Source organism: Hyalella azteca, unplaced genomic scaffold (genome assembly GCF_000764305.2).
Source record: "Hyalella azteca isolate HAZT.00-mixed unplaced genomic scaffold, Hazt_2.0.2 contig7054, whole genome shotgun sequence".
In the NCBI taxonomy this organism is placed as follows: domain Eukaryota; kingdom Metazoa; phylum Arthropoda; class Malacostraca; order Amphipoda; family Hyalellidae; genus Hyalella; species Hyalella azteca.
This window is the reverse complement of record NW_025937189.1, coordinates 232,898-304,986: the sequence shown is the minus strand read 5'-3', so window position 1 is coordinate 304,986 and position 72,089 is coordinate 232,898. Positions and strand designations below refer to the sequence as shown.

Below are 72,089 nucleotides of genomic sequence, written 5' to 3'. Positions count from 1 at the left end.
CATGGATTCCTTTGGGCACCGAAATTTCGTACGGCCACCAAGTTTCCAGTTCATTTCTTTTTCCACACGAACCTTCTTAGAGCGGCCTGGCAACAATAGCCCATCCATTTGTAATATCAAAATGAAGGACTATTCTTAGTGCGTTCTCGTCCAGATCTTCTTTTTTTTGCAAGCGTCTGAAGTTGTAAGAACTCTTTGTCCACACGAGACAAAACCCGCGCTGCTCACCGCGCTTCTTCATGGCCAGGACGCCGCGATGGACATCGTGTCACTCACCAAGATAACATCAGCGCATTGAGGCCCCTATACAGTGGACGATATTCTCAATTATGAAAGGGAATTTATAAAATCTTGTAGATTCAAGTACTTGGCGCGCTGCCATATTTAGATGTAGCAAGCAGCGGTAAATGGACTGAGCCTAGTAACCAAGTATAATACAGGTAGATGGTACATATAGTTACAGTATTACAGTACTTGTAATTAACGAGGTATGGGCAAATTACAAGGCCTGCTGGTCGCATATGGTCCGTTAGAGTATATTATGCCATCATAGGCAGCTACACGTTGAGATTCGATGGAGTTTTAACTTCCATATTGATATTACTTTTACATCATGTTTCCACTATTGTTTGAAGCATTTTTCAATTATTTAATTTGAAACAAAGGATAACACAATGATTTCATGCCTAGTAGTTAATAAACTTTAAGATTCCAGATCGTATCTTCATTCATATTCGTAGTAAATACACTTTAAGACCCTCGACCGTATCTGTATTCATATTCTTTTACGAAGTATATTTACTTCAGCAAATCATTCCCGGCAAATTGCACCAAATCTTGCTGAAGATTGAACGTAAAGTGATTGACTTGAGCACGCCACACTGAGGGTATCATGGGCACGCCACACTGAGGGTATCATGGGCACGCCACACTGAGGGTATATCATCTGCACGCCACACATCAGGAGGTATCAACGTTTGGATCTTAAGCAATAGCTTTAGTAACTAGCAGCGCGATCACTCTGAAGTAAAAATTACCGTCGACCATTTATTAGAGCTGACGCCCTCACGCTCGACCAAAATACGTACAGGGTAATTTCTAACTCCGACAAATCAGATGATGATTTTTTCGTTCTCTTCGGGACAAAACAGATTTAGGAAACTATGAGTCTATGACATAAGTTGAAATGTTGCTATTTGATGATTGCAAGCTGATAGGTTCATCAAAACTGGTTCCGATATCAGTCACAAGTTTCAGAAATTGTTACCACCCCATGGATGGTGAGCTAAATGAGCTGCGGTTCGTAGGTCTGTCTAACGTAGCAGCAATTTCCCCTCTTGTAGCGATCGCAATCGCGTCGTAGAGCTGTTCCGAGATCAGGCTTGCCGGGCGCGGTATTATGGTAATAGGAAGCTTTTTGCGCCGCGCCTGAAGCCTTTGCCTCGTTGCTAAAGCCGTACGTCATGTAACAGCTGCGCCGCTTCTCCCTCACTTTTCCCTCTCCTAAGATCCTTAAGCGATCGTGCACATAAGATGTATAATAATTTGTCAGAAGTAGTATGTCTCAGCACAAGCAATATTCCAGTGATGAAAAAGCAAAATTATCGATATTGACTGATGACGCCCGAGTCGCCATATCCAGCAGGACGAAAATACCATTTACTAGAAAGAATCTAAAATAAGATGCTAGTTATTTTCAACTTATAAAAAATCATTATACTTCTAGTTTCAGATGAAAAATATTTCAGAATTCAGTATTCATGCGGGTCGGTTTCACAATTTTTCAAATTTCTCTTAACTGTTAAACTCCAAACTATTAAACTATAACTCCACCGCATCTGGTCTCCGCCAGAAAAATGAAAGCGGTCTCTGTCTTGCTTAGAGAAGCGATGATGCCGATGCCACTTTAGCAGGCCACTGTACGGCAGGTGCGTCTAGTCTAATCCAACTGCAACCATCAGGAACATCACTAAACAGAGAAAAGCTCCCCAACTGTAAATGTCTTGATGCCTGTGCAAAGAAATGTTAATCGCACACATTTGAGACATCACATGTAAAGTTTATTAAACAGACAGATAGTTTAAATGTTTAGTTAATTGGATGATTTCACCCCAGTTTAATGCTCCAAAAATGTCTCGTATGTAGAAACGACCTGGATGGTCTCCGAGGATTCTGATGACGTCATAGCCTCCTAGATGTGCATCTATACGGATCGATATAGTTTATATTAGGCCTCGCACATACCCGATTTCAAATTTGACCTCATAATTTGTAGTCTACTGGAACTCAGGCTGGGCAGGTTTAACGGCCGAAGTCAATATTCAAAAAGAGACTCTTTCTTTCTGATCTAGTCGACGGTCTTGTGCACTTGCGTGTTGCAGCCAAGTCATGTTCCAGGAGCACGACTTTAATTTTATAGGTTCGAAAGTGAAGCTTTCAGTTTTAAATTCAAATCACAAGTTAAGGCGAGATCTTTGATTTTTTTATCCTGCATAGGAGTTATTAATTCTGTTGCAATGAAGTGATTCAGTTGCACCGGCGCTTCTCATGATACCGAAAACAAAACTGTGTGTGGGTATCGTACTAAAGATAGTCAAACTAGCCAATGCTTTGCAAAACGTCTTTCACCGTCATTCTGGCAATGAGTGTATTGACGAGTGTATTGCACTATGTTAAACAAGATTCGCAGAGAGCTCAACGTTTTTTATAATCCCGAGTGTATTGATCTTTCCGAACGTGGTCTGAATTTAAAGCTAACCGGAGACTTAAGTAGCAACTATAGATTGATTTGGAGTTGACTTGAATCACTTGACCATTTCGTCAACAAAACAGTGTTTGCCAACTTGAATTTTATTCATTTAATAAACCATGAATTTACTTCATTTAATTCACGATGAATTTATTCATTTAAGTAACCATGCATAATTTGATAAAAAAAATAATGCTCTTGGTGAATGTATTCAGCCTCGCTATGCATGGGCGGTTGAATGCTTTCGGTGAAACTTTGTGAAACTTTGTGAATTAAGGAGTCAATCAGTTTTCCCTTCAGATTAAGAATGTTTGAGAAGAACAATGTTGAAAATTTTGAATACTATCAGGCCTCATTGGAAAATAGAAAGTAAATATTATAGCGTTGACTAGGTTGCCAGCAATCAGAAAAGTCTTGAAAGGCAGAAAGTCGTCAGTGAAGTGGAGACAAAGTCAACACACAGGTTGGAAGAAATCAGGAGTACCTATGTTGAATGATAGAAATTAATTAGAGTCAAGTTGAATCTAGTGTAAGATATCAGGAGTATGTTGAATGGTAGAAAGTAATGAGTGGAATGTTGACTTGTTTGAAAGAAATTATGGGTGGAAAGTAATCAGTGTAATGTTGACATGTTGTGGCGCTGCGCGAGAAGCGACCGACTCGTCCAGCTCTGCCGAACACTCGCTAGTCGCGAGCGCCGAAGACGTGCCCCCAGTTGCCGCCCCCCGTCCATAAATCTCAACGCCGGGGAATTGATTCCCAGCCATGAAAGTTCCCTTCCCTCCCCTGTACCTCATGAATCAGTCGCCCATCTATGCGCGATTATTATGACATCGGCTTCGTCGCGTCAGCTCCTTCGCACGATCGGCAACGCAGCAAAGCTGTGTTCAGGATTTTTAACTTTTATCTTGCAGAACTCATTTAACCTTTACTTCACGCAGCTCAGCTGTGTTCGGGATTTTTAACTTTTATCTTGTAGAACCCATTTAACTGTTACATGTTTCCTTTTTTAAACCACAACACCATTAAAACGAGGATTTATTCCCATTTCTCAATGAATTGGACAACTTCACTACCAATTTTGACTTCATTTTTCTCACAACAAACAAGGAACGCGAGTGCGACGCTTGAGACGCGGCTGATGAGCGTGGCTCAGGCTCGGGATGACGTGTCAGCCTCGGTTGTGTCTCTCGAGTCCCTCCGGACCAGCGGTGTTCCAGAGCTCGTCTTACGGTTTACAGTGAGGAATTTTGCAAAAAGAATAATCCTGCACATTTTTCTCGTTTTTTCTTGAGATCTGTCAACATCAAAAAACAACAGATCAAATTTCATACTGAAGACTGGTTTCGAGGTTTTTCAGTGTACATGCCGGCTGCTCTGGTGCGTATTTCTTGCCGGCTGCTCTAGTGCGTAGGCTGCACCGGCTGCTCTGGTGCGTAGGCCGCAATGGTTGCTATGGTGCGTAGGCTGCACCGGCTGCTCTGGTGCGTAGGTCTCACCGGCTGCTCTGGTGCGTAGGTCATGCCGGCTGCTCTGGTGCGTAGGCCGCACCGGCTGCTCTGGTGCGTAGGTCATGCCGGCTGCTCTGGTGCGTAGGTCATGCCGGCTGCTCTGGTGCGTAGGCCGCACCGGCTGCTCTGGTGCGTAGGTCATGCCGGCTGCTCTGGTGCGTAGGCCGCACCGGCTGCTCTGGTGCGTAGGCCGCACCGGCTGCTCTGGTGCGTAGGCCGTGCCGGCTGCTCTGATGCGTAGGCAACGCCGGCTGCTCTGGTACGCCCTGCGGTGCGCAGGCGGTGCGATGGGATTATAAAGAGAAGAGATTTGCGCCAGGCGCTGGAAACAAAACGGCCCAGCAAGGAGTATTGTTAGAACTTTGCACAGTCAACAGAATTTTACAGAAGTTAGAGGCTTGTTAAATTTGAGTTGCGGCAATTTTGAAGTTCAATATTTACATGCTGCAGCCCATACCTCAGGACACAGCCAATAAACCTCGCAAAACTTGCCCGAGTTTCTTTCAGAAGTTTGAGGCCAAGCCAAATTTTGAGGCGGTCTTTAAAGGCTTATATTAAACAGATAGGCTTTGATGTATGTCCGCCCTGAGCTTATACATTGATGCCACGTCGGGCAATGTGGTGATGTGTCTTAGCATGTCTGGCAGGGCTGATGATGCGCCACGGCATGTCTGGCAGGCCTGATGATGTGCCACGGCATGTCTGGCAGGCCTGATGATGCGCCACGGCATGTCTGGCAGGCCTGATGATGCGTCACAACATGTCCGTCATGCTTGATGATGTTTAATAGCATGTCTCGTATACCGGATTGTGCTGATCATGATTAAAGCGTTTCAGGCACTTGTGCATGCGCAAAGGCAACCCTCGCCAGTCCAATAATGTTCACTTTCATCCTCCACCACCTGATGATATGCACTATCATCCTTCAGTTCCCCGATGATGCGCTAGAAGCTCAGGAAAGTCTACAGGTTCACGTGCGTCCTCGAGTATCATCAGGATGTGTGTGAGCAGGTCTCGCAGGTCTGGCAGGTATGGCAGCTATGGCAGGTCTGGCAGGTCTGGCAGGTCTGGCAGGTATNATCTTCAGACTTGATACTTTTTACAGGTCGTAAGTAGCAAGCAGGACGAGGTGGCTGCGTTCAGGCTAGCAGATGTATTTAATTAATTAATTTCTTGAATACACAGGCTTACGAGATCGCAGAATTATTTTTGCTGATCGCCTTCGAGAAAGAAATAATTATTATAATAATATAATATAATATTATGTATAATATAATATATTATTATATTATATAATATAATAATAATAATATAATATTATTATTATAATAAATAATAATAATAATTTAATTATTGTGTCCCAGAGTTGATCAATTGAAAGATTCCACGCATATCAGAAGTAAAGATGCCCACGTCTTGTCGTTTATTATAACACCTTTTGCTTTTGCATTTTACTTGCCCTGCTCCCAGGTGCAAAAGGAATCATATTTCATTTTCAAAATTAAATTCCCCCCAAAACCACATAATATTAATGTCAATACATGTAAATATTTTTTAAGCTTCATGTTACTGTTTTACTTATTCCTTAAGCGCATTGTGCTCTAGCCCAATTACAAACGTTCACTGATTGTAACACGTGCGAGGTTACTTCTTGACTCAAGCTCTTCAACGACTTCCCGTGCCTTCCTTTTTCATTGTATACAAAATTTACTATTACATTTTTATAATATACATTAAATAAATTAATTTTATTTTCATTATATACATTACATAAATTATTATTAAATCATATTTACATTTTGTAAACGCTATTAGCGTATACAGAATGTGTTACGTCCACATTAAGCATAAAACAATGTGTAGTATAAAGGCGTCCCCCGAAATCGTTCACTGCACATAAATGGCCACATAAAAGCAGCCGGTTTGCAGAAGCGACTTCCATCGTACGCAGAGTTTTGCCTCGTCTCGAGCAAACATCTCGACCGGCCGCGCCGCTGTGCCGGAGCTCCAAGTGTCTGCGTCCCCGCCTCAACTTGCACGCAAGTTTCCGCCTTCGGTGCATGAACGTAACGACCAAATTTGCCTGCCAACTCCACGCTGTGATCGAAGCAATTAAACGGTCTTTTTCATCGGCGCAAGATAGATGTTGAAAAAAGAGCAATAGTTGTGATGGTGGTCGTGATGAGGGGAGGTGGTGAGGGTAATGAGCCTAAACTACCTCACACGCGTTACTCTCAGAGCTATAAGAGCTGTTTTATGTTCCAGAGCTTGTACTCAAGGCTACAGGATTTGCTGGACATGAATCGCTTCTGCTTCAAGAATCAATAAGAAGAAATAATTTCCCTTCCATGTTGGCACAAGCCTTCAGGAGAAAATTACATTATATTGTTTACTTCCATATCATTATATTTTATGTTATTTAAAATTGTAGATATTATTTTCAAGTACGCAATTTGATGGTTTACGTACCAGAATACATCTGCAAGATCAACATTCGTTCGACGCCTAAATTGCTTTTGCAGATTCAGTAATCCATTAGCCTTTTTCTCTTCTTCCACCTCAGGCAGTACGGGCCGTATTGACTACGTTGTTGCCAACACTGGTCATAACTTTCCAAGTTTATAAGTACCAGAGTCAGGTCAAGTTAGCAATAATTCTAAATTTACCGTGTTGAGCAACCGTCCAGCCAGTCACCGTCGTAGAGAATTGAAGGCGAAACTCAAACTCTCAAGGCGAAAGAGACTTGAAGGCGTGTTCAACCGAGCCGCGGTGCCGTGTATAGGCGCTCTAGTTGCTGGTTCAAGTAAAGTATTTTTGCCGAGTCTGCCCTCATTAATTTTCCAGTTATCTTCATGCTGTTCGGTGATTTTCAATGGATGATTCTGTCTATAAGTTCATATGCCTGTGCTATTTTGCTCTTTTTCCTTGCTGTTTAAGCATCATCACCAACTTATTATCTACGTTGAACGATTGGACTCGCCTACTGGACGAAAGGGAGCCAGTGGATGCATTGTACCTCGATTTTGCCAAAGCATTTGACAGTGATTTGAAATGCCTAGCTCCTTATCGAACCCGGTGGAAGTCTAGTAGCTACTTCAAACTATCGTCAGTCATGAAAAGATCCGGTCAAATGGCACGAGTTTAGATCTATGACCAAGGCACGAAAAGGAAAAGAATCGGCGACAGGCCACATCAGGCCTACACTTCAGCGCCGACCTCACTATGTTATGTTATGTTATGTTATAATTGGTGATTTGTAGTCCCGAGATGGCGATCATTGTTTCGTGTAACGACGCTTCTTTCTTCACCTGTTTTCTAATTTCTTTTCCACTTCAGAGAAAAATGCTTAATAACAAGATGTAGCAATAATTTGTAAAGAAAAAACGTCAAATTGCGGTCTAAATCCAAATTGAAAAAAAATGTCTTCATGCTAAATGCGTTCTATAATTCGATTTCTGTTTCAAATACGATAAAACAGATAAGTGGTCATTATAGGCATTCTTTTCCTTGAGCCTCCTCTGCTGGCTGACCTCCAGAGCTAGGCAGCGCAACTTTCAGAAATCTAAATGTAGCGGGCGCTACCGCTACCGCTACATGCTCTAAATGTAGCGGCCGCTACCGCTACCGCTACATGCTATGAATGTAGCGGGCGCTACCGCTACCGCTACATGCTTTAAATGTAGCGGGCACTACCGCTACCGCTACTGAAAATGTAGCGCGCTACTGCCCACCTCAGCTGACTTCCCCGGACCACCGACTTCTGATCTGAGCGCTGCTGTCGAGCCTCTTCCTGTGAGGCCGGTTACGGACCAACCGTCCGTTACATCGTCGCTACGTCCACCGCGAAGAAAAAGTTTGTGGATTCTGGTCCAATATTCACATCCCTAACGATCATTATATATAAATATAATAACTGTCTTCTACACGTTCAAAATTCCATTACTTAAAAGTTGTGACGAAGTTTACAGAACAAAATATAACGTTCTTCAAACAAGAAGTCAGTCATATCAAAATGGCGAAATTGATGACCAGAGATAAGAAAAAATTAAATATCCTCTGCATCAGTTCTCGCGAGGCGTTAAAATGAAGTAATTCGTTAGACAAACTCAATTAAAAGCCTCCATGTTTCATTGTTACCAGACTCGTTTAAAATAAGAATATTTAATGCTTTCGCTATCCACGGTTAATTTTTATTAATTCGATCAAACACCGCGTGCAAACATCCCCGGTTGTTCCTCACTGCACAGAAAATCTGAGGTGGCAGAAATGACGCGTTTTGACGGCAATGAAGAAGTCAATTTCGCAGCGAGATCATAGAGAATAATGGCTTTGCTGGGCCAACAAAGCCGTGCAGGGCGCGTTCGTAGCGAGCAAAACTTACCCTAACTACAGTAAGATTGATAGCGGTCGTGAGCGCGGCTAAGTTGTTTTAATTAGAGAAAGTTTGGCGCTGTGTTGAGATGTGCTCGGGTCAGCTCACCTCAGGTGCGGGTATAGGCGCTAGCATCATATATGGGTGCTCACGAGGGATGTGCGCTTATATATGGGTGCTCACTAGGGATGAGCGCTCATATATGGGTGCTCACGAGGGATGTGCGCTTCTATATGGGTGCTCACGAGGGATGAGCGCTCATATATGGGTGCTCATGAGGGATGAGCGCTCGTATATGGGTGCTCACGAGGGATGAGCGCTCATATATGGGTGCTCACGAGGGATGAGCGCTCATATATGGGTGCTCACGAGGGATGAGTGTTCATATATGTGTGCTCACGAGGGATGAACGCTCATATATGGTGTGCTCATGAGGGATGAGCGCTCGTATATGGGTGCTCACTAGGGATGAGCGCTCATATATGGGTGCTCATGAGGGATGAGCGCTCGTATATGGGTGCTCATGAGGGATGAGCGCTCGTATATGGAGCACTCACGAGGCATGGGCGCTCATATATGGTGTGCTCACGAGGGATGGGCGCTAATATATGGGTGCTCACGAGGGATGAGCGCTCATATATGGGTGCTCACGAGGGATGAGCGCTCATATATGGGTGCTCACAGCGGATGAGCGCTCATATACGGGTGCTCACGAGGGATGAGTGTTCATATAGGGAGCGCTCACGAGGGATGAGCGCTCATATATGGGTGCTCACGAGGGATGAGCGCTCATATATGGGTGCTCACGAGGGATGAGCGCTCATACATGGGTGCTCACGAGGGATGAGCGCTCACATATGGGTGCTCACGAGGGATGAGCGCTCACATATTGAGCGCGAGGGTCGAGCGAGACCCTTTGTTGGCGGTAATGGTTTACACATATTGAATTTTAATACAAAAAAATCTACTTCAATTTCCTTTTATATACACACTCTTAATGGAAATTTAACTCAATTGCAAAAATTAGGCAGCAAATACGACCGAACTTGAATAACCTTAAATTGGACTCTCAGATTTCCTAAGCAAGAGCGACTATAGTTATTTGCATCAACTAAAGTGAATTGAAAAGCCGGATAAAATTTGGATTCATTCATGCACGATGCAATTCCTTCTCCGAATCTGGAAAAACGTGTCATTATTTCTTTAAATTATCTTATTGATTCTCAGTTATGTCTGTTGCCCGAATCCACATACGAGTTGACCATGCAATATTAAATCGTTAGGAAACAAGTCCTTGAGGAGTACAGAGTTAGCTTATTACCCTAAGAAAGAGAATAATATTAGTTCATTTTTTTTCATCATCAGGAGTGATTGGTTATTAATTTCAAACCAATTGTGGCTAAAATTGTACAAGACTTCTAGTGCTCACCACCTTTTTCTCTACGTTATTTGTTATCGCCCAAGTTACTGAATTCTACATAATTTCTTATCAACCATGATGTACCTCTGAAAATCTGCAAGTGTGTGCCGATATTTACGAACCTCGTCACTACAGGTAGAGAACTTGCCAGTTTACTTCGAGCTGCACGCCTACAACACAGGCAGTCTCGTAGTAATCGCCAATGATTGCACACTCAGCTTCCACATATTTTAAGTGTCGAACTGTGAAAGTTATATCGCTATTACACTCAGCAATTTGTTGCACATGTTTAATACGTTTAGAATTTAGATAATACCTTACCTTAATACCTTTATCTGTATCTCAAGCATGTCTGTATATATTTACCCTTTTTAGAGTTTAAATACTTAAAAGGGATCGAAATTTGCCCTGCGTTTACTTCCTTGGACCAAGTGAAACAAGGAAATTTCATTAAAGACTGATGAATAGCACGGATTTCAGCCATCATACAAAGCTGAAGCCAATATCAGTATACTCAATGGTACTTCCCCCCTAACAGTTTATATGCCCGGACGCTGACACTGATTAATAATTACCAATACAATAAGTGAACACCCGAAGGAAGTCGCCACTCACAGCCTCACTGAACAATAATATTGAACGCCCAGGCTGCATAGGGGGCCGAGGCGCTGCCGAGACGGGCGTAAATTATCCCTAGACTTAAATGAACGCATAACTCTCGTGGCCGGGAGTGTTATAGGCGATGTCGAGCACATTTTACCAGGCATTAGTACCCAGCTATTGTACTTCTCACGCTACAAGTGTAGCACCCTGCGCATTACCGCATTACATTCCTCACGCTCCGAATGCCCAAATGTCCGAGATTTATCGAAGGACAACTTTGAGAATTAGTACTTATACTAGGTCGGCTTGTGGCTCACACTTGGTCGGCTTGTGGCTCATACTAGGTCGGCTTGTGGCTCATACTAGGTCGGCTTGTGGCTCACACTCGGTCGGCTTGTGGCTCACACTCGGTCGGCTTGTGGCTCATACTAGGTCGGCTAGTGGCTCACACTCGGTCGGCTTGTGGCTCATACTAGGTCGGCTAGTGGCTCACACTCGGTCGGCTTGTGGCATATCCTCTGTTGGCTCACATCTCATACTCGTTGAATCACATCTCATATTCACTGGATCACATCTCACTACTCACTAAATCACAGTTCATTCTCACTTGGCTTGCTGCTCAAACTTGGTCAGCGCACAGGAGTTTGTGGCTATTTAGCCTAATATTCACTTCTACGTCAAATTTCTCTTAGTACAGTGATTTCTTCGATACAATTTAAATTTTAATATATTATAAATTATCTCCTGCAAATCTTGAGTCATTACCTCTTATAAATATTTTGAGACCTTTAATACCTTGGTACAGCGATTATAATAATAGGATTATTGACTCGAATTAATCTCTAACTTTTTTATCTCGGTGACCCTCCTGCTTCTGTTCCCTAGTGAAGTGCCATCACAACGCTGAGAGTAACCCCCTAGCTGCTTCAGTCAAACTCCTACAAATATCACTTCAGCAAGGTTTCCTTCTTCATATCATACGTGACCTCCAGAAGCACTGGTGACCGACCTTACTATTTTCGTAGAAGCATCGCGAGCAGAAGAGCACACAACAAATCTCAGCAGCTCCGGCCTGGTCGGCATCAGTGCGGTCATCCAGCGCAGCGAGCGCCGGTCACGCATCCAATCACGCGGTCGTGTAGCCTCACTCTGAGCTGCCTCATCCCGCCCGCGACGATCACCGCAGCACCGATGGCCATCTTTCTTCCATTTAGTAAATCATAAAGTAAACATGAAAAATATAACTCAGTGAGCATTGCAGTGAGTGACAGAGAGCGCATTTTCTCGTCCACGAAAACGTGAAGTCACGGATGGACAGACGGACAGACGGACGGACGGACATGACAAGCACAATTGCGCCTTTTTTCCATAAATGAGAAAATGCGTTAAAATTCGACCGGCTTTTTAACTATCAAGCTTCACTGAAATAACGGTAATAATATCAACATTTCCATATTAGTAATGATAAACCGATAACTATAATATTAACATTTCCAATTGAAATGTTAATATTCTAAACACATTATTTCTCAGAGCGTATTTTCGTGTCTTTTGTATAGCCTGCAGCATAATGACCACCGTGAGGTTTGAAGAGAAATTCTGTGTAACATTTTGGAATTTACTTCAAAGTTTTGACGGGTGTCAAAACGTTAGCAGACGGAATAAGTTCGGGGACAGTTCCTGTCAACTGTCAACGAAGGCCATCATGCAAGGTTTCCTACAAATGTTTTCAGGTTTAAGGGAATGACGTGGGCTAAACAGTTTGGTAAACATTTAAAAATTCGATTTCGTATCCCACAGATATTTTCGAATTAACTTCAATTTATTAAGGCTGAAACTTTCAATTCATGACCTAATCGTTTCTATGAAGTTTATTCTCCAGTCGCTCCTCAGGCGCATTTGTGAACTATCCACTGGAGCGCTGAGGCACATTACATCTTTCAGACAAGCCTCTCTCCTGCCTCCACTCTGTATCTGTTTTTTTACGAACCTCCTTTCCTCTCCGTGCATCCTGTCTTCCCTTTCCTGTATACCTTCATCCCTGTCCCATCCCCTCCACTCCCCGGCTGCGGGGATGCCTTGTGTGTGCTCACCCCCACGCTGCAGAGCAGTCGTTGCCGCTAATATGAGGGCCTCACGAAATTTATGCCGAGAGTTGCCATAGATTCCGACGCCGGTTATCCTGAACGTTTTCCTCAGACCAGCGATCGCCGCTTGTGATTTGCCGGCATCTTTGTCGCGACTTTGTTGTGTCCTTGCACGATTTCTAGTTGCCTTGACTGCTGGCCTTGTTGCATTGGCTGCTGGCCTTGTTGCCTTGGCTGCTGGCCTTGTTGCCTTGACTGCTGGCTTTGTTGTCTTGGCTGCTAGCCTTGTTGCCTTGCTTGCTGGCCTTGTTGCCTTGGCTGCTGGCCGTGTTTCCTTGGCTGTTGGCCGTGTTTCCTTGGCTGCTGGACTTGTACTCTTGGCTGGCGGCCTTGTGGCCTTGATTGGTGGACTTATGGCCTTGATTGTAGGCTTTGTTGCCTTGGCCACTGGTATATAATTGCCTTTATTCATGGTTTTGTGATTGTAGCACTACTCTCGATAATTTCCCGTTTAATCTGATATAAAGTTCTCAAAAGCACTGTTCGATGCTCACAACAGAAGTGTTACGCAAAACTTGGTTTGATGTCAGAAGTTTTTTGCGTAGAATGGACATTACCAAAACCGATAGCTCCCGTATTATTAATGAACTGCATACCTAATGAATATTTAGCTCTCCGGAATTTGCAGTATTCCATACAAGACGTTTAAAGAAATCTAACACAACTATCACTGATCGATTAAAATAGGCACATTTGGACCTCAGTCCTCCGAGTCAATTTATTCCTATTTGTCTGGAATAAAAGACAGTATTTGAAGCAGCCACAGCCAGTGTCACGAACACCGCCAATGCTGCAGCGAGAGTGATGCTACAGAAGCTGGATAAAAAATTACATTTCTGATCAAATGATTTATATTGAAAATTTTTATAAATAAATATTTACCAACTCAGTGTGTATTTTCGTCTAAAAGCAATCAGAAAATAACTGTTTATTTCCTAAATTGCTCTCGTCATTACTTCAAGAAATTGAATTCATTTCAGCATGAGTCTAGAACAACGTTTTATCATAATAAATATATTGTCAAGGCACACGATAAATTAGCGCAGTACAGGGAACGCAAGTGTCGAGCGAGGTAAGACGTGCAAGCCACGTCTGATGTAATGGTGTTATGTTGTGAACCCACATAATCATTCAGGAATCTTATTTATAAAAATGTTTAATTTATTGCTTGTAGTATTTTTTCATTTATTTATTTGCTGCAACGTATACTACTCATTATTAATAATTTTTTTTTGCGGAATACTGATTAAAATTCTATGGAGGTCTGCACCTATAATGCGGAAAGGTTTGTGGAATTTATACGATAAAAGAGGAAACAAACGAGCGAGAGAAGATAGACAATGGAGATATCAGACATGAGAGGTTGGGTGGAAAGTTATGCCGACGTTTCGCCATCTTGTAATGTGAGGTCACTTCATTTTTTTTTTATCCTACCCGATTGACGTACTGCATATTTAACATACCTATTAATAGTCAACATCCACCTCATGCCAACTCGTCTGTGCAGTAGCAATTTTGCCGTGCGCATATCATTGTCTAATTGTCTTCGAATTCTTTGTCCGGAACCATACCATGCAGTCAGCCCACATCAGCCGCTGTCGCTGATTAACTATCCTTCTTCCTTATCTACAACTGTTTGCATTGGGTTGCCTCATGTGATAAATATTATTAATTGTATCAGAATTGAAAGTGCGATGGTTGCCAATATTGCCACGAACAACTTCCAAGGAGGCAAGCTTGGAAAGTAATCCCTGACAGTCCCAGGAACTTCAACCAGTGACGTCATAGAAACTTAACATATGAGTCAATAGGGGCGGGTATTCGACGATAGTATTCTCTGCCGGTGTTATGACGATCTGGTGTTAGGTTTCCAAAGTGTGATTTAGATTAGCTGATTCGACGATCTTCACCGAAATTACGAATAACTTGTGTTTGCCAATGTTTTTTAATTAAAATATTTAATTCGTATCCTTTCATTGATAACATTATATTAGTAACCAACTAACAGCTCAATTTACAATAGAGTTACGTTCATGACCAGTACATGGAGTTGATTCCCCTCTACACTGCACTGTGGGATCTCTCTGTACTGGAGATCCTACAGTACAGAGAGATCATGATTCAGCTTTGTTCTGCATGGGTGCTTCAGCACGATACAGGATGTTGCAGCACGACGCAGGAAGCTTCAGAAGGACGAAGCACATTTCGTCACGGTGCAGGATGCTTCGTTACGGCGCAGAATGCTTTCTCCGTCACTGTGCAGGATGCGTATATGCGATGGTGCGCTTAGCTCGGGGGTGGCGGTGTCGTCTCATTTACCGATGGACTAACCGTGTCCCGGCGGCGGCTGGCGCTCAGCAAGATCTGCCAGCGGCCTCAGTGGCCCTTAAATTGCGTGATTATTTCCCCGCTGCTGGCGACTGCAAAGCTCTGCTTTTGTGGTATGTTGGGGCGAAGTGTGAGCTCCTACACTTAACTACATTGCGCAGGAAATTGTAAGCAATGCCTTCAAGTCGCATGCAGATCAGAAAAGTAAATAATAATGTTGCCCTACTAATGAAGCGCGTTTCAACCGACAGCACTAGCAGAGATGATTATATAATAGTGAAGCACTTTTCACCCACAGCATGAGCAGAGAACGGCCTTAATTAGTACTAAACCCCTCTTTTGCCGGGCCAAATTGGGTCAATTTGACCCACACAAGGATAAAGATATAACTCAGTACTCACTGCAGTGAGTGACAGAGAGCGCATTTCCTCGTCGACGAAAACGTGATGTCACGGACGGACGGACAGACAGACAGACAGACGGACGGACCGACGGACATGGCGAGCACAATAGCGCACTTTTTTCCATAAATGAGAAAATGCGCTAAAAAGTGCATCACTGTTTGGACGAATTCTCACTCATTCCTCTGAGTGCTTGCAGACCAGAAATCGAGTTTATATTACTCGATTGGGAACGTGCTTTTTTTAAATAATATTTTGTTTTTTTCAAGTACGCATTATTAGTTTCGTAAATCTGGAGTTAATTCGAGGCTTGGTTCATTTTTTCACAGGCCTAATAAAATAAATACTGTAAGTAACTAATGAATCGAAGCGATGACATCTCGCAACTGATCCATGACCTGTTGCACTAGCGAGACTACATGCCTTTAGCTAAAGAACCCCAAGAAATTTACAAAAAGTTGGACTGGCAGCTTCAAGCAGAAGTTAACTACTGCGAAAGATTTAGCCTTCCATGCCTAAACAATGCTGGATTATTTCCCCCCTGCTAGACACTGTAATGGCTGAAGCTCAGCGACGTAAGTCACGTAACTTAGAGTGTCACAAATAAGCAAGGTTCACACCGCACATGTCAGAGTCACCACACGCGCAGGATTGTTTTCACCGTATGAGCCGCGCAGCTAGCTAGGAAATATGAGGCACATTCAAATTACTCTTATGAAATTTTTCACTTGCAGCGTTCGGCTTGTAGCTTGCGTTCTGCATTCCTGACTCGGCCAAGCGTGTGGAGTTATGTGAGCCGCACAGGAGAAATTTTTCCTATGAAAAAGCAGGGTTTGCTTAAATCACGAATTATGAAATTTTTCGGTCACGAAAAAATTACTCGATAATTTTTCGACAATTCTGACTACGGTGCGCGGTAGCTCTGTTCTTTGCCCAGGATCGTGTCAGAAAAAAGGTTTTGCATGTGGATGCAATACTAGCTTTGCATTGTACATGTTCAATGAGATAAAATCACCGTCCTCGATTCCCACAACATTTAGGTATGACAAATTAGCAATAATTATAATTGTTCGGAATGTGAATTCATCACAGTTATCGCAATCTGGTTGCTGTATCATCCCTAATGTACGTTTTTTTCTAGGTATTATGGCTTATTCGTAATCACAAAAACTTTTTGGAACGATAGTCCAACAAACGTTCATAAATTTATCGAGTTGGTCCGTGAACCTCCACCAGCTCTGAATGCCCGACGCCAGCGAGGTACGTTACGCGTGTTAATTGGTCAAGACAGCTTGTTTTTCTTCGCAGCTGAGACTTCAAGAGTATATTCACTGTATGTCGAGATAATAACAGTCAAAACAGTAGATTTGTTGCACGAATCTTTAACTATGCAGCTTATATGAAAGTTCTTATTGGAAAGATTTCTTTCCAACGGCATGTTGTCTCTCATTTTTTTGGTGAATGCCGCAGGTATCCTTCCTTTCAACGTCTCACAGCCACCGTCAATCATTAACTTGTCGTAAATAATATTGATTATATATATTATGAAATAAATAATCTTTTTCAAGTGAGAATTACCTATTCAGTGGCTCATACTCATGCATGAGCCACTCTTGTAAAACTCTTCAGGGGGTTGTCTGGGTTTAATAAAATTCTGTATTTAGTGATCCATCGATCTTTCTGAAGATTCACACTTGTATATAAAACACGAATACAAGAACTTTTTGTTCGCATAAATTTTTGGAGAAAATTATGGAAAACGTGAAATGCATAGAAAACGGGAAAGGGTGACATTGAAAACCCATCTTTTCATTCCATTTGCGTGCTACAACATCGAGAGACAAATCATTCGATTTGTAATGCAAATATCGAGCGACACTAGGAGCCCTTTTTACCATTTTTTCTCTTCTCTACTGGACTTTTTACATTTCCCTCTCCCCTCTTCATTTTTTATTTATAATTTAAACAATAACATTGATAAATCAGGAAATAGGGCTTCTAGAGCCGCTAGGTATTCTCTTTACGAATCGAATAATGATTTTAAATGAGGCGATTACAATTTTTCAGGAGATCCAAATTAGTTAAATGTATAAAAATAAAGGCTAAAAATTTGCTTAATAATTGTGCCGGTATTCTTAAACCTGATACCCGGAGATTAAGAACTTAGCTAGTAATTGTAATTCGTTTATCATACCTCACACTTACAGTCCCAATAACCGCCTCTGTCTTTGTGCACTCGCCCACGTAAGTTCCAAATTTCAATGAATACAAAATTCAAGTGCATTTTTTAAATTTGTTGATACGTTCGTATTGCACCCTGTTTTGTTTGATTGTCCACGTCGAAAATCCTTCGTAATGTTATTGCATTTTTTTTTTCACACCACAACAAAGAAGCTAGAATCCGCTGCGAGTTTCTTTCATGGACCGAATGTCCGAGACAATAATGTATCCACTGCATGACTTATTCTTATCCAGTTTGGCGCAAATAATAACATATAAATAACATTTAACTTGAAAAAAAAATAAAAATTTTCATTTTATTTAAATTTGCAGCTGTCACTTAAACACTGATGCACGCGCATATATGCGGGTTGTTGAGTTCGAAGCGCCTGTTCCACAGATATAAAATAAGCCAAAAAACTGGGAAGTCGTTTTTTTATAGACCTTAATCTCATTTTGTTTCATTTCCGTCAGCTGGAGTATAACGATTGTTTATCAAACTGTTTGCCTCTTTCCTTGTGTCAAGTTAGAGGCATTTCTTCAAAATTAGCTCCCAATCAGCATTGACGAACTTCCAAACGACAATTATTTTCCATATTCAGTTTTTGGTTAACATTTAAATAAAAAATTCACGGCAGAAAAGCGTGTTTGACATAAAAGAATTTATACCAATGCCTTGCCAAAATTAGGATTCAATTATTTTAAAATTTCAATTGTCTGTACGGGCACCAAAATAATGTCGTCGAACTCGTGATTGTTGCGTGCAGCTGGAAAGCTGTTATCTGTCTTGATCGGTTCAAACTTGTTGCCCTACTATGTTATTGAATTTTGAAAAGAGTATTATGATGAACTTCGGCTTCTTCGTCTTTATTAAAACTCGAGCAAACAAATTCATCATTTTGCAGCATGAAATTTATTTAGTTTGAACTATTTATTGCGTTCTATTTTGGGTGTAGGTATAAACTTGAACAAATTCAAGCAAGCGAGTAAATTGTAGCGGAGAAGTCTAATTTCTAATAAATTTGTTTAATTTGCAAAGCTACACGAGTAATTTTTAGCGTTTTGTTTCTCATGAACATTCCAAATTTTTTCAACTTTTTCGTTACTTCCATAAAGAAATAATTACAAATAAATCACACCAACTTGGTGTGCCTTGCCGTCACAATGCAAATGACACGTCCATCAAAATTTGTTCCCTCTAAACGATGTTCGCATTTCTACCGTCGCCAGTGATGCAGCATCAGCTTTGCAGCGTCCCTTGTCCGGCAATCTACCGAAGTTGGATCAGTCGGAGCCGCGCACCAAATTATTATTCGTCCCATTTCATCCCCATTAAGCTCACGTAAATTTTGTTGCCACAAGTTTGGGCGCCTGAAACAAGTTGGAATAAACGAATCTGACCCTGGCGACCGCAAGTGTTTTCTTTTATATTTTTCTGCGGTCTATAAGGGGAGACCCAACTTTTGACGCCCACCCTGACGCTCGTGTGCTAAAAGATCGATGACGAGGAAAAGGATGTGGCAAAACGTCTAGCATCCGTACTGTACTGTCTAGTTTACTGTCTGTACTGTACTATACTGTACTGTACTGTATTGTCAACACGTCTAGCATCCGTACTGTACTGCTTGCGATTCGCTGTTGCTCGAATAGATCAAACAACGTTGATGACACTCAATGGATATTAAGTCGATATTTGTCGCATTTTGAAGCATTTTGAATCGACTAACCGTCTGAGTTTTAGTTCAAACTTAACTGCCCCGGGTTAGGATGTGCAGCTTGTTCGGGTTCGAATATTTTGGTCTTTTCACTTAAGGTTTTGTAGCAGGTGCTTTCATTTTATTGTGTTTCAAATTATGGAACTTCGCTAAGAAAAATTCCGCGATATTAAGTGGAAATTGAGTTCACTTTAGATTGAATTCTTTTTTATATCATGAATTTCGTAATGTTTTGGTCGGAACATGCGCATGGAGAAATGGAACTACATCATTACCAGAAATTCAAGAACTTACAGAAAAGTGAGAGTTCGACATTGATGACAAGTCGACAAACGTCCAATCTTTCATCGTTACTTGCCATTTCAAGGCATAATCAGGCAAGATTTCCGCTTGCTGTTGACTGAGAAACTATCTATTTTAAGGATTTCGCGTGCCTCGAAATCATAACCAGTTTAACCAACCATTTACTGGTCCTCATCAGTCATCACAATAATTGTTTGTTCTTACATTGTAATTTTGGAGCAGGTCCAGTTTCTTTAGCAATCTCGAATGACATTCTTATATAGAATTAATCCTGTTGAAATTTCTGCTCTGAAAAGAGTAGAGTTTTGATTGATTATGTTTGTATAGAACGTCATACAATATTCGAATGATTGATAATGTATATTGAAAGCTATTGGAACCTGCAGGAAATGGGATACAGATGATAATATGAATATAGTCACAACACTCGGGAGCTTAACGGACGAAGTTGGTAAGAATGTTGGGAAGATGCAGCAGGTCGTAGAGACCGAGTCGCATTTTATTCATTGCTCCAAAAAATTAATTATAGAATAAAATGTCACTCGGCCTCTTTGCAAAAAAGTAATAGAAATAGGAAATTCAATCATGAAAATAATTCCCTCTGTGAAGATTAGTTGTATATGAAGTATTAGTAAATACTTTTCTATGAAATCAGAATACTTTTCTATGAAATCAAGTAAGTTTAAAATTATCTGAAGGATACTTTTCTTCGAAAGATTACTTTTATTTCGAGGGCGCTCGAGCACAGAAGTATGCCTAGGAGATACTACTCAGCTTTCAAAAGAAATATATTTATTTTGCCTCACGGGCAGCCATTTGTCTCGAGTTTGTTGGAAATTTGCTTCTTCGAAAACACGTTTTCCTTTCCTATGATACTCATTTAATTAAAATAATAATAATATTAATAATTATAATAATAATAATAATAGCGGTTTCAGCGTTTATAAGGCCATAGGCCTGTCGCCGATTCTTAACATCGCAGAACATTCACAGCTTGTTGCGGTCTCGAACTCGCAACTCACTGCTACAATTCTCTTTTGCTAACCGCCCGGCCTCCTCGCCGATTCTGACCAGAAACTGGCGCACAGAGCTGGGATCGAACCCGCGCCTCTCTGCGCCAATCTTGGCACTCTGAACTGTATGACTTTAAATTTAATTTAAATGCCTTCTGAGGCATTTTAAGTGTGAATAAGGAGCAATATATGAATAATATAATATATAATAATATGTATATTGACAATTATTCTGATAATAATAATAATAATAATGAATAAGATATGAATAAGAATATGAATGAATGAATAAGATAATAATAATAAGAAATGTAATATTTTGAAACAGTAACAAATCACGATGTGCGACTTGCCTTTAGGTCGGCTACCCAAAAAATTCGCATGAAAGGACTTATAAACATATTCATGGATCATAATCTTATGTAATGCTATAAGCATCAGAGATAACAATACAAGTGTTTTTCCTGCACATTCGTAATTCCCTCCTACACGACCATGGTTGAATTAATATATTAGTTCAACCATGGACACGACAGTCGAGAATTCATCCAGACAGGACCCACACCCACCCCACCCGCCGTCCACCCTCATCATGATTGCTCCTGTCACTAGCACGTCGCTTTTTAAATGTGCAGATTAATGGCCCTTCTAACGAGACTAAAATCGATTCTTCAAAGCCATACATCTTTTTCTCAAGACAAGCTCTCGTAGGAGCTCCGATATGAGTACAACGTCGTCGCTGCGCCTGTTCTTCACATGGCTGCATTCCAAGCCTGAATTTAATGCATATGAATTATCACGTGAAAAATATCAATAGGAATTCAATATTCATCTCTGTTATGAATTTTCAACCTTGAGAAACTGAGGCCTAAAGTCTATTTGAACGCGTTGCGCTGCTTCCAAGTATTCAAGCTTGCGGAGACTACGAAATTTGTGTAGAAGCAGAAATTACCACAGTACAGTAACTAAGCTTTTTTTTTAAGAAAGAGGTGCTAATGCACGATCTGGATTCCCATATCACAATACGTTTTTGCTTGTATTCAACATATTTTTGTGGTTATTCCCAACTTTGTACACCCCGCATAGTGAGTACAAGTTATTTGACCCAGCTGAAAAATAGCATTAAACAATTAGCTTTTCTATCCTCATAAACAAGTGTTTGAACTTCAAACACAAATATTTCATAAAAAAAAATAATTTTAAATTTTGCTCATAACTAGAAATTAATTCATTGTGACTATTAGAAGTTTTTTTCATCTGAAAAGTTAATAAGTTTTTTAAAATCATGACCACAAAATGTCAATCGAATATATATTGGAGTTCTACATCCAAGAGTTGAAATATAGTGTAAACTCATGCAATATAGGTAAATATCGATCAAAACAAATGCTTTGCAATTGAACCCTTTCCTGGTGGAAATCTTGAATTGTTCTAGATAATTCCCGCTTGTTTGCACGCAGTCGCACTGCCTGCTGCAAATCCAGTTGTGGCGAATTATAAGTGAATATGGATATAAAAACAGTCGTGATTCACAAAAAATCATGAAATATAACAATTATTAAAAGAGTACTGTAAAAACTCATTGCGACATGTGTGCATACATAAATTAGATGTTCAAAAATGCAAGCTGTGAAGGAACCTGAGAGTAAGAAGATTAGGACTTGAATTAAATAATCATCACAAATTCCAGGTGTTACAAGCGGTTTGTGCGTGATTTCTTCGCTTTCAACCCATCGTCATCATCATCATATTCAAAAATTTATCAGAAAACACACATTCCGGGAAAAATTGGCATCTAGGGAGGGAGCGCAGCCGATCCATATTTTAGGAAGCGGTAGTTTGTCTCACGACGACACGACGGAACATCGGATATAGTCCAGCGTTGCCAGATGGTATATTTCTATACCAGATTTCACAAATCTGGTATTTTCAGAAGGTGTCTGGTATGAACATTTTAGATCTGGTATATATGCCTAAATCTGGTATTTTTCTGGTATTTTCTGACTTACCGCAAATTTACTGCATTAAGTTCCACCTCTGAAGTTTGAATTTCCTCCAAGTTCCAACGTAGGCGTGGATTATATAGATTACCATCAGAGTGGCGCGACTAGAGGTTTCCCGCCATTTTTGGAACCGCAGGTTTACCGCTTGATAAAATAACCCCAATTTAATTGTTATCATTTAACAAAAGTGCTTAGTGCAATACGAGCATGAGAGTGATGATCCTCGATTGATTACTGATCAGTTATGAACTGATGATATGGCCTTGGACGAGTGAGGCTGTCGAACCGATCTCTGCGACGCAAGCTCCACCATTTTTGTTTGGTGGTTTTGAATTCTAGAGTGCCACTTATTGGAGTGCCACTTGAATTCTGGGGTGCCATTCAATATTTCACTGATCTTGACAATTATCATCCATTCAAGGAACTGGTTGCCTACTGCATCACTTGTCTACTTTGACCTGTCTCCAAAGCATTCGTGGTGCAAGTGTTTTTACAAGTCACCTATGTGAAAAACAAGCAACGAAATAAAATTTCAACTACGGTACTGGAATCCTTTATTCGGACCAAAAGCTATCTGCTCAACCGCAACAAGTGATCACACCCGAAATGTTAGATTAATGCAATATGCAAGCATATACGAAAATAAGCAAAATGAAGATGACCTGTTTCCGTGGCTTGCTCATGTTGAGCGAAGAGGAAAAAGTGCCACAATGACACCGATAAAAAAGGAAAAGGCGTCAATCTAATCAAACACAGGAAAAGAAAAGTGTCAAAATGTTCCAAACAGAGGGGAAAAATATAACGTGTTCAATTTGGCTAATTAACGTCAAGCCAGATAACTGCATAGTACATAGGATAATATTTTTTCTAACCAACGTTTCTGACGAATAGTTTTATTAAATTTGAAGGTATTAGTCTGTTTTTGAACGATAGAATTTCTGGTATATTTCTGGTATTTTGAGCCAGGCAATCTGGTATTCTCGCCAAGAAAAAACCTGGCAACACTGATATAGTCACTCGATGTGCTGCAGAGTGCAGACTGCATACTGCTGTGCGTGTAGTACTAGTACCTACAATTAGCGTTCACGCGTTTTTTCCTACTTCGTGTAGCAGTGTAGCTGATCTGATAGAATTCCTGAATAATGGCTCCTAATTTTCCCCCATGGAGAAGGCGTGCACCTAAACCGAAGTTAGGTGTTGAAGTCGTGACAGCAAACATCTCACAGAATCCTATGTGTTTACATGGTAAGAAACTGAGGAGTTACCGTATTTTCGTATTATTAATGTGATATTACTGTATCCATGGACATGCTATGGAGCATTGACAACAACCTTGTCTTGTCCACTGCAAGCTTCATATCAGCAGCCATGTAGCATTTCTTCTGTATCTGTTTTTTTTTTTCTGTAAGCTTACAAGATGGCTTGTAATTTTTCACAATTTTGATTTTTAATCAAGTCAAGTGATTTTACTATAACATGAAAGATTGTAAGAAACATACCTGGAACAGGAAGAAATATTTTTAGACTAGATTTTTAGTGACGTCCATTATATTTTTGGGGGAAATAAATCATAGTTTAGCCTTTAGGTTGATTACTTTTCATTCATTGTTGCCCACGCACGGCCCAGTGCTCAATTCTATACTATATATGATATTCTATGCAGTATGCACAATTTTGTGATGACTGATGCAGTAATTTTTTGTTAAGTGAAATTTTTTCACTGAGTGAGGTAAATGTAATGATTTGTACAGCAATCCCTTGATTAACGCCCAGGTTTCATACAGTGGCAATAGTCGTTGGAATTTCAGCGACTTTTGCTAAAGTTATCGACCAATTTTTTTTACTTTACAACGACTTTCGAGCTAAAATAATAGGTCATTTATCTTTTTCAACGACTGCCAACTAATGGGACTCTTCCACAATAAACTTATGTAACTACTGAAGAAACCTATCGACTATCGACTGCATAAATCCTATCGACTATCGACTGGCATGCGGTTGTTCAACGACCAGATGACATTGAGATAAATTTTACAACGACTCTCGTGCCACACTATGAAACCTGGATTAACGCTGTTAATAAATCCCTGAGTTTTACCGTGTTAAGCAAAACCGCGCTAATCAAACTTAAGAATATATGGTAATAATTATAATGAATCCTCAAAAATAGCAAAGATACATAATAATTTTTTTTTCACTAAAATTCATCATATTTTTTCATCATCATCATATGTGTATCAAATAAATAAAAAAATGTGAATGAATTAACGTATTGTTTCCCGTGCATATTGTTGACTCGGGAAACCCTAGGTCTTCACCAATCTTCGTTTTCGTTTCACCATTATCAAAATGCTTAATTATTTCAAGCTTAGTCTCCAAAGAGATATTTTTATGTTTAAGCATTCCCTTTTTTGTCCATAATTATGATGGTAATTTATCAAGGAAAATTATGTAGTTTGATAAAAATGAGCAGTAAATATGGCAGCGATCTTGACCAGTTGAAGGCTAACAAGTAAGTTAGAGCATCGGCATGACGCACTTACCGGCGAACGTTGCCGAACTCGACCATTTGAGTTATGAACGAGAATGAACGAGACAAAGCACGGTTAAACCGACTCTGTAGTCAGCACGAGTGCCTACGGAACGGGACCTTATTTAAAGAATTATTGGCTGAAATTCATAAAGTAACAACATTTGGCGAATTTTTCCAAAAGTCGTAACAAAAGTAACAACATAAGATCTTATATGCAAAAAGTAACACTTTTGTTACGAACGTAACACCTCTGGCTAGAGGCGGGAAAATGATGCGTTGTGAAAAAAAAAGTTGCGCTAATCAAAACTGGCACCGCATAGATTAAGAGTAGGTTGCAAATTTTTTTTCTGCGGTACTAATCAAAACCGCGGTATTCAAAACCGTGCTAATCAAGGGATTGCTGTAATCAAAATTCTTTTTTGTTAATAGATTTTTTTTCATCCTAACTGTAGGCTTTGCTAACCAAAGTTCTACTATACATGCAATTTTAGGGGTGTCCCTTATTACCCCAGGGGCAGGGGGTTTCCCTTATTACCCTGTTTTGTGGAAATGGCTGCCATTTTTTCTTGGAATGAGATATACAAATTCTGTCAATCACGTTTTTAAGCCAACACCAGTGTGCAACAATAACTGCAACTTTCATATAAGTAAAATTTTTCTGTATGACAAATATTTTTTCTGCTACAGACCTTAGCAGAGGTAGTAAGTACTTCTCCAAAATCTCACTTTTTTTCAGAGATTTTTTAGAGGTACTGGTAATAAATGTATGACTTCTCAACTTGCTTTATGCTGCATAGATAGTGAAAATGCTGAACTTTATGCCACTATTTTTGTGAAAACGCTGAACTTTATGCCACTATTTTTAGTTTTGCAATATTTTGATTAGTTTAGCTGCTACAATATTTCTATAAAATGTTGGAAGACTGTCCCTTATTACCATGGTCAGGAAGATATGCCAGGTGCGCGGGAATTTATTTTGTCATTTAACGACCTGCGCGGTGCGCCGTACTACGTTGGTAAAAAAATGTGCCGTGCGCTGTACTTTAGAAAGCTAAAATAGTTCTACTATTTTAGTCGACAATATACGCAAGTATATTGACTACGCGAGTCGAACTGACAATAATAAAATGTAAGACATGTCCGGGTTACTTCTTGGGTTACTTCTGACTCTTCCGGTTGTCCGCCTTGTCGGATACGGAACGTACGGTAATCGTAAACTGCGGCTGTTATACATACGAAATGTAAACAGACGGTGTTCAGTGTTGCCATATGACTTAGGAGAAAATTTCTTCTAAAATAAAGATGGCCGGGATTGCACGAACACGTGCGCGAAGATAATCAATTTTCATTACATTGCGCCAACTGTGCACAGCAATAGCTTAAAAAAAGTGAAAATGCGCAGGAAAATTCACCGAAAACATACATCATCCTGAGTGTGGCCTTATTACCCCGTTTGACGGTAGGTCTTGTAAAGCAAGATACTCTCCTATAGGTGATACTATGCACAAACAGATTTGGGCTGACTGTTTTTTAGTAACTAGCTTTGAACTTTGGTAAATTTGACCATTTGTGCTGACCTTGACAAATTTGAAGAGATCCTGCAGGACAGCTATAGGGTCTGGGAAGCTGAAAATCCGGCTATATTATGTTCAGCAGCTTGTTCAAAAGTTCAAGTCCATATCTTGATCTGCAAGGAAATTTTTGCAGTCTAAATATTGGTCACAGTTTTTTGCGTCGAGTTAAAACAAATTTTGAGGTACATTTTGAGTCAACTTGTTTGGCTGAATTTTGCATCAGTAATGGTAAAAGTAATTTCATCAGAATCAGCAAACAAAACTGTACAGGATCTCATTGTACTACTAGCCATTTTTATAAATTAGTTTTAATTTTATTGGACCCCAAAAATGGCATTTTGTCCAATGTTGTGCTCACACAGACTGACTACTACCCTTCAGACAAGGGGGGTCACAAGATCAGAAACTATTGCAGTTAGAGGCCTAATATTTTGGAAAACTTAGTTTAGCACTTCACTAGTGCTACAGTTAAAATTTGAAGAAAATTGGAGACATTGTTGCCGGGTCTAAAATGTCTCATACCGCAGGTGAGATAAACCTGTTATCTGCTTATTTACTAACTGGCAACAACCCTACTCTGAATGAAGGAAAATGAATGACTGGTTCTAATGCAAAATGAATTAAAATATGGAACAGCAAATACACACAACTTAATAAAATTGCAAACGAAATGGTTGTTTTAATTTGAAATGTGTAATGAAAATGAGCTAGTTAATTGGATGAAAGGAGCATGGACAGGTGGAGATGAGCAGATGTAACTGCAAACAGAAAGAACAGAATAAAAATGCAAATCACGAATGACTGATAACCTGATGGGATGTAGAATGTAAACAAAGCAAGAACCATTAAACTCCATAAAACTAGTAGCAGCTCATCTCCATATTGTGAATTTATCTTTAAAACTAATGAGTACTCGCACAAGGATTGAATTGAAAGGAATCACAAGTGGACAGATAAATAAAGGAACACTGCAAGAGGAATTGAGAACATAAGCTTACTGGAATTAATTGTAACCATAATCCAATATAATAAATTAACTTCTTCAAACTGAACCATATCAGTCAGAGATGAATACAACCAAAGTGAAATGCAAGGACAAAACTTAACCAAAATTATCAATGAACAAATTATATAAATTTCTATGCCACTCACCAGTGCAACTGAGTGCCCAGGCTAAGATACTGAGTGGGAATCCAAATACTTAAGAGTGATAATTCAAGTTTGCAAATTATACTTTGGTCATCTACACTGAAAAAGATAAAAATATTGAATTTAATTTAAATTGAGTTGGATTGAGAACTAAAGAAATATGATTACAGATAAAAAAGACCTGAAGGTTGGGCTACACAGTAGCCTAATCTAACCTCCGGTAACAACATGATGGTGGGAACTGAGAAGGGTTAGACCACTTGGCATGGAATGACCCATATATAAGGACTCCAAAATATGCAGATTGGATGCACCAGAAAACCGGGCAGAAATAGAAGCTAAAACCTTAAAGTCAGTGTCAGACAATGAAACGTCACACTTGTTGGCATGAGTGCGCACAGCCAAATGAGGAGGGCGCATTACAGTAACTGCCCAGTCCTATAACTCCATCTTTTATGCTCAGCGACCCTAGTGTAAAGGTTGCGTGCCGTCATTCCAATGTAAACAGATGCACAACTTTATAAACTAGGGATGACTGCATGTAAGAAGGGAGGATATCTTTGTACCTAAAAAGTAACCTTTTTTAAAATTATTCACCAGTAAGATACATGATTAATGTCCATAAAGTATTTCATAAACAAATATATTAATTTTCTAAAAAAAATCTTCTGTTTATTTGGATTTAAAAAAACAAAAGCTAAAAAAGCTGGTGCTTAGGCTGGTGAAAGTTGATTTTCTGAAAACAGATGTTTGAAAATGGCCATTAGATTTAGTAATATTGCAGTTGAGAAAGGACAAACTATTTTTGATTCAAGTTCCATGGTAAATTTAATACAATAAGGTTGCAAGTTTAAGTAATCAAAGAAAAGTTTTACATGAGAGGGATGCTTGAAAATGAGAAAGGTATCATCAATAACCGGTATAACAGATATGTCAATGGCATCTTCTAGCCCCTGACCCTAAAAGAGGGTCAGGCTTAGTTTCTAGCAGTGCTGAAAACTGATTCTGATTGTTTTTACAGGCCCAACAATATGTTTTGAGCGGTTCTTCATAGAGAAGAAGTCACGGAAATTCTATGCATGCTCGGCATGCAGAGACAGGAAAGACTGCCCATTCTTCATGTGGGCTGATCAGACGCAATCTAAGGCTTATAGAAACACGTGGTTGAGGAAAATTAAAGAAAACAGGCCTAAACGTTCTCATCTAGAGGAATACAAAAGGTAAGTCATGCAATTAGATTGATCCTTGATTTTAATTCTTGGACCCTAATATGTAGGATTGCTAATCATAGTCAGATCCACTTGAATTGTTCATTGATTAGCATTCTATAAACTAGGTTTTAATACAAATCCATGGCACCATAAAATGATCTATAATGTAATATTTAAAATTTCATGAACTTATTATTAACTTGAAACTTTTTTTTCCAAGATTTAAGAAGAATATCTTGAAAGTTTGATATGTATGGTATATATAAATTATATAGGTACCTTCTATTCATAAATGCATACTCCTCTCGTCTTGGCAACTATTTAAACAAAACTTATATCATTTCAAATAATTATCTTTATGTCATTGTTAAATCTGCATGCTGCTGATTTGATAATTATTCTCTGGGCTTTTTGATGACTAAATTCAACTATGGTCAATCAGTTTATTTTTAATTCAATTGTTTTATCTTTCCTCATATATGATGGATTGAAACTTTTAGTTGATCAATGGTATTGTAATTTATAAAAGCTCCTTATTTCCACAAGTGTGTTATTTTTATACAAGCAATTCATGTATTGAAGCATTGTTGGAAACTAATGCACATTATTAATTTTCAGGTTATCAAGCATATGTGAAGTGAGCCCTGAGGAACGAGGCTACTGCACCATATGCAATATGCTGTGTCTGCTGCCCTGTGATAGCGACCACATCCCCACACCTCTCTGCTCGGCCGCTACTGTTATAACTCCCATACCTGACCACCTTCTCACTCATCCTTCTCAAGTAATTTCCTTTTGTTTAGATCGTGATAGAAAAAATTTAATGCAAAAAAGTTTCTTGGAGTTTGTTATGGAATTGCAGTAATACAATAATACTGTGTCTGTTATGTATGAGTTTTACATTTATTCAATTGATAGTTACCGTACTTGCATTGACCTAAGCAAATGCATAAAAAACTAGTTTCTACATTTATAGATGTGATATTATCTGCTACGGTACTCATGCTGTTGCTCTTTTTTGCTTTATTTGCAAGGCAAAATAATTGCCAAAAGACTGCGCACTAGGAAAATTAACTGCTTGTATGCTCCTTTGTTCTGTATTAGGTTGGTGTCCTAATTTCATTCCCCTGAATTTCAACATTATTTCTTTTAAACAGGATGATGATAATATTGTTGCGCTTACAATGCTCAGTGTTGCAGTTGGTGCCATTGAAAGAGAACTCGAAGTGTGAAGCACAGTACCTGTTCAGCAGCCGGTCCCTGAAGGCGGTGGTGGACATGGTGGCAGCTACAGGCGCCACTAAAGTGCTGTGTGTGGGAGTGCCCAGCCTGCATGAAGCAATTGCCAACAACGAGACCAGCCTCAGTGCCACCTCGATGCTGCTCGACATTGATACCAGATATGTGCGTGGCTGCTTGGCTTGCTGGTATTTCCATCTTTTAACTTATTGCTCTTCAGTGGCAAGTAAGCGTTTGATTCATCTGACTGTACACAAGGCTACAGAATAGTTTATAAACAAATATTTTATTTATTCTCTTATGCATTTTAATATAAGCAGTGTAAACATTTGGAACATATGGAGACCAGTGTATATTATAGAAGATTACCAGTACAATTTTTTATATCCGTTAATGGCCTCTTAAATGAAAACAAGGGCTCATACCTTACCTTTATATGATAGTTTATATGTACGTACGGTATTGTTTGCAAGGGGAACTTCTTACCGCTTACCAGCATCGATCACTTCAACATGTTCAACCAACACTTCTTTACTTTGTTCACAGAGGAACTTCTTCCCACTCACCAGCTTCGTTCACTTCAACATGTTCAACCAACACTTCTTCGACGGAGCGCGCGCGAGGCAGCGCGTCATCACCTTCCTCACGGGAGCCAAGAGTGAGTGCCACTCACACGGACGCCGTCTAAGATTTTTTTTCCTTTTACTCTGGTCAATGTGGACAACATGACTGATGTAGCTTGTGCAAACGGTTCCAAAAGTTATAATGTCTTTTCCCTTCAAAAGTGTTTTCCCTTTTTCCCCTGACAAGTTTTCCATTTTCCAAAGCTAAGTTTACCTTTTTCCCCCCTGATAAGTTTTCCCTTTTTGCCCCCTGACTAACTAACAATATAGAGGAATAAATGATGAATTTTCAAGCTGTAATTTTCCGCAGACGTGTGCGTGGCGTGCGACCCGCCCTTCGGAGCTCGCGTAGAACTGCTCAATGTGTGCTTCTCGTACCTGGCTGACCTGTGGCGCGATGCCAACGGCCTGCCTCCTCACGCACAGATGTCGGGTGAGCGCAATGCTTCAGCAGGACTTTGCAGTGCTGTATTGCGCAGGGGTTGAAAATGATGGTGTCAAATCCATGCCACGCGCATATTGGCCTGACATTCTAATCTGATTGACTTATTTAGCGTGCATGGTAACAATGTAGGAAAGTTATCCGCGTAAAAGTCTTGAACAGAAACGGCTCAAGTTTTTGGTTACAACTTTTGGATTTTTACAACTTGGATTTTCAGAGCAATTTCGTTCAGCGTGTTTACGACCAGCAGACTCTCGAAACTTTGAGTCGTCGAGGTGGCAATTATTGTGGCTCGTTAAGCAGACACTGGGGAAAAAAATATTCAGCTTTGCAAATTCTGACAGCTACATTTGCGAATTGGTACTTGGAGTTTGAGTAAAATCAGTAAAATATAGTTAAAATATGTTAATAGAAATGGTAGAAATAATATTTGCTAGAGATACCGTACTGTTTATTAGGTTTTATGTTAAGCTGGCGACGCATGGAAGAAGTCTCTCTGCAGTCACAAATCACGGGCTAGGGCATTCAGGTCCCTGACAATTTCTTCACTAGTTTTTCTTGCAGTAAATAGCTCGATAATTGCTATTCCTGTATTTACAACTTTCTTCATAGTTAGTTGGATAGATATTTTTTAAATTACTGAAAATTATATTCAATTTAGAGTGAAATGTTACATTGGAGACGTCAACAAAATATTCATTTTGAACCGAATCGTAACGATGAGTTACGTCGTCCGCCGTGCCTGATGTCTGCTTTTGAATCACGGACAATTCCTTAATTTGGTTTGATTACTAAGAATTCATGAAAGAACAAGGACTTTAGTAGTAAAAATAGAGGACTTCAACAATGTTTACTGTATCCTATTATTGCCGTAAAATATTGTGTATTTTACGGTTAGCTTTGAAAATGGTTTTTATCGTATTTCGTTGCCCCACTGGCGCGTTTTGGTTTAGGCCACTAGGTATAGCGCAGTAATGGCGGCTCTGAAATGAAAGGAGCTAGCCGTGAGTTCGAGCCTCGGGAAGCTCAGGGCCTATACTTTCAAAAAAAAAAAAAAACAGTTAAGAGATCGTAAATCCATCAGCCAATCATTGACGGCCTTTCAAGCAAAATCCACCAATCATAGACAAGAAAATAGAGCGTAAGTACTCACGTTCACTTAGCGCGTTTTGAAAGCATAGCCCCAGTTCATACACTATTGATGTTGCTGGTTGGCGGCGCTTGGTCGCCATTTACGGTCGTACTTCCAACCTGGCCTTTGTTTAGTGTCCCAGAATTAACTCGGTACGTGCTACCTGGTGGGATCTTAAGGTCTTCAAGTTGGGAATGGCGACTGATCGCTAAAATTTATTTGCTGGGTCCTATATTCGTTATCTTCTGTTACTCATATTTCTCATTGTAAATTAAATCAGACTTATTTTTTAATTAAAGACTGTAAAATTATGACGATCACAACTCATCTAGTGGTTTGTGCTGTTCTTTACGTATACAGATTTAAGTCCATCAATTGCTGTAAAAAATCCGAAAAGTTCGTGTTTTTGTCAGTGCCTTGCCGAACATATTGGGCAAATGCCGTTTCATTTGGAGCGATGAAATGCCTTCGGAGTGACGTATTGTAAACTTGTGCGCCTGCAACCGTACGCGGGGTACTGGCCAGCTGCATCACTTGTCGAATCTCGCGGAAGAGAAACTACTGTGATCAGATATAATTTAGTAACTATATGTATACAAGTTGGTAGATTATGAGCAGTAGAATTTATATTGGCGGGCCTGCCGTGCGATGGTACTTACTACTATCACTTCTATGCAGTCAGATACTGTGTGAAAAGCAATTAATGGGATTTAAAAAAATTAATAGCCTATGCAAACACGGCGTGCACTGCGTTCTTCTATCCTGATATCAAAGTGAGGAGTCAATGTAAGCTTTTGTTTTTATTTCAGTGTTGCTGATGTTCCCGTACTTCCTGGAGTACCAAATCACCGAGAACCTACCAACTTTCACTATGTTGGACTACCAGCTCGACTATATCAACCACGACCACTACACATCAGGTCAGATCTTCCGTCGTTTTGTAGCCTGCTAGTCACTGGCAATTTTTCGTTTATTAAGAGCCTGTAGTTCTGAACCATTTATTCATGCATGTTGTTACGATTTCTCTCATTCAGGCATTTATTTTGATCGCAATATTGATCATGGTTGTACTGTTTATTTTTTCAAGAAGTAACTCTGCCACCGTGCCGCTTGCGTGAGCCACTAACTGTTCTGGTCTAGAGCTCCGGACGTTACCAGAAAGAACGGATACGTTATTACTGTTCTGGCCTTGAACACATCGTAGGTTATCTAGAGGAATGAATGCTATACTGTTTTTTCTGTCTCTCTTTTAAATATTCTCATGTCCTCATGTGTCGTCAATCTTAAGCGATTCAAGCAGGAATATTTTAATCTCAACTGTTCAGATATTGGAAACATCTCGACCCGTTTTTTGCATACTTTGTTGCTTCATTCAGGCTCTTACAGTCGATCTTCGTCCATGCCACTTGGTATCTAATGAGCAGCTACCGTAGCGGCGCTCACAGTCTTTCGCGCTATGTACATTGTTTCTATTTTAGTTCGTTCATATCATCTTTTCTTGCTTGCAATAAATATTGTACGATTCAACATTATTGAAGGCCGTTCACATAGTTTTTACGAAATTACTTGTCTTTCGGCGCAAGAATTGTCAGGCTTGTCTTCAGTAGCATTACCAGCGTCACCATCCGTGAAGTCTTTGTAGTAAGTCTTACCTATATAAGCTCCTCAAGCAGCCCATTAGTCAGTCGCAGCCCAGCTTCTATCCCCTTACGCCTCGCTTGCCAACTCGAGATAGTGTCGATATAGATACCTGATCTATATTTTTAATAATACTTCACCGCGCTTTATCTTAAATATGTAATTACTAGTTGGAGTAGTATTGTCTTTCATTCCTCCTTATTATATCTTTGGATAATAATTCGAACCGAAAGTATTGAAACATTTTGCTTAATTAAAACTGGTCGCTAGTGTCACTGAAAAGACATCCGGACAGAATGCACCTGTGATTTTTTTGGATTTTGCTATAGTAAATGTACAAATATTGTTCCTCACTGTGTCGATAGTTGACTGTTTGATGCTATGGTCGCTGATATCCCCACAGCGGTTTGCGGTAATTTTGTAATGGTTTCGAGCGCGAGGAGGTTTGCGATGTCGACTGCAGTGTAGTCAACCTTGTAGTATACTACACCCAGAATATCTAAGATAGAGAGTGTGACGTGTACGATGTTAACAGGCAGCAAGAAGGCCATGAAGCGGGGGTCGGCTGTGCGTGTGTTCACTAACCGTCCAGCCAGCGTCTTCCCTCTACCGGAGAGTGAAGGCTACCGGCGCTGCGAGCCTTGCGACCGCTGGGTCTACGCCAGCAACGTGCACTGCGACCTGTGCCGGGGCTGCATGGGCAAGGTCGCTACATGCATTAAACTGTTGAAAATAACAATTATAACCTTATTATATCACGTAAATCAATTTTCTGGTCAGAGACAGGTTTACTTGCCTATTATAACTATAACTATTTATATATAATAACTATAAGTAACTTTATCTGGATTTGGCTCCACTATCGCTTCTTAGGCCACCAAACGTGTCATTAAACATCAAATGGCTGCGTGCATCGCATTTTACGATCCTTGTTTGAGTTACTTCAGTTGTCCACGGTTCAGGAACTTGACAATTTCTGTATTATATTAAAGAATTTTAGTATATTATTAAATAATTTTAGTATATTATTGAATAATTTTTAGTATATTATTATTGTATCCATAAATGTGGTGCTTCGGCGTTAATGATAAAAATGCCTCGGCCACAGGACGGGAGCGCGTACAAGCACTGCGATGAGTGCGGGCGGTGCGTGAAGCCGTCGTGGCAGCACTGCGCCGCATGCAGCAAGTGCCAGAGCCGTGACCACCGCTGCACTGGGCAGCCCTCCGTCAGCTTCAAGCTGCACCAGCTCAGGGAGCTCTCCAGCAAGTGCATAGTCTGTGGCGACCCTGGCCACAAGAGGAAACATTGTCCCACTCGAGAGGTCGGTCAGTCGGCTTAATTTGCAGACTTCAGCTTAACATATTATGACTGACATTTCCACAAGTAATAATTGTCTCCGTTTAAATTATATTACAATTAAGTATGAATATATTTTCTTTCCAGGAACGAAATAAAGCGGAGTTGGAGCGACCGCCCAAAAAGAAAAGGAAGAAGGCCGCTCATGCTTACCCTATCTCGTCTCACGAAGAAAATTCTCAATATTTACAAGTAATAAAAGGAATTTTATCCGAGTAAACAATGCACAAGACTCATTTCTCTGTAACCTGACGTATATCTTTCTAGTGTGCCCCTATTTGGCCTAAACCTCATTTCCGTCAAGCGCAAAAAAATGAGGCTAACGGTACTGTTGAATTTCATTGCTCGTCTCTGATTCATTGCGATCAAGATAAATTTATTTTCCATATTTGATGGCGTGTAAATAACTTCAGATTACCTGCATTGCATTGCTACGACAATGGGAAACTGTCGCACAACTGCTGCCTCTTTTGTTGTCCATTTTATTATATTCTTTATTTGCTTGAAATGCACTTTCTTCAGAAAGCAGCATCCAGTAGGAGAATCTAAATCTGCGTCAAAACTGCGACTAAAGTGGTCGGTTTGATGAGTCATTAACCCATGTTAATCGCTATGAATAAAGCTTATTGCTGCCTCAGTTCAAGCAATAAACATTCATACCGGATGAAAAAGATACCATCGTACCGGATTAAAAGTGTTTGCTCGAAGCGCACGATGGCGGATTTGATCATTTCGAAGCCGTTCGGCAAGTCCGACCTCAAATGACGACTTGTGAATCTGTGGATTAAGCACGTACGTACTCGTGTGCCGGCAATAAGCTATGCGTCGGACAATTTTACGGCCGGTCTCGGGGAGTGTTATACGGCCGGTCTTGCGAAGTGTTTGACGGCCGGTCTCGCGAAGTGTTTGACCCGTCGGTCTCGCGAAATGTGTTACACAGCCGGTCTCTGAATTTGGCGACCAATGAATATCTCCCAAACCAATGAACGCAGCTCGATGAAACTTGGCACTCTTATGTATTCATTTAAACCTAACGGTGATGTTTAGCTCGTGAAAATTTTTTCCATTTCATCTCTAGTTGGACGGTAAACGGGCCAAAATTTGCAGTGACCAAGAAATTTCTCTTAAACTACTGAACAGATTTGAAGGAAAGTTTGCATGCACATTCCTCTTCAGCCAACGGTGATGTTTAGCTCATGACAATTTTTTCGATTTTTCCTTCGTTTGCGATATATACGGCTATACGGAGAAACTACAGGCATTTATTAGGCAGATTTTGTGGCCGGGTTTCAAATTTGCTGTGACCAAGAAATATTTCCCAAAGTAAAGAACGGGGCTAAATTTAACTTAGAAGACATATTTATTAGGACTTGATGGTGATGTTTAGCTCGTGAAGATTTTTTAGATTTATTTTTCGTTCTCGATTTGTACAACAAAACGTTATATCAACTGTTGAACTTCTGAATAAACATGTTTACGAAGAATTCGAACTTTATTGCAGATAATTCAAGTGCAAATCGCCGTGTTCCATTTTGGTTTCACGAGCTAAACATCACCGTTGGGTGGTAAAGAATGCATATTCAAAGTTTCGTTCAAATCTGTTCAGCAGTTTAGAAGAAATTTCGTGATCACTGCGAATTTTGGTTCGTATTGCTGTAGAGCTCAAATGGACGTGATATCGAAAAAACTCGCGAACAAAAGCAAAATCTATGAAATTTTGAAAATCTAAGCAAAATGGAAGCATCAACAAAGTTTTGTTCAAATATGTTCAGTAGTTTAGAATAAATCTCTTGGTCGCTGCAAATTTTGTCCCGTTTTGCCGTTTAAATGACGAATGAAGGTGAAATGGAAAAACCCGAGCGAAACACCGTTAGGTTCTAATGAATAAGTGTACCAATTTTCAAAAAGCCGTCTTCATTAGTTTGGGATATATTCCTTGGTTACTAAATTTTGAGACCGGCCGTGAAACCTGTCGCGAGTGAGGCCGTAAATTTACGCACAATTGTCCACGTGCTTATCACTGGGTTAATGGTGCTAACCAAAACTAGTAATTTTTCCCAATGTTTTATTCGCCTTATTGTGTTATGTGTTCCCGGTTTCCAACAGTACTTATTATTACTGCTTGCTTTGTTACAGTTGCTCTGAAGGTGCGTACCAGTATCTATGACAGATTTTACTGAAGTTAGATACATGGTCTGATGGTCATTGGGGGCGCCAATACTCAAGAAGGTGACGCGCCTCATCTTAACCAAGTAGTAACATAGTCACTGACAAATGACTCCCTATCCAAAGCAACATAACATGATATACATCATTTCGCATCGGTACTCGTCTATTATTGTATTATTATCAATCCATCTTTTAAACAAAGAAAAGCTTACTGAGGATTTCACAATGTTTTTCAAAACAATTAAATTTTTTGTTCAATTCATATTAATTTGACATTATTGAAAATCAACAACCCATTTTGAACAAAACATTTTCTAACAATTTTTTCCGTAAATCCTAAGTGGGCATCCTAAATAGTTATTACTATAGATAAATCAGAAGGATATGCGGTTTTACCGATGATTGCCGACAGCAGCAACACAGAGTGATTATTATAAATTTGAATATCGTCTATGTCTTATTAAGGTATTCAACAGATTAGTTGTGCCTTTTTGACTCATTTTAATTTGAGTGACCAATTGATGATCACTCGAGCGTGATCACAATCTAATGGTAGCGATCATAGCGTTAGTTAGAGGACAGTTGAAATCTATCGTTGGACGTTCATGATGATAAGAGATGCTGTACCGGCCGCCTTGCCGAAGTATTGAAAAGTTCCAAAAACCGGAAGAGTAGAGTGCATAAAATCATTATCAAGAAGGAGACATCGTCATCAATTCAAATCGCTTTTGAATTTAAAGAATCCGGTGACAAAATGAGGAAATCATAGCAGTCATCATTTGGAAGACCAGACGAAATATTCAGTAAAACTATTACTGACTTGACTGAATTTTGATCATTTGATGGCTTCCGCTTCCCTTCAGATTCGCCACTTGCCAGTGATCAATCGAACGGCAAAAATAAAAAAGCCAAGACTTCTAGTCAAACCTAGGTACCTACCCATTACCCAACAATCCAACATAGACTGGGCTTAGTGGCATTGTGGCAAGGCCGAGAGTTTTTAGACTTTCCCTCAAGTTCATTTTTGAGTCCTATAACTTATAAGGAGACAAGCAAAGTAGGCTACCTACCCATCATGGATACCACTCATATACCGTACTATGGATTATGGAAACGATGGAAAGATAAACTGGACAGTGGACAAGCAGGAAAGCTGTATGTAAACTGGAACAGTAACATAGAAAGATGCAGTAATAGCTCTGACAATAAATTATTGTCAAAGCTGGATTTCTAAGAATGGAAGTTCACTTATAATTTGACAGTTGACACTTGTGCAACATGAGAATATTTCACTATGATTTTTTAGTGTTATTGACTGCAACTGACAATAAAATGAGAAATATTTACATGCAGCATGTTTTATAACTACAGCATAGGTATCATCTGTATCTGTAAGCTTACAGTTACAGGAACTCAGGAAGCATAGCCTAGTGGCAAAGCAGAGAGTTTTTTAAACTCTCCCTCAAGTTCATTTTTGAGTCCTATAAGACCAGTAAAGTATCCTGGATACCAGCACAATCATACATAAGAAATTGGTTTAAATCTTGAGTAAATGAGGAAATTAAAAGTGAACTGATTGAAAAAAATCTGTGGTTTGTCACTATAAACAGGAAGGCTTGTAATTTCACACCATTTTAACCCATTAAAGCCGAGAATTATTTGGGCAAAAATTACATGTTTTTTCCAGTTTGAATACTTCATTTGGTAATTTTTAATCTATTAAAACATTCATTTTACAAAAATTGCAGACAAATGCTAAAATAGCTATGGGGTAAACGCGGTATATTCCGACACTTTAAGGACGCATCGAAAAATGAAAAACTATAAAAAAAACCGTATGCGTTACGTAAGTTCTGTTGCCTTCACATGACTCTCAAAACCATAAGAGTTTGCTCTAAATTAGGAATTGAATTGAAAACAAAATCCAGAGTAGAGCGGATGCGGATTAGAAAGGAATGAACGTCTTCGGCTCTCCGCTATGACAAACTAGAGCATCTTTTTCGAAAGCATTGAACGAACTCAACTTCTAAATCTGATCATTGAACGTGAAGTTTTGAACGAGTGTTGTTATTGCCAGATGTATGTGAACTGGCGCCACGTGTGGTTGTTGATGCCTGCGCTGCCAGTACCAAACTTGCATTGTCATCTCAGCAGAGCAGAACCTACTAACATTGGAGACAGAGATATGTAAAAACTAATTTTTTAAAATGTAAATTTATTTGTAAACTGAGTTATATTTTGACTGTTTACCATCGGCGTTCATAAAATTGTGATGCAATGCATATGCTTAATTTGAGTTCAGAAATTGTATGTTTACCCTAGAAAAAAAATATGTTCTCAATTGCCACTATGCTTGGAATAAAACTTAATTTTAAAACATTTGAAGCATGCAGATTGCAGAGTGTACTCATTCATTACTAACAGTACTCTGAAGTCCTCCTCTTTCATTTTAGATAATGTAGAGGTAAAATAAATGACATTTTCTGTGATTTTTACTTGTTTTTCCTTTATTGATATGATATTACCATATACATTAATTACCGTATTATTGATGCGATATTACTGTATCCATGAACTGGGCATTGAGCATTTCAACTACCTTGTCCACTCTCCACTGCAAGCTTCATATCAGCAGCCTTATAGCATTTTTTCTGTATCTGTAAGCTTACAGGATGGCTTGTAATTTCACACCATTTTAATTGGATTAAGTGAATATACTATAAGAAAGATTGTGAAAAACATACCTGAAACAGAAAGGAATGTTTTAGTGACAACCATCATATGTTTTGGAGAAATAAATCATAGTTTAGGACTTTAGGTCAATTACTTTTCATTCTATGATGCCTGGTGCACAAATCTATATATGACATTCTATGCAAACTCTGCAGTTGGATCTATAAAACTTACCCGGATTGTTGGGAGCTACTCTCCAGGCTACCTCTATGGTAACGTCAAAACTCACAAGGAAGACAACCCACTAAGGCCTATAATTTCGCAAGTAACTTCTCCCGTATACAAGACCTCTAAAGAACTCGACGCTATAATTAAACCATATATCCCTAAGAAATACTCTTTATCTATTAAAATGTCATTCGGAAACCTGCTTTTCGATCTCCCGGCTCCAGCTAGAAATTTGGTTCGACTCATTGAAAAGACAAACAAGAAGATTGTAAATAAAAAGCATGCTCTGGTCTTCAATCAAACTTGCATAAAAGAGAAGCTTTTGCCGAACTACACCAATATGACATTCTATGCACAATTTTGTGATGACCAATGATGCACCAATTTTTTGACAAGTGAAATTTTTTTTTTGCTGAGCAAGGTAAATGTAATCAATATTCTTTGTTTTTAATCAAATAAATAAAAACAAATCAATTTTTTTCTTAGCTCGAGCCTTTCCTAACTGAGGTTCTACTGTAAATGCGTTTTTTTGGAGGTGTCCCTATTAGCCCCGGGGGGGTGTCCCAAGTAGCCCCGCCATGCGGAAATGGCCGCCATTTTTTGGGATTGAGGTATGTAAATTCCGCAAATGAAGTTTTCTTGCTGACACTTGTCTGCCACTTTTTTCTAAGCAAAAATTTTTAATATGGCAAATATTGTTTTTACTACAGACCTTAGCAGAAGTAACTTTTCAAAATTTAGTTTTTTACCATTTTTTCAGGAATTTTCCAAAGCTAGTAAATGTAGTATTTTTGAACTTCCTTTATGATACATAGATAGGAAACATGTTGACATTTATGCCACTATATTTAGTTTTGCAATATTCCAATTAGTTTTGCTACTAAAACAGTTATACGCTGCGTCGGAGGACTGTCCCGAGTTACCTTGCCCGTCCCGAGTAGCCCCGGTTGACGGTAGCAAAACTAATTGCAATATTGCAAAACTAAATATAGTGACGTAAACGTCAACATTTTTCCTATCTATGTAGTATATAGGAAGTTCAAAAATACTACATTTACTAGCTTTGGAAAATTCCTGAAAAAAATGGTAAAAAACAATATTTTGAAAAGTTACTTCTGCTAAGGTCTGTAGTAAAGAAAATATTTGCCGCATTAAAAAATTTTGCTTAGAAAAAAGTGGCAGACAAGTGTCAGCATGAAAACTTTATTTGCAGAATTTACATAGTACCTCACTCCAAAAAAAAATGGTGGCCATTTCCGCATGGCAGGGCTACTCGGGACACCCCCAAAAACGCATTTACAGTAGAACCTCAGTTAGCAAAAGCCCCAGTTAAGAAAAAAATTGATTGAAAACAAAAAATATTGATTACATTTACCTTGCTCAGCAAAAAAATTCAGCTTATTGAAAAATTAGTGCATCGTCGGTCATTACAAAATTGTGCATGAAATGTCATATATAGAATTGTGCACCAGGCATCATAGAATGAAAAGTAATTGACCTAAACTGTGATTTATTTCTCCAAAACATATGATGGTAGTCACTAAAACATTCCTTTCTGTTTCAGGTATGTTTTTCACGATCTTTTTTTTATAGTAAATTCACTTAACCCAATTAAAATGGTGTGAAATTATAAGCCATCCTGGATACAGAAAAAATGCTATAAGGCTTCTGATATGAAGCTTGTTGTGGACAAGGTTGTTGTAAATGCTCAATGGCATGTTCATCGATACAGTAATATTGCATCAACAATACAGTAATATCACATCAATAATATGGTAATTTATGTTATGGTAAAACAGAAAATGTCATTTATCCTATCTCTACATCATCTACAATGAAAGAGGAGGACTGCAGAGTACCTACTATTAGTAATGGATGAGTACGCTCTGCATGCTTCAAATGTTTTGAAATGAAGTTTTATTCCAAGTGTCCCGAGTAGCCCCGTTCAAGGGGGCTACTTGGGACACTTTTTTTTTGCTTCTGGCACCTTACCAATAGCATATGGAATTTTTTTGGAGAAGCTATGTGATAGCCCTTGCAAAGAGCTTTGAAATGAGCCTAAACTTGTTTATGAAATGTTTCATGGTAAGAAGTTGTGAATGAAAAACGTTCAAAATTGTCCCGAGTAGCCCCGGTTGATGGTATATATAATGTGCAATACATAATGCATACCTACGTTACATTTGCATAGTCATGATAGTGTGCTCTAAAAAACCAACAAGAACCCTCAATGACACTAAGTTGCCAATCAGATTTTCAAGAGAGCTTCCTACAACAGTATCACTAGAGATGGGAAGGAGAATTATTATTAGGTATACAGTATTTTGATTCATCTCTTTAAGAACAATTTGGAGTTTAATTGGTTTTTAACAGCTTACTAAGATGCTCATCCAGCTTTTTTAACAAATTTTTCTCCATCTCAGGAGTGAGGTTCTCATTGTAATTTGTGTAACTATCCACTACAGAATATTTGTTGTTTTCAGCCATAAGTCTTCTTGATGGTCAATTAATATTTTTGAATATTTAACATTATCTTCAAAATATTGAAGCAATTTGTTGAGTCTTAGGTGCCTATCAAAAGATTTGTAGGTATCACTAAATATAACACATCATTATGAGTGACAGAAGAGAAAGCTCAGGTGATGAGGCTGGAGAGGAGCAGCAGCAAGAGACGCAAGGATCACAAGATGGCATGGCTGGCGTCAAAGTTTACGTAATGGAGCACAAAGTGGACACAGCCCTATGGGTTACCAGAGCCCTTACTTTACTATTTTGTTTATCTTATTTCCTGCCTTTTTTCTGGTAAGTTTGCTGCTTTACATAAAAAAAATTCTGCAAATATATGAACTGATGTGTGCTGATAATAAGTTAGTAACGATTTTTAAAGTGTTTACTAAGACATGATAAGATTGAACTTGTGGCTGCCTGTTATTTTAAATAATATTTTCAGTAATTCTAGTAACATCTTATCAATAAAACCATTTTTAAATTAAGCCCTTATGCTTCAAACTTTTATGCTCATTATTTAGCCACTTTTTGATCTATTGGGATTGTGTTTAAATAAATTATTTATGGTATAACAGCTCACCTGAGAGCAGCTACCAGAAAGTCCTCATGAGTAATGCAGCCACGTCAGCCCTGCGGCTGCACCAGCGTGTTGACAGGGTGGCTCTTGATCGGGCTTTTTTCATGCAGGTAATCTACAGTTCCTCTCCTTAGCTTCTTGACCTATCTCTTGTTTATTCTACTATTGATGTATCTTCGTGATCATTTCAGGTAACATCCTAAGGATTATATGGATTTTTATAGCCTGAAGCATGGCAAAACTGGACTTGAGTACCTATACTAAGTATGTTGAGAGCAGGGTTGGCAATGATTAAATCATGTGATTAAATCACTTGATTTTTTTATAAAAAAATCATGATTTTTTTTTATTTTTTCGATTTATTTGATTTTTTTAATATACGTATTTAAATATATTGAGTGGCAGTCTTTAATTTATATTGAGGTATTGTTATTCATGGTTTAGTATAAATGTACTATAAATGACAAATTGGTATATAAACTTGTTGCCTTTAGTGTGTATTAGGTTCCAATAAATTGAATGTTTTTGGTACAGAGGCATCAAGTGTGCAATGCATTGTACATAGCTAGCAGCTTAGCTAATTCTTATAAGGCTGTAAGTAGTCTTTAACTATTTGACTATTTGTTATATATTGATTACAATATACAATTTAAAAGTGTTAGCTAGCTTATACAGGGTGGGGCAGAACTGATTGAATAGTTTTGAAGCAAAGTTAAAGAGTAATGGAGGTACATAAAGAAGAAAGTTTATTTTCCCAAGATTAGCATAACATGCCATTTAAAATACTTAGGTTTTGAAAACAATATCAGGAATATGGTGTCCGTTAGCTGCATCATACTGTTGCAGTCGTTTTCGGAAATTTTCTACAGCACGTTCACACATATGGGGAGGTATGGCCATAACCTCAGCTGCAATAATCTCCCCTTAGCTGTGGTAGTGTGTGAGGGCGACTTCTGGACACCTTTCTTTTAGATGTCCCCAAGGAAAAAAATCACAAATGCTCAAATCAAGTGACCTAGCAGGCCACTGTAAATCACCCCTCAGAGACACCAGACGTCCGGGAAACATGCATTTCAAAACATTGAGTGACATTTGGGCTGTGTGACCTGTAGCCCTATCCTGCTGGAACCACACGTCTCCCAATGCTTCATTCTCAACAATGTTTTCCATCCTGGGCTGCAAGAAATTTTGCAACATTGCAGCATAGCGATCGGAAATCACTGTTATGGTTACTCCCTCCTCTGAGAACGACTCCAACAGTGTGTTGCAGCAAATGGCCCCCATCTTCCAGATATCATTTTCGAAACATAAGTATTCTAAATGGTATGTTATGCTAACCTCTAGGAAAATAAACTTTCTTCTCTATGTACCTCCATTACTCTTTTATTTTACCTCAAAACTGCTCAATCAGTTCTGCCGCACACTGTATATTGAGAGGTTGAGATTGTATTGACCTTTTAGGCAATTAGAAAGATTTTCCACCCTAATATGAGTATTCTAATTCAAATACCATATTTAATTTCAATCTTTAAATATGTGAATTTAAAACTAGAAATAAAAAACAATTATAATTATAAGACTATATATAAAATAATTAAATGCAGTGAATGGATATAAAATATTTGAAATGTGCACATGTTTATTTCAAACAGTGTTAGCTTTTCTCATAACATTAGTCTCGTTTCAAGTCATATGAGGATTGTTTGGTTATCGTTCAGTTTATGTTTAGTATTGGTTTATTGGTCTGAATTAAATGGGAAAATTGCAGTCAGTCACTCAGTCACTACTAGTCGGTGTGTATAGAGGGTTGAGTCTGGTAGATTTATAGGACATGAAACTAGTAGATTAGATCTACTGACAGTGCTGTGCACTGTGCTATCAGCTACCTATCTGTTATGTGACTCTTCAATGTTTAGAAGATCTGCATTCCTGAAGTGTTTTTGTATATTGAAGCCAGTTAAATGGTCAATATTTAGCTCATTACCTTGCTCCATACAAAATGTTGCAAAGCTAATGAATAGACTTATCAATAATTGTTTACCCAAAAATCCCTAAGTGGTAGGTAAACACCACCTTGGCCTGTTGGCCATTATTGAAGGCAATAAGTGCCCTTTTTAGCCATCAATTATGATCCATATACTGTTATTGCTAGTAGGCTAATTGCAACATAAAAAATAACACTTCAAAAAGACAAAAAAGTTGAAAAAGTCAAATAAATCAAAAAATCATGAAAAAATGAAGAAAAAATCGTTGATTTTTGATTTAAAAAAAAATTTAAAAAAATCACAAACCCTGGTTGAGAGGTGTACAATAATAGATTGAATAGTACTTATAGATGCTGAAGTTGGAGTATGGAGCCCCAGGCAAGTTTCTCTTAGTGAGAATGACAGGCAATCCCCTAGCTTACTGTGCTGAGCAGAAGAAATATCCTAATATGAATAGCTATCAAGAAGTCCCATGCCAATTATCCAATTTAATTCAGGAAGGGAACAATGTCAACTATAATGCTTGGGCTTTGAAACTTGCTAATATGACTTGACATAATATCACATGCAAAATCTTTTTCAGGTGAAGATAAACTCGAGAAAATCCAGAACCTCTCAAATTACTATGCATTCTCTAATGTAAATGTTTGAAAAATGCAATGACTGCTTCCCATAGCTTGTTCAAACCAAGCAATCATAGCTCACTCAATGCATTTCACAACAACCAATTTTAATAGCTATCGCTTATGGTTTTCTTTCTATTTTTCCCTAATTTGTGGATGCATTCTAATGATTTACTGACAGAAATAATTAGGTTAATTAAATAATATACCTATGCATTGATCCAGGACTTGGAGAGTGCAATTCCCATTCATAAAAATTTTTTAGAAAAATACTATTGTAAGAAGTTGCACTTTAATTTTTGATTAAATATAGCTTCAGCTGCAACAGGATAATTTCGTCCAAAAATTCTTTCACTCCAATCACAACTAAGCAACAATATATGTAGGTACTTCATTAGCAATTCCAGAATGACTCACTCACTCACAGCTAATGTTCATGAGTTAAAAGGAAAATTATTCTCTCTTACCCAGACTTAGATAGTCCACTTAAAGACCTTATATATGCATGTAAGCACTGAATAACTCAATGCATTACCAACAGCTGCTGGCGGAGGACTCGGCGCACTACTTGCTGTACTCGCTGAACTTCCTCCCCCACCCCCCCGTCACGCTCGTGCTCATGCCCATCGTGCTCTTCGCGCTGCTGCACTTTGCCTCCTACACCCTCGTACTTTTTGATGTATGGCTCTATTTTATATCATTGATTTATTTTTACTAGTACCGTAATAGGTATTAATTTCAAATTCAAGCTCTCATACTCTTTGTTGTATGGCTCTGCTGTATAACATTGATATACTATTAGTTCCACAATAATAGTCTGAAGTGGACGCTCTCATATTCTTAAGTGTGTGGCTCTCTGCCAGAGAGTCGTCTTAATAATATTTGTCTCAAATCTGTCTTGCTCTATGTAATGTAGTAAGAATATTTGATTGATTCAATGAAATAATCTCCATGATGTTCACGACGCCTTGTTTGATCTTTATTTCAAACTTCAATTGGTTGGAATCAAATAAATGAGTAAAAAACATTATTCCAGCGTGAAAGTGTATTTTTATGTGTTGATATATTTTTCATATGCAGTCATGCACTCAGATTGAGTAAAAAACATTATTCTAGCGTGAAAGTGTATTTTTTATGTGTTGATATATTTTTCATATGCAGTCTGTTCTTGTGAGTCCAGCTTCTCATTTTAAGGTTCTTGTGAGTCCAGGTTCTCATTTTGAGGTTCTTGTGAGTCCAGGTTCTCATTTTAAGGTTCTTGTGAGTCCAGGTTCTCATTTTAATATTCTTGTGAGTCCAGGTTCTCATTTTAATCGTAATTTATTGATCGTTATTTTAAAATATCTCCAAACGTTAGGTGTAGCCATAGTTGTTGGTTTACATAATGGAAATACATTGTTTCGTTTATTATATTGAGGAAAGATTGTTTTCAAATGAGCTATATTACTTGGTGTCAGTCCGAGGAGTTTTCCTACACTGTTTATTTTCCTAGCACACCGTGCAAATAACGTAACTGACATGACAATCCTACATCGTCCGATTATAATTATTTTTTTCATGGATCTCTTACAGAAATAATTTGCTAATGAGTAAGTTCTTGGTCGTGAACACCGTTTCTTTGCTATTGCTGAATGCCTGGAACTTGCCATGCCGTCTTGACCTTTAAACATCTTCTTATAACATTTTTGTCTTTTTTGTAAAACGCGTGTCTTATTCTTAAACTTATATCATGTTGTAAAACTTGTATCTTGTAAAAATCTAATATTTCTTGATATAACAGCGGTCGGGTGAGCTTGCTGACGCCCATCGTGTACTACCAGTTCCTGTCTCTGCGCTACCAGTCACGCCGTAACCCCCACACGCGCAACATGTTCCACGAGCTGCGCGTCGCTTCTGAGAAGATGGCGCACCAGCGCTACATGCCCCTCGTCCTCAGGAACCTCATCCTCTCCCTCGTGCAGCGCATCAGTTCCCTCGCTCCTCAGGTCCAGGCGCCGCATTAAGGCGACATCTCGGCCCTGCGCCGGCCGTGGACGGCTCACGGGGGTTGTTTGCTGCTAGCTTGTCACGTGAATGCAATATGACGTGGATGTCCTGTGAAGATATGCAATCTTATCCCTCGTCTAAGTGTCCATGCAGCATTTTATGAGTGCATTGAAATAAAATGCACGTGATGTTATATTGCAAGATATTCACTCCTTGTCCGCTTCATTAACTGGTCACTGACTTTAGTTGATAGTTGAGACATTAATATTTTTCACTGGTTGCCTCTCGACTGCAATATGACTGTTGGAAAATTCACGCTTTTTTAAATTTTACGTTTTTATGCAAACTTCGGACTTACTTGCAAGACGTTTATTCATCTCTACTGAAGACAGTAACTTTGAGTCGCAAGGCATCTTATCACTTTAGTAACGTGAGGCACCAAACAGTGGTGTATGATTTATGATTGAACTACTATGTAAGAAACTATTTAATTTCTGTGTATTACTCTCGTGTATGATTGATTGTTGTCATGTTTATGTGGATGTATTGAGCGTGTCTCATCTTCACAAAACTGGTCCAAATATTACATCTCTGTTCAATTATTACTCTGCCTATTTATATATTGTTGACCGGATAATGCTCCCTATTGTCTCAGTGATGAGTTTACTTGCAGTTCTAATAGGTTTCAATTATTGATACAAATTGATTCAACTTCTTATTTGACTGCTGCTAATGTTCGCCTAGGATTTCCGACGCGCCTCAAGTGATATGAGTGAAATATATTTTTCCATCTGAAATATTTTCTCTGAAACTTACGAGCTCCTTGCGTGAATACTGCATTTTACTGCAACTCGCCTAAGTCATGCGAGGCTTCACCAGCATCTCAATTAGTTGACATTGATGCGAAGTTTGCATTCAAAGCTTCTAAGCAAGTTTATTGAAATTAAGTAAAATGTTAACACAAAAACTGACCACTCAATAGTTAATCTAGCACGTAATTTTTGAAGATTTATTATTTCACTCGTAAACCTAGTTATTCCGACCATCAGGCGGAATTGTTTATTTTTACTGTTTAAACTTAAAAATTGCGTTTCTCTTGTCTCATAAGGTCGTTGCAGGTCATTTTTAACTGTACTCCGTATCACGTTTCACATTAAGGTAAGGACTTCTTTATTGTATATTGTGGGTTATGATTTTTTTGTGGAGTATTTTTACTATAATATTATTTCGTACAGAGAACTTTGCATCTCGTCTTATTACATTGTCTTTTTGTTCACTATTTCGATGCGTAAAGCCTGTCTTCGTACGCAGCTATAGCATCCGTTGCCTGATCGGCTCTTCATTTCGGGCTGTTGGGCAAACCGTCGTGAATCTTGCTTCTGGCTCAACTTTTTGGATAACTTTAAGCGAAAAAGACACAATAAATTTGGACTTGTGTATGATCGTTGTTTTTTTTCTGTTGCTCCAATTTGTAAAGTCTGATGCAAATTGATAGGAACGAAATTAGAAGATATTTTTAACGCTGTCGTTGCATCGACATCCCAGCAATCTGATTCTATAAGCCAGCTAGCTCACCAACAGTGCGGCTGTGTTATCGCTGGAATGCAATGCTTTCGTCCCCCCTATGTATCACGCCTCTACGCACAATCATGCATACCAAAGATGAGTTCGACAAAAAGTTTTATATTTTTTTATACATATTTTTATAAAGTAGTACAAATATATGAACAGGCTAGCTATGATACGAGTTTTCTAGATCGGAGACTGAGGTACGTTAAGACACGATCACTTTTTCGCCAGTCTGCACCAAGTAACATTTCTATCATTTGACAAAAAATGAGGCAGACATCCTGTGTGACCAGGCAGCGTAGGTTCCAACTCCAACAAGTAATGTTTCTGCAAGCATAAATGACACAAACTTTATGTGTATATTAGCGATAAAGATGATGATAATTAGATGGATACTATGATCAATCAAACAAAAGCTGGTATATAATGCGGCGGTTCAGACACAAAAAAGCGGTTAGTGGAGGACGCCAACGACCTTCCTAGTGCAAATGCAGCAGAACGCGAGGAATGCATGACAAGTTATTTCAACTTGAGTGCGAACGCCGCACTGCACCAATGCGAAAATTTCACGTCGAAACCGTATCACTATTTGAAGAAAACATAGGATTAAAGTAGCTTATTGAGAGGAATGAGGGATATCCACTGCACAAAATATCCACTGCAAGCAACTAGTTCATCAAAAAATGGTCTACCGCCCACAAAATGAGAGAGCGGAAAACTTCTTGCCCATTTACCATACACTGTAAATTATTGCGAAATAATTGAACTGCATTCAACAGGACCAACATTCGAGACCGTCTCATTGTGAAGAGTTTAAAGAACTTCTATTTCCTTCACTCAACTGCAGTTAAGTTCAATAGAATAAATCTGAAGTAAGAAGCGAACTTCATTAAATCTAATATAACGCATAATTATCTTCAACCTGAGACCTAACGTCGGATTGTCTGGATAGTTATTTGGAATCAGCGCGTAGAGCCAACCATCTTTCTACTTCAGTAGTTACTGGCAACTTCTAAGAACAAAGCAATGAGGCTAAACAAGGCTACAGTGCATAAACATATTCGATAACCAACAATTAAGTAACCTAGCAAATCTGCCAGAAGGGAGGCGCACGGAAGAATTTCGTAGGTCGCGTGACACCACATGCGTGCCCAAATGAAGGTAAGCACTAATATTAATTTAGCAATAGACCCAATGCATGATAACGACATAACGTGCTACTATCGTGACCGCTATAAATTGAGATGTGGTGGACAAACTATTACAAATCCCAAATCTTATGAGGAGCAAACATGTAAATCTCATCTTGCACTTCAATAACATATCTCGAAGACCAATTCGAGGTCAGTTAAACAATAATAGAAGGTCTACCGCAGAGCGGAGCTTTGGCAGAAAATTTTTCTTCTCAATGCAAAATAATAAGATATTTTTATATAACTTGTACTATCTTGAGAGTTGTTTTAAAAACATCTTCTTAGGCTATGTTAAGCAACGCTACTCGAGTGCAAAACGCATGCACGGTAAATAATTTGGCGCAAAATAAGGAACAGGTAACGTTTAGGGACACGTCTTAAGAAGAGACAATACGAACATGGCCGCCAGTACTGGGGACACGTCTTAAGAAGAGACAACATCAACATGGCCGCCAGTACTGGGGACACGTCTTAAGAAGAGACAACATCAACATGGCCGCCAGTACTGGGGACACGTCTTAAGAAGAGACAACATCAACATGGCCGCCAGTACTGGGGACACGTCTCAAGAAGAGACAACATCAACATGGCCGCCAGTACTTGGGGCATGTTCAGAACTAGATGGAATACAGATTCAACAATACAACAATTCAAAGTATAGAATGTAAAATATTCCACATGAGGTCAACTACTATTAATAAAAAAAGCATGCTACAGCAAAAACAGTGTTATAGAATTTTTGCATTTCATGAAAGCGACGAAACTCCAACGGAGAATATGAGCAGAGAAATTAACAGCTTCGTTGCACGAGCTGCAGTGGCTTAACAATTACTGAAGCTCATTTAAAAAAATTACTTATATCTGTAACAAACGATGAAATTGATTCTTTCGTTGCGAGCTTCACAAATTTCTTAACAATTTCTAATTTATCGATTTGGTGTTACTAAAAGTATTAATTTAAAAGTAACGAAAACGCCAAGTAAATTCACCGTATCTCCAACTAAATAAGAATATGGAAGATTTTACGTTTCCTTGCTTTCCTTTCTTTCTCCAAGAATTTGCGTTTTCTTGCTCTCAAATTCTTGGAAACTTCTAACGATTTAAACAGACTAATGATCTAAGTAACTTAACAGGAAGTACTACTTTAGTTAAGGCGAGTCCTTAAAATTAGTAACAAATCTTGGATGGGTTGGGCGTGTGAAGCGAGGCACTCACAATCTTGCAGCTATCAACTCCTGGCTCCTCAAGTGACTCCAACGCCCAACGAATTTTTTCTCCGAAGCTACACGCTTTTTTGCGTCTAAATTTCAAGAATCTGAAAAGCTCCAAATAATGACATTAGTCATCTCATCTCAGATCATTTGATAAACGGCAAAGCCTGAGCTCAAACCAGAACAATTGAAAAGAGGCACTGAATAACGTTAGGGAAATAAACGGATAATAAGCAGCTGGAAGGGATGAACATTTCATCTTTCAAGTTGAGGCCAGTAACTAGCAATAAATTTAGTTCACGTTTTTCCAAGACGAGGTTGAAATTTCTTCCCAAGACACCATCTTTTCCTTCATTGATAACCTAGTGCATAGAAAAATATGATGGTAGTTTCTTACACAGATGGAAGACACGGAATGAGGAGTACAAAATCCTCTAGCCCAGGCATGAAACATCAGCACGCCGGCTATTTCAAGTTTGTTCTCCTTAATAAAGGTACCAAAGACTGCATACAAGGCAAGATGCAGAAAGGATACGAGATTGAGCGAGACGGTTGGCTAGCATACTTGTCGAAGTTAATTATACTCCACACCTGTGTGGAAAAATTGTAGCAATGGTGCTGGGAATATTTTCCATTTCCTGTATTTTGTTTCATCAGCTTAGTTCTACAGGTTAACAATTTAAATAATTGGTCCTGATTAATAAAGGAAAATCAGAGGAAGCTTCAACCGATACAGGACTCAAAGCACTTCTTAGCAGCTTTTGTTTCATCAGCTTATTTCTACAGGTTAATAATTTAAATAATTGGTCCTGATTAATAAAGGAAAATCACAAGAAGCTTCAACCGATACAGGACTCGAAGCACTTCTTAGCAGCATCCCTGGCGTAGGGGATGTAGGAGAGCGAGTACCAGGTCATGGCCAGGAACTGCACGAACACCATCACCAGCGCCAGCATCTTGTTGCCCAACTGCAACAATCATGAAAGGAACTTGTTAGTTTCTCAGCAATTAACTAATATAAAATTCATATCAATAAAAAATTCCCATCCTAGAATTGCGTTTAATTGTAACGAGATTGTCCCTTAGACTTAAACAAATTTATTGGTTCATACATTGCATGAACTAGGGAAATTTGAACTTTTATTCTCACTAATTCTAATTTTCAACATATCATTTAATTGATTTCATTACAAAATAAGCATTTTCAAAGAAAACGATCTTACCATACAGGGAATTTTCAAGGCACAAAATAAATTGCTAAAAAAAAAAACTGGATGTAGACAAGCAAATTATTCATTTTTGAATATCACATGATACACGTAGTAAAAGTGTCGGTTGTCCTCGGAATGTTGTAGTTTTTGTAGTTTTACACATGTTATAAACTACTAACTATACTAACATTCATTATTGAAAGGTAAATAATAAGAGATGGAAATGTTATAGGGGAGCATCTGATTATAAAATGAAAATATCTGCTTTTTCATTTGCCGAGATCATTTTATAGCTGCAAACAACAATTTCACTTCTAATGCAGCACGCACTTCTAATGCTTGGTTTGTAAGTAAGGCCGTTTCTATCTCCTAAAAATGTACATTGTCTCCTAATTGGCACAAATTTTCCTGAAAAATGTTTGTATGTTGTTCTTCACAATAAACTACAGAACAGTGAGGCACGAGGCGCATGTAGGTACCCTCATTATGATTAATATCGGCGATGATTAAGCTGATGATACAAAATAAAACATTATTTAACCCTTTTTTAACCTGTGTCAGTTATTTGGCTCATGTGAAAAATTGAATTTTTTATCTTTTAGGGCTTATAACTCCTTCAGTTTATAAGCTAAAACGCAGAGAGATAAATAATTCTTTTCATATTATAGGTATTTATTGATTTTAGCTTTTCTTTTGCATTTGTTGAGTCTTGTATAAAATGGAAAAAATTAGAGATGTGGGGGGAACATCAATAAAAGCCTCCAAACATATTTAGAAAAAATAAGAATAAATAAACAAGCTCTAGATAGGCATTTGTATAACGCCATAACATGATTTTCCCAAAATTTAGACGAAACTGTATGAGTTTGAAACTAATATTAGTTCCTAGTTTTACATTTTTTCCATAAATTTCACATCTTTCATTCTCTCAAAAAATTCATATGATTAAATGAACTTGTACTAGTGTTTTGCAAGTTTTCATGAAATTAGAGAAATATCGTTAATTTTTAAACGAAACTTTGTTTCATGTACATGCTCCCCTTTAAAGGTAACAGTATGAAAAAACACATGGCAGTATTTTTATACTAAATACTTTTTCCCTCTTCGCAACTAAAGACTCACTACAAAGACTGAAATAAGCGTCATGATGAGAGCGAGGATCATGATGATGGTGGCTACGAGGCGCGTGGGGGCAAACATTCTCTCGAGCTGCTTCAGCGGTCCCATCAAGAAGCAGGTGCTGCAAGAGAAATTTGTATCATCACAAATATTCAATGGCTGCCTCAGCTAACATTATACTGTTAATAAATTCTGATTTTCCATGTTTCATGCCATATCAACTTCGGATATTTGCTCTAAGATAGGGATGATATTAGTGTTAACTTTCAAAATGTACATAATTCCGATGGGATAATATGTTTTGCAAATCCATTTGTATAAGCTGTCACATTCGTTGAGGGCTAGTTCATGGCAGGATATATAACCATAAAATTTACAGGAATTCATCAGCTAGGAGACGTTGAAAAACTTATTATTATATTATGATATCATTTTTATTTATCTAAGGCAATTTACTCACCAAGGAACATAAATATTTTAATCACAGAAGCGAAACAAACAAGATTTATAAAATGACACTTTAATGAGAAAACACCTAACGATAACTGCAATACCTAACGTGAATACCTACCTTCCTGACAAGACAGGCATAGTGTGGGTACATCCACCTGACGAGTGTCAGACAACTGAGTGGGCTCATGCACCTGACGAGTGTCAGACAACTGAGTGGGCTCATGCACCTGACGAGTGTCAGGCAACTGAGTGGGCTCATGCACATGACGAGTGTCAGGCAACTGAGTGGGCACCCCCACCTTACACCACAACGGTGGAGGATTCCCTCGGGGAGATCCCTACTCCCACCTCGTACGGGGGTGAGGTGATAATAGGGAGGGATCTCACAGCGCCGGCGAAACATCACATCCCCGCCGGCTTCCGCATGGACTTGACTCCCTCCATTGACCTAACACCAGGGAGCTCATAGCACAGCGGGACAACATCAGTCTGCAAGACCCTAGACTAACTTTCTTGAACCGCGACATTTCATCGTCCCTCCAGGCCAATGATAATGATTCTAGGCGTGCGTACCTAGCAACATGAGTCCGATACACCAACCCAACTAAACACTGGAACTTACTAAGCTCTAAAGCTGGCAAGCGCTCTCGTCCACCTCCAGACCAGCCCATAGTCTTCAACTGCAGAACTCTCACCTCACAACGACAGGTTACCTAAACCGTCTGCAAACAGTTCACTTCTGCCGTCCCCTACGCCCACAACTCCGCAAAACGCCGCCTCAGGCGTCAAATCCGTTCGGGTCACCTTCTCAGACAGAGACTTCCTTCCCTTCACGGATCAGCTCAAATCTGCAAGTAACTCTTCGGCCGCTGGGCCCGACAGACTGACGGTCCTCTACCTGAAACACCTAGGACCACGAGGTATACTTCCTCGCCCAACTCTTCAACATATCATCCTCCACCGCTCCCTCACCTGCCATCTGGGAAAACTTTCTCGTCATTTCCATCACACAACCCGGAAAACCTAGAGATCAAGGATCTTCATACTGCACTAACCCACTCCTTTGCCTCGCTGTTGGAATCTTAGAGCGACTCCTGCTCCCTCACCTCAAAGCTTCACTGATCACTTCCCCGTCCCCACACAGATTTTAAACTCAGTCACTCTACAGTCGGCTTGATCCCTGTACCTCATACCAAATCGCTACCGGCTTCAACTTTAGGCGCCCCTCCCCCGCCCGCACCGTGGCAGCTGCGATCGACCTGTAGAAAGCATTCGACAGTATCGATCACTCACTTCTCATATCTATAATCACTGCATCCACCCTCCACCACAACCTGGTGCGTCGGGCTTTGTTCCAACCTTTGAGGCAGACTCGCACTCTGCCTCTACCTTAGATCTCACTCCCCGCACAGGAGCATCAATACTGGAGTGCTTCAAGGGTCCATCATCTCCCCCGCCCTCATCAACATTTTTTATCTCAGACTGCCCATTCCCACCCTCCTACATCGCTTCCTACGCCGACGCCGTCGATCTTACCATATTTGTCTCCTTCCTGAAACTAGGCATCACTGAGGCGGACCTGGCGATGCAGCAGTCTAGCGTCTGGTCCGCATCCAAAAGACAGGCCATAGCTCCGGAAAAGTCCTCTGTGACACTCTTCACACCCGACACTCATCAATCAATCCAGAGTACACCCTGCCCTGGGAGTCACCGGGGATACCAACTTCACCTTTTCCCCCACGTAATGTAAATCGTCTCCAAAGCAAGCACAATTCTATGCATCCTAAATACCCAGCCGGCACCAGCTGGGGTTTCTCTAAGGAAGTCATCGCGGCCATCTACAAATCTATAACCCGACCAATCCTTATATATGCCGCTCAAATTTGGTATCCCCTTGTCTGCCGTTCCACAGTCGCGGACCTGCAGGTCGTGCAGAAATCTACCTTGAGGCTTGCCACCGGCTGCCTTAAGATGACTACCATTGACCACCTTCCCACCGAAACCGGTCCCTTAGCCGCCCACCTGGACCTCGCTTGCTAGCAGTTCCTGGCAAGCAGCTTTCTTTTCCGCTTGTCTCCGCCCCTCCTGGGGAAAGACCCATAAAGACAACCTTACAGTCCTATTACGGCCACCTCACGGCCTCCATCATGGTGGACGGCTGCCTACCAGCTGTCTCCTATGGTGAAGCCAGGCGAGCCCTTAGCCGGACAATCATCTCTCGCATCTTAGCAATAGCCGAGGCCAACAGGGTCCTGGCCACACCACCCATTCCATTCCCAGTGGAAGCCTTACTTCCTCGCTCCTACCGCGCCGCGCTGGTTATGCTGAGATCTGTCTTTTGTAGTCATCTTACTTCCTACACGTTGAGAATGGGACGCTCCCCAAGCGCGGCTTGTCCAGAGTGTGGAGACCTCCTCCACTCCACGGAGAATTTTATCTCCTGCCCGCCCTTTCACACAGACCTCCCGGTCTCCTCCCTATGGGTCAGCCCTCTCAAGGCTGACGCCTTCCTTGCGTTTGCGTCCGTATCTTGATTTGCTCACCTCCCTCCGCTCGCAATTGCCCCTCAGCGCCCGTCTCCTGAGCCGTCTCCTCAACATACCTTAGCATTTCTCAACGCAACAAACAACAACAACCACCTGACGAGTGTCAAACAACTGTGTAGGTAGACCCACCTGACGAGTGCCAGACAGTTGCCTAATGTGTAAAGGATGGCGAAGATGGTGAGACCAAAAGGCAGGAATATGAGGGCAGAGCCCAGCATTGAGAGCACAAAGCCAAGTATGAAGCAGATGAGGAAGCCCTTGATTCTTGTGTGCCAGCTCAGGGTGGAGCTGTCCATCACCTGAAAATATAATGGCATCAGAGCTGCTGTAGATGCCACTTAAATTTAGTGGTCTATCTAACTATGAGCAAATAGCAGTTCCACAGAGCTGCTGGCAAAGCCATTCTTCACAGAGTTAACAAGACTGTAATTATTGTTTAGGCCAGACAGCAGCAAGTATATACTTCTCGACAGTGTGGGCTACAAGCTCATGTCTATGAGAAAAACGTAAATTAAGGTCATTAGATCAACTGATGAGTGATATAAATAACTACGAAACATGCATGTACTTTTTTAAATCATTGAAATTAAGCACTCAGTCACCAAAAAATAATGCTAATTAGCAGTCCATTAAAATGATACTCTTTGTCAACTGTACCAGTATGCAGAATCATGTATACAGTAAACTTCACATTCCTTCAAGCATACTGCCAAAAAATCATTAACATTAATAATATTTGAAGAATTATCATAGAACATGAAAATCTACATTTCTGTCATGAAACTTCAAAAACCAACTAATCCACTTTCATTAGGAGAAATTAGCAATACAAATTTACTACACAAGTAAATATCAATTTTGTAAAGAGAGCTTTTTCTGTGCAGATGTAGAGGTGAATCAAATGTTATCTCATTCCAGACTTTCACTAATACCTTAATTGTGAGTTAATTAAAAGAAAAGAAAACTTAAAATATAATTTTTCAATTGAACCAATTGAAAATTACATTGAGCTGTCAGGCACACGCACATCAATGGTAAAAATAAAATTGTCAAAAACAGAGAAGTATGATGTTCACAGCATAATTTTATTCATTGCTTAATAAAAATAGCATATACTGGTAGCAGTATATCTGTATAATTAGCAGATTAGTTAAATTTTCATGGCATGGCTTCTTAAGGTGGATGCCTAATGAAGTAGGAACGGTGATACAGGTAGTTATAGAAGCAAGAATGTGATGATAAAATGCATGAAAAAATATTGATACATTCTAATAACATGATTCAAGTGAATGGATCATTGTCTGTGCATTATCAGAGTTGATTTAGGCAAACAAACTTTTTAGCAAATGCTCTTAACCAACAACTGCACATATGAATTTACTCAAGATCTGCATATATTCCTTACTTAACAGCTGCACAAATGCCCTTAGTCAACAGCTGTGCAAATGCCCTTAGTCAACAGCTGTGCAAATGCCCTTAGTCAACAGCTGTGCAAATGCCCTTAGTCAACAGCTGTGCAAATGCCCTTAGTCAACAGCTGTGCAAATGCCCTTAGTCTACAGCTGTGCAAATGCCCTTACCAAACAACTGCACATAAGCCCTTAACAACTAAACATTTACCCTCACTCAACAGCTGTGCATATGGCTTTATTCAACATCTGCACCTATGCTCTTAAAAATCAAATGTGTGCATGCAACTACTCAACAACTGCGTACAAGTTTCAATATACAACAAATACTCGGAAAAATGCAAAATAGCCATCATTAAGTGGCGATGTGTAGATTTGCAAGCATACCTACCAAAGAGACTCACCCTCAACAATGGAGTATCCTCAGCCTGGTTAGATACACAGAGAGGTAGTGAAAGTTAGCCATTAATAGTATTACCCAGCAGTTTATCTCATTGAAAGGCAAGCAGAAGTAAGTTTAGAAAGTTTCCATCTGAGGCTGATACCAAAAGGTAAAAAGATTATGATGACCAACCCCTGAAAGGCTGATAGGTACCAAAAGGTAAAAAGATCATAAAAACAAACACTCATAAGCTATTTGTCTTAGCTCACTGAGTAAACTACCTTGCTCTTATTTGCTCCTAATTAAATGTATAGGTACCGTAAAATGGGGTTACTTTGACCGGCGGGGTAACTTTGACCACATTTCGTTTTTTAAACAAAAACCCCCAAAACTCAAAAACGATTTGACATAGAAAAATTTTGTCAATGGCCATCAAAGGCCTAATACTGAGGCTACGTAACACAATAGAAAGATTTAAAAAGTTTGCATATCTAATAGGTTAAAAAATTAAAAATGTGACCCACGAGAAGGAGCTATTATTTAAAGCCTGTCGGAGTACCTCCTCCAATTTTTTTATTTTTTGGTAAAATAACTCCAGGTTTTGATGCATTGTAGTAGAACTCTTCTAGTTACATATGCAAAAGACAAATTTTAGAAAAGTGACATAGTTTGCAAATGGGGGGTGCCGCCCCCCAATGGGGTAACTTTGACCACCTAATGGCAGCCATGACGGGGTAACATTGACCGACTTGGAAATTAAGTTAAAATTACCATAAAATATAACATATTTTATGTTTGATACACCTATTAATGTTTTTTTCTTTACGTTTCAGACTCTACAGAGTCTTATATATGGTAATTTTAACTTAATTTCCAAATCGGTCAATGTTACCCCGTCACGGCTGCCATTAGATGGTCACATTTCGCCCATTTGGGGGTGGCGCCCCCCATTTGAAAACTATGACACTTTCCTAAAACTAGAAGAGCATATGTAACTAGAAGAGTTCTACTAGAATGCACCACAACCTGGAGTTATTTTACCAAAAAATAAAATTGATTTTACCACCCGGTCAAAGAAACCCCAAGAGCTGGGGTAACAAAGACCATCACTTTTTTTGAAATTACATCAAAACTATGAAAGGCAGGAGCCAGCAATTTATGATGAGTAAAGCTAGAGTATAAACCTGTATTTTGCACATTTCAATTTAAATTTAACTTATCTAGTAAAAAAATGGCATCATTTTGAAAAAAATAAGTGGTCAAAGTTACCTACTCCATTTTATGGTAAAATAGGTACTTCAACACTAGAGAATGATGAATATTATAAAAATATAAGCTTATGATATCTTATACCTAATCATAATATACCTTATATAGGTACATCTCAGGAGATTTGGGCACGTGGAAACAGGAGAAGTAACAATTCAGTACCATACAACTGAATGATTTGAAGTAAGAGGAAAAATTGAATGATTGAATCAAATGATATGTCCCTCAATGTTGTAGCACAGAAATTAAATGAGGAAATAGATTTACAACGGATTCTCCATTTTTGCTGTTTTCTATGCATTTCACATTATTTTCACTTTATTAAAAAACTCATTAGCAACATGTTTTCCTTTTTTAGATTTACATAAGTATACAAAGTTTCAGAAAGACCCATCATTTAGCTTAGGAGATCATTTTTATGGGAGACGCTTTTGTTAAAGAATAGTATAATACAATTAATTAAACCAAAAATTTTAAAATCATTAAAGCTTCAAAATCAAGAATTCACATTCCTCATAGGAAAACTACAGTGATTTTTGGAAAAAAATTGTCAAGGCCTGCAAGATAGTTTTTTCATAGTGCTGCAGTGAGCAATAGAGGAAGCATATTGGTATAGAAAATAATACAGCAAATATATTATAATAAAAGAAAATTTGAATGCATTGTGTGGCCCATAAATTATTGAAACTAGAGGAATAGCATACAATGGTAGCCTTTTTGCCTTAACACCGCACATTCTGTAAAACATGTAGAGCTCTATTGCATTATCTGAAAAAACCAATAGATGCAGGGGACAGGGGTACAAGCTGCCCTCATAAATATTGATTTACAATCAGTTGGGCCAATGGCAAATGATCAATAAAAATTGCAGTGCCTGACAGGCACAGGCTGACATCAGTGCATGGTATGGATAAGAATTTATATGGTGTTGACTGATTAATCCATTTTGATCTGACCTGCAATTTTCATGGTCATTAATTCTGTCAATATGAATGACAACTTGATAAGATGAGGCATTATATTGGAATTAAATATTAAATCATCAGTATAATAATCAGGGTTGGCAATGATTAAATCATGTGATGAAATCACTTGATTTTTTTATAAAAAAATCATGATTTTTTCCATTTTTTTTTTATTTTTTTCATATAATTAAATATATTGAGTGGCAGTCTTTAATTTATATTGAGGTATTGTTATTCATGGTTTAGTTTAAATGTAATATGAATGACAAATTGGTATATAAACTTGTTGCCTTTAGTGTGTATTAGGTTCCAATAAATTGAATGTTATTGGTACAGAGGCATCAAGTGTGCAATACATTGTAGCAGCTTTGCTAGCAGCTTAGCTAATTCTTATAAGGCAATAAGTAGTCTTTACCTATTTGACTATTTGTCATATATTGATTACAATATACAATTTAAATGTGTTAGCTAGCTTATACAGGGTGGGGCAGAATTGATTGAACAGTTTTGAGGCAAAATAAAACAGTAATGGAGGTACATAAAGAAGAAAGTTTATTTTCCTCAAGATTTGCATAACATACCATTTAAAATACTTATGTTTTGAAAACAATATCAGGAAGATGGGGTTTGTAAGCTGCATCACACTGTTGGAGTTGTTCTCGGAAGTTTTCTACAGCACGTTCACACATATGGCGAGGTATGGCCATAGCCTCTGCTGCAATAATCCATTCCCTTAGCTGTGGTATGGTGTGAGGGCGACTTTTGAACCCCTTTCTTTTAGATGTCCCCAAAGAAAGAAATCCCAAATGCTCAAATCAGGTGACCTTGCAGGCCACTGTAAATTGCCCTCAGAGTCTGGGAACATGCATTTCAAAACATTGAGTGACATTCGGGCTGTGTGAGCTGTAGCCCCATCCTGCTGAAACCACACGTCTCCCAATGCTTCATTTTCAACAATGTTTTCCATCATGGGCTGCAAGAAATTTTGCAACATTGCAGCATAGCAATTGGAATTCACTGTTAGGGTTACTCCCTCCTCTGAGAACGACTCCAACAGTGTGTTGCAGCTAACGGCCCTCATCTTCCAGATATTGTTTTTAAAACATAAGTACGGTATTCTAAATGGTATGTTATGCTAACCTCTAGGATAATAAACTTTCTTCTTTATGTTTCTCCATTACTCTTTTATTTTACCTCAAAACTGCTCAATTGGCTCTGCCCCACCCTGTATATTGAGAGGTTGAGATTGTATTGACCTTTTAGGCAATTAAAAAGATTTTCCACCCTAATACGAGTTTTCTAATTAAAATATTTAATTTCAATCTTTAAATAAGTGAATTTAAAACTAGAAACAAAACAATTACAATTATAAGACTATTTATAAAATAATTAAATGCAGTGAATCCAGACTGGAATAATGGGCAGATTATTCAGAATACCGCGGGTGAAAAGAGGCTCTTCAAGGGTGAAGTTGGAAAATCGCGGGTGAAATTTTCATCCTCCCGGGTGCTTCTCAAAAATCGCAGGTGAGAATTTGCTGTTCTCGGGCGATTTTACGAAATCGTGTGTGAACAGCTGCTCCCTACCGTCTCTCAACTTCTTGCCCCGAGCCGCCAAACGAGAGGTGCGCTGCCATAGACCAGCAAATTACCTCAAATCAGCCCTGGAGCCAACATCAACCTTCTAAATGCTATTGATATAGTCATCCTGGGGCAGTGGCACCTAAGCAGCTGTACTCAATTGGCCCATCATACCACACGAACTTTAAACCAACAATGCTTCTAGAGACAAGCTGCTATTCCACATAGTTAACGGTTGATACGTTGTTCTCCAATAATTTTCAACCCATACCATCCCCTCAATGGATTTGATCATCGGCAAGCAAATGTATATGATAGGCGTTAGTCGGACGGTTCTACAGGCGAATAAATTGAAAACACTGGTTGTCGGGTCGTTACTATGGACTTCTTAAGAAATTTATGTAGTAGTAAAATATATAATAAATACGATACAAAAGTCACTTGTTTTAGTTGTATAACATAAATAATTTTCAGAATACTTTAGGCAGGGTGGCCCAGTTGTTGGTGGCCCCCACCAAAATTGGAGCAGAGATGTGCAGGTTCAATCCTGGATCTGCATGTACGCCAGTTTCTGGTCAGAATTAACGAGGAGGAGCAGTCAAGCAAAATTGGAGCAGTGAGTTGCGTGTTCGAGACCGCAACAAGCTGTGAATGTTCTGCGTTGTTAAGAATAGGCGGCAGGCATATGGCTGCATAAATGCTGAAACTGTTATTTTTTATGATTTTCATATTGCTATTGTTTATTATTAACATCTGAGCATACCGCCTTCAATTTGCTGGGCCGTATGTATCCAACTTGGTCATATGGCCGCGTATTCTTAAACATGTCCATGTATTCTTATTATTGTGTTATAATAATATAAGTGTCCACGTATTCCCAATACCTATTCTTAATAATATAAGTGTCCACGCATTCTAACTATAGTTTTCCTAATATTCCTTATAATATAACTGTTCACGTATTCTAAATATCGCATTCCTAATGTTCTTTATAATATAGGTGTCCACGTATTCTTAATATTGTATTCCTAATATTCTTAATGATATAAGTGTCCACACATTCAAGTTCCTGAGACGCTTCTTACGTTTTAATCTTTTAAATTTATGTCTATCATATGACTCGTTTGCGATAGTACTCGCATTTAGGCTTTTGAATTGATGATGAAGCTGGTCAGTCCAGTCTGGTCAGCAAAACATTAAACATTTCAATTTAGTAGGCCTTTTATGCTGTTATAGTCTTAGAATTAAAAATTTTATCGTGCAAGAATAGAACCCTATAGAGCGAATACTTAAGGCAATTATAGGCATGAATTAGAACCGTCTGTAACTCAATTGTTGTTCTAATTCATTGCAACATTTCCTTACCTTATTAATAATTGATATGAAGAATATTTAAGACAATTTTTTTTCAGGTGGAACCCAGCATGGAGATGGTGGTCCCACAATGGTCAACAGAAGGGCTTTGCTGTACTGCATCATCACATCATGGCATTTTATCGTCTGATGAAATCATCGGCATACGTGGGTCGTGGATCAAATCTTATACGTACTTCAGTTGAAATTTTATTCCTACTAACGAACGAAATTAGGTTTGTATTAACGAATAAAATATACATAATAGAGCTGTCAATATTATTTATACATTTGTCTAAGCTTTTCTGAATTAATTTTCATATTAAAAAAATTTATTGAATCATTTTATATGTATCTCACAACTCACAAAACATTCACTTCTACACTGTAACTGTAGGTGTGTTATGAAAGGCTTCCAAAACGATGTAAAGATAATTAGTGGCATTCAATATATTAAAACGAATACCAAATCAAATATAGATTTTTTTCATTTCCTTATATATGATACAAAATACCGACAAAACATTTTTTACCCACCCACGATAAGTTACGTCATTATAATTGGTACTCATTTTATCCATATGAATTTTAGTTGTCGAACGAACCATGAACTCTTTAAATAATCGCTTAGCATTCACTCGCACATGCAAGCAATTATTCAGCAATGCTTCGAATCGGCTCATATACTCTTATAAGCCTGCCGAGTGACTGAATCCTATTTTTATTTTATTATTTCACGATATTTACCAGTGCACCACTATTACAATGAATATTTCAATTAGCCCTCTGCAAGGTTTAAGGTTACATGTTAATGATACGTAATGTTTTACTACAGCACTAAACTTAATAATCAAAAGTCTGTAACCATGCAACCACATAAATCGGGGAAGGTTAAAGGAAATAGCTTGACAATAGTCTTGCGCATGTTTTTTCGTTATTCTGAATGTGACGCGTCCTTACCGGATTTATTAAGTGATGGTAGAAGCTTTAAGTTGACCGTGCCACCATATAACTAGGTAACAGCTCATTGTGTAAGCGTTGAAATAGTCTCAAACATAATTGAAGAGAATAAATGAAATTATTTTTAAGGTCGAGGCACATTATTGCACAGCATTTCAAATGAACAAGCTATTAATTATGTTATCAAGGCATAGTTATCAAGTTATCTCAGTTACCATTATGTTATCAAGGCATAGTTATCAAGTTATCTCAGTTATCATTATGTTATCAAGGCTGAGTGCAGGTTCAGCGTTGACAAATCTACATGAAGAGCTTCACGCCAAGGCCGACGCGTTATTATCTGATTGATGTTACTATTGTAATCCAAAAGAAGGCCCAAATAAAATCCGTTGATTTTTCACTCCCATACGAATTATTGCATAGAAAAGTGTTATTGACAGCAATTTCTTATATTTTATAATTTTAATATAAAAAACTGACTTATCTCATGAGAGAAAAATGAGAATAATCACATCGGTGGCACAGTTGTACTTAATACCCTTTATTTAATAGGCGAATGAAATGATCAGTCTTGAATCTAAATTAATGGTAATGCTCACGAAGACTTCATTTTACTTAGAAGAAAATAGAGCTGCGATTGATCAGAAATCACTTCATTCAATTCTAAATATTGTATTCCTAATGTTCTTAATAATAAAGGTGTCCACGTATAATATATATCGTATTCCTAATATTCTTAGTAATATGAGTGTCAATGCATTCTTAATATCATGTACCTAATATACTTTAATAATATAAGTGTCCACGCATTCTTATTATCATATTCCTAAAGTTCGTTATAATATAAGTGTCCATGCATTCTTAATATCGTATTCATAATGTTCATAATATTCTAGCGCTGGTCGTCGGGTCGATACTATGAAATTCTTAAGAAATTAATGTTGTAGCCAAATAAATTATAGATACAATACAAAAGTCACTTGATTTAGTCGTATAACATAAAGAATCTTTAGTCTACTTCAGGCAGGGTGGCCCTGTTGTTAAAGCTCAAAGTACCAAAATTGGAGCAGACATGTGCGTGTTCGATACAGCTCCGCATGTGCGCCAGTTTCTGGTCAGAATCGACAAGGAGGAACAGTCAAGCAAAATTGGAGAAGTGAGTTGTGCGTTCAAGACCGCAACAAGCTGTGAATGTTCTGCGATGTTAAGAATCATTCACTTTTACACAGTAATTGTAGGTGTGTTATGAAGCGCTTTGTAAATGATATAAAGATAAATAATGGCATCTAATATATTAAAATGCATGCCAAATTAAATAAAGTTATTTTATTACCCCATTTGTTAACAACGAATACCAAACAAAATATTGTTGTTTTATTTCCTTACTTATGATATGCAATACCAGACAAAACACTTTTTCTTCACCCATGATGAGTTTCGTCATTATAATTGGTACCATAAAATGGGTAACTTAGACCACTTTTTTTTATAAATGATGCCATTTTTTTACTAGCTAAATTAAACTTGAATTGAAACATGCAAAATACAGGTCTATACTCTAGCTTCACTCACCATAAATTGCTGGCTCCTGCCTCTCATAGTCTTTATGTAATTTCAAAAAAAAGTGATGGTCTCTGTTACCCCAGCTCTTGGGGTAACTTAGACTGGGTGGTAAAATCAATTATTTTTTTTTTGTAAAATAACTACAAATAACTCCAGGTTTTGGTGCATTGTAGTAGAACTCTTCTAGTTACATATGCAAATGACAAACTTGAGGAAAGTGTCATAGTTTGCAAATGGGGGGCGCCCCCCCATAATGAGAGAAATGTGCCTACCTAATGGCAGCCCTGATGGGGTAATATTGACTGGCTTGGATATTAAGTTAAAATTACCATATATAAGACTCTGTAGAGTCTGAAACATAAAGAAAAAACATAAATAGGCTTTCTTGCATCAGAGATACTGTCAAGTATTTCAATGCTAACAGCATCAAAATCCACACAGACACGTTAAATTTTAATAGGTTTTACACTGAAATTTACGCTTCTATCCCAAAGAACTGAGACCAATTTCAAATCAAAAACAACTAAATTGAATCCATCGCGCTTTCTGGCATCTTCTCTCACAGCTGATAGCAGTCACAGTGCATTTTTTTAGCTTAAGTTGCCAATATGTATTTAATGTAGACATAGTCTTCCGTCGGTACAAAACTTACAAAATAACCTTGAATTATTGATTGCTAATTTCTTGTATTATGTTAATGTTTATGATTCAAATTAATCATAGAAGATTAGAAGTTGCATCTCCATAATTCCATGTTGAATTAAAATTATTCATAGAAGGTTCACTTACTGATGCCAGCACTAGCAGCGGCAGGCAAATGAACTACTTTATTATTTAGTATCTTGACTAATTATATAATAATCATAATCTGTTTAGGCACAGTCTCTTAAAGTGTTTCAGCAACATATTTTCCATTATTAATTATTTAAATATATTAACTTGTGGTGCAGTAAGATATCAAATTGTTTGAATTCTAAACAAACATGGCACATCCACATCCAGATCCTAGCGCCAGCAGTGGCAATTCAAGGAACTACTTTATTACTTAGTATATTTACTATGATAATGATAATATATTATTCTGCTTAGGCACAGTCTCTCAAAATGTTGCAGCAACACATTTTCCATTGCTAATTATTTACATTTATTTATTTGTGGTACACCGAAATAATGCATTTTTTATGTTGATGTTCTTGGTGTACCACGTGTTCTTATGTGTGACGTCACCGCAGGCATATGTAAACAAAGCCTGACAGATGGGAACAGTTTTCGATTGAAATTGATGGTTATTTGTGAATAATATTTTCGATTGTAATATTATAACATATTTCTGATGGTGAAATAATTTTGATTGTGATATTGACACTTGCCAGTAGTATCAACAACATTTGAACATCGAAGTTCTAACATAATTACGAGGTAAAAGGACTGAGCAGAGCTGAGATCATGGCTGAAGCTTCTTAACCGATGTCATAATTGTCATTGTCATTTTTTACGTCATTGATATCATTCTGGAACCAACGTAAGTAACTAAGGAATTTCCCAGTTCAAATATTTATTGATATATTTATATCAATTTCAAAGCTTTACTTATTTCTAAAGGGAGTTGTGATGAGACCATGGGAGTCGAACCGTTGAGTTTAGACCATTACAACTTGCAACAGGGGCCCAAGGGCCAAGGGCATGGGGCCTTGCGAAGGGTTAAGACCGCGGACCGCCGCACGGCGGTGGACCGACATAAGTACCTCTCTTCATAGACTTCCACTATGCATAGAATGCTATATATAGAATTGTGCACCGAGCATCATAGAATGAAAAGTAATTGACCTAAACTATGATTTATTCCTTCAATACATTTGATGATTGTCACTAAAACATTATTTCCTGCTTCAGGTATGTTTTTCACAATCTTTTTTGTTATAGTGAAATCATTAGACTCGATTAAAATTGTGCGAAATTACAAACCATCCTGTAAGCTTACAGATACAGAAGAAATGCTATTTGGTTGCTGATATGAAGCTTGCTAGGGAAAGGTTGTTGTCAATACTCAATTGATGTTCATGGATACAGTAATATCACATCAATAATACGGTAATGAATAAATCTGGTGATATCATATCAATAAATGAAAAACAAGTAAAAAACACAGAAAATGTCATTTATTCTACATCTACATCATCTACAATGAAAGAGGACTTCAGAATAGGTACTGTTAGTAATGGATCAGTACACTTTGCATGCTTCAAACATTTTAAAATTGAATTTTATTTCTAGTGCTCCGGAATACCCCATTGCCCAGGGGTAATTCGGGACGGTTTTGCTTTGCGTCTGGCACCTTACAAATAGCACATAGAATTTTTTGAAGATGACATTCAATAGCCCTTGCAAAGAGATATAAAATGAGCCTAAACTTGCTTATGAAATGTTTCATGGTAAGAAATTATCAACAAAAAATGCTCAAAACCGTCCCTTATTACCCCATTTGACAGTAGTCAATAAAAGCTTATTGCCCCTAGTCACACACAACCAAACAAGATAGAATTAAAAGATTGGTGGTTCATATAATCAAGATTAAATAGTTCTCAATTCAGCTTGGTCACTTGCTAATGATGCTAAGTTCAAAAATCAAACATACAATAGAGGAAGGATTTAGTTACAGATTTTTATTCACTATAGGATGTGTACCTATAGGTTCTTAGTTACTAGTAGGATCTAAACAGCTTAGCTTTAGTTGTCAATTTAGAGCTGAAATATGTACATATTTTTGAATATTTTTATACAGTTCTTACTGCTGAGCAGTGCGTTACGTGTACTACTGCCCGCTATCTGCTAACCAAACTGGCAAATCTGGCAGAAGTCACCCATGAGTCATGACTAAAAATAAAACGTCTATGCTCACAGAAGTTCTCACACATTTCTACAGCCTTTGCTGAACACTTTAACTGTGACTCCCAAAATAGCCTGCATTGCAGTTGTGCAACTCATTCAGATTTGAATAACCCAAGTTAAGGACATAAAAGCAAGTGAGCTTCAAAAGATTGTGACATAAAAACCATAGGCCTCTATTGGTGCATGTTGCCTGGAATGGAAGCCATTATATTTTTGGCATCTTACACCATTTGAGCTACACAGCAATAACATTTATGTACAGCAATCCCTTGATTAATGCGGTTAATAAATCCCCGAGTTTTACCGTGTTAAGCAAAACCGCGCTAATCAAACTTAAAAATATATGGGAATAATTATAATGAATCCTCAAAAATATCAAAGGAGAGGAAAATTGTGTAGTTTGATAAAAGTGAGCAGTAGATATGGCAGCGATCTTGACCAGTTGAAGGCTAACGAGTAACTAGCCCTTTATGCACTGAATTATGTTTCAAAAGTGAAAAAACAATCTGAATTACTTTTCAGATCATGCACAGTCTTTGTGTTGTGCTGGCAGTAGCGGCGCGCCTACTCCATCAAACGTCGTTCGAACGAGTTCACAACATGTGACGCTACCGTCACACTCGCGGCTAGACTCCAAACATGTAATTACTCTCGGTAGAAGCTTTTATTTTCTGTGTGACGAATTCGTCACACCAGGGCTTAAAGGGCTAGAGCACCGGCATGGCGCACTTACCGGCGAACGTTGCCGAACTCGATCATTCAAGTTATGAACGAGACAAGGCGCGGTTAAACCGACTCTGTAGTCAGCATGAGTGCCTACTGAACGGGATCTTATTTAAAGAATTATTGGCTGAAATTCATAAAGTAACAACATTTGGCGAATTTTTCCAAAAGTCGTAACAGAAGCATAACATAAGATCTAATAAGCACGAACGTAACACCTCTGGCTAGAGGCGGGAAAATGATGCATTGTGAAAAAAAAGTCGCGCTAATCAAAACTGGCACCGCATAGATCAAGGGTAGGTCGCAAATTTTTTTTCCGCGTTAATCAAAACCGCGGTATTCAAAACCGTGCTAATCAAGGGATTGCTGTATTATACGGTACAACTGCAATAAAAATGTGAAATACCTGGTTATTAAGGCTTGAAATAATCAAGCATTCTCATTAAATGGGATTGCAATGATACTGCAATACTCAAGCTGCAAAACATTTGGTGAAGAACAATACTGATAAACAGGGAGTTTTTAATTTATATCAAATGACTATTAATAGGTAATACTGCATGCAGACAAATCCTGAAATAGTACTCAAGACTGTTAAATAGCTGTAATAAATGCCTGGGCACTCTACAACCAGTTATATAACCAACAAGAATCAATTGAAATTGAAGCATTGAAAATGACTGAATAAATTGCCACTCAGAGTAGAAAAGACGCGCAAAGACCAAATGGCACCAATATCAGACATCTGCATTCCAGCAGTATATATACCATCAAATGGGGTAATCAGGGATGCTTTTTAACGCATTTTCTCATTTATTGAAAAAATTTACTATTGTGCTAGCCATGTCTGTCCGTCCATGACCTCAAGTTTTTGTCAACGAGAAAATGTGCTCTCTGTCACTCACTGCAGTGAGTACCAAGTTATACGTTTTCATTTTTTGTTGATAACTTTATACCATGAAACATTTAATGAACAAGTTTGGGCTCATTTTAAAGGTCTTTGTGGGGGCTTTGTATTATAAGTATTAGATGCAAAAGAAAAGCATCCCAAATTACCCCTGGGCCCTGGCAATAGGGTAATTTGGGACACTAGAAATAAAACTTAATTTCAAAACGCTTGAAGCATGCAGAGTGTACATGTCCATTACTAACAGCACTCCAAAGTCCTCTTTCTTTTGTACATTCTCCATCAATTAGTTTGATAGAAAAATATACTTTTCTTAAACCCTCATTTGCTGTTGTGACAAAATTTGCACAATT

The 72,089-nt window shown here is 38.6% G+C and overlaps 3 protein-coding genes across 3 annotated transcripts; 2 read left to right on the top strand and 1 right to left on the bottom strand.

Moving 5' to 3' along the window:
• The first annotated feature begins 23,797 nt into the window (after positions 1-23,797).
• Positions 23,798-35,917, top strand: LOC108668713 (rRNA N6-adenosine-methyltransferase ZCCHC4). The gene is made up of 10 exons (XM_018155958.1): positions 23,798-24,030; positions 29,063-29,261; positions 29,871-30,036; positions 30,453-30,656; positions 31,038-31,149; positions 31,425-31,547; positions 33,498-33,608; positions 34,862-35,031; positions 35,435-35,650; positions 35,773-35,917. The coding sequence occupies exons 1-10, from the start codon at positions 23,928-23,930 to the stop codon at positions 35,902-35,904; spliced, it is 1,536 nt and encodes a 511-aa protein (XP_018011447.1). The 5' UTR covers positions 23,798-23,927; the 3' UTR covers positions 35,905-35,917.
• A 7,169-nt stretch (positions 35,918-43,086) lies between these two features.
• LOC108668709 (transmembrane protein 33-like) lies at positions 43,087-49,876 on the top strand. Its single transcript, XM_047881102.1, is given in 4 exon segments — positions 43,087-43,557; positions 43,839-43,950; positions 46,990-47,249; positions 48,229-49,876. Coding segments are annotated over 4 exon segments (783 nt in total). The 5' UTR covers positions 43,087-43,369; the 3' UTR covers positions 48,452-49,876.
• A 3,309-nt stretch (positions 49,877-53,185) lies between these two features.
• LOC108668724 (vesicle transport protein SFT2B-like) lies at positions 53,186-59,603 on the bottom strand (the record flags this gene model as incomplete). Its single annotated transcript, XM_018155966.2, has 4 exons — positions 53,186-53,375; positions 54,741-54,858; positions 57,866-58,035; positions 59,550-59,603. Coding segments are annotated over 4 exons (471 nt in total), but the record flags the coding sequence as incomplete, so codon positions are not given.
• Positions 59,604-72,089: the final 12,486 nt, after the last annotated feature.

Bases quoted from the DNA above. Each gene is read 5' to 3' on its own strand.
- LOC108668713 (XM_018155958.1), top strand. From the start codon at position 23,928: ATGGCTCCTAATTTTCCCCCATGGAGAAGGCGTGCACCTAAACCGAAG. The intron at 33,609-34,861 runs GTCAGATCTTCC...CGATGTTAACAG, and splicing joins CCACGACCACTACACATCAG to GCAGCAAGAAGGCCATGAAG. The intron at 35,032-35,434 runs GTCGCTACATGC...CCTCGGCCACAG, and splicing joins GCCGGGGCTGCATGGGCAAG to GACGGGAGCGCGTACAAGCA.